Here is a 51,106-nt window from a genome sequence, read left to right as displayed (position 1 = left end):
CAGAGACAAGAGCTTGGTTAATTTGCCCAAAGCCACCTAGGGCAGGTAGGGAGCCCTATAATGTATATAGGCCTGGGCCTAGAGTCAGGAAGATCTGAATTCAAATCTGGCCTCAGATACTTCCTAGCTGGGTGACCCTGGACAAGTCACTTGGCCCTGTTTGCCTCAATTTCCTTATCTGTAAAATGAGCTGGAGAAGGAAATGGCAAACCACTCCAGTATCTTTGCTAGGAAAACTCCAAATGGGGTCACAGAGAATTGGACATGACTTTAATTACCAGACAACAAACAACAAACAAGGCCAGTCTGTGAAATTATAGTAGGGGATAAATAGGTCAGCTTTTCCAGTGAAAGGCAGCATGGGGTAGGGGCCAAAGGCCTGAATTAGGAGTCTGAGGCTCTGAGTTTGAATTCCAGTTTTGCTGTTTACCAGATGTATAATCTTGAGCAAGTACTTCTCTCTGGATCTTATAGACCTTAGCCTGAAAGGGCCAGGATCTTCCATTGTATCCTGGGCCACTTCTAGTCATCCTAGACCTGATGACTAGATGAATATCAGGCCACTGGACCCAGATGGCTCAGGAGAAGAAAGTGAGGGTGGTGACCTCGCATAGCCCTCCCTCACTCAAATCCAAGTCAACTGCAAGTCATGTCATCATGTTGATGTTATGGTCCTCTTTGAGAACAAAGAGCAAACACAATAGCAAAAATCTGTAATAGGTGAGAATTTGACTAAATGGAATACAATGGAAAGAATCCTGGATCTAGACTCAAAGAATCTGAGTTCAAATCCTTCTTCTGTCACTTACTACCTATAAGTCCTCAGGCAAATCATATACAAATATGTATAGTGAGGATGTTAAACTATGGCTTCCTGAGATGGCTTTCAGCTCTAAATCTTTGATCCAATGATCTTTCTGAAAACATTGTGTGGTGGAGATGGAACCAGTTGAGGAGTCAGGAGGCCAGCAGGGGCCTAGCCTGTTACCCCCTGCTGTGATAATGCTGGGCAAACAATTTCAGCCCTCCGGGACTCAGTTTCTTCATTTGTCATATAGGGATGATCATCCCTACCCTGTCTACCTCCCAGATAGTTGCAAGATCAGGAATGTTGAGAGGCAAGTGGGGTATTTGAACAATTACAACAATATTATTATTAATACTAATATCTGGGTAGCATAGCGGGTAGAGCACTAGACTCAGAAACAGGAAGCAGGATTCAAACATGTACTAGTTGACTGACTCAGGACAAGTCATCTGACCTCTCAGAATCGCAGGGTCATGGTGAGGACTCATTCAAATAATATTTACAAAGTACTTTAAGATGCTAGCTATTATTATTATATGGCCTCCTTTTACAGAGAAGGAGAATGAGACCATCGGGTGTAAAATGACTTTCCCAAGGCCATCAAGGTAGGAAGCTCTAGGGGCAGGTTTTGAACTCAGGTCCTCTGCCTCTCAGTGTGGCTTCCACTGTACCATTCATTGCCTTTGGGAGCCAGAGCTTTAACACAGGCTTCCTGACAACAAATTCTATCACTCTTTGCATTAAACCACAGTCTCTCATTTTTCCCTCTCTTTAAAATGAGAGGATTAGACCTCTTGCCCCATTGTTTCCTGAGGTTGGGAAAGGATCTTTCCTTCATTTTTGAGATTGGGTTGGAGGTCTCATACAGTCTTGGAATGCTGCCTTCCTTCAGATGGTCTCTTTGCCCGTCTCTTCTCCCACCCTTCCTCTTTTCTCTTATTATCTCTCCTGTTTCCTTTAAATCTCTTCTCTTTTCTGGGCCTTTCCTATGGTTCAGTGACTGGAATGACAGCTTAGGTAGGGAAGTCTCCTGAGGCCTGGTCCTCTATTTGGCATTTGCCAAGGGACTAAGCCAATAACCAAAGCTTCCAGGTTCTTCTGTAACCATTTGTGCCGTTTGTTTTGTCTTCTTTCCTCTTTCTCGGCTGTCTGAGGGAAAGGAGACAGGGGTAGTTTTTGGTGAAAAGATGTTCATTTTACAGGGATGCTTGGAGAAAAAAGGAAATTGGGATGGAGAGAGGGAGGAGGAGATAAAGAAGAAAGGAATGAGGAAGAAGAAAAGGAGGGAGTAGAGGAGGAAGAAGACAAGAAAGAGTGAGCAGAAGACAAAGGGGAAAGAAGGAGGGAGGAGAGGAGGAAGTAGATGAGGAAGGAGAGGTAAAACTGGATGAGGAGGAAGAGGAGGAGAAGGAAGAGGAAGAGCAGGAGGAACAGGAATAAGAATCAAAGGTTCATTTTGGGCTTCTTTTTGCCAAAGGAAGACAGGAAAAGAATGGCAGCTGTAGAGGAGGTACATTTTGATTTTCATAGTGAGGTGCCTGTTCAGTTGTTTAGATTCGGGACTTCAGGTCAGGCCATGGGTATTACAGAGGTTATTATAGGATAGGTATTGTAGGGTTCTATAGGGGAAAGAGGGAAGGATTTGGAGTCAGGCCAGGATTCACATTCAGACTCTCCTACTTATTTTGTGTTACTCCTTTATGGCTGTGGGCATATTATTTGGACTCTCTGGGCCTCAGGATTTTTAATAACAGTTAATATGTACATATTGTAACATATAACTTACTTAAAACATTTGTATAGCACTTATGTATGAAGTGCTAAGTGTGTGTGTGCGTGGGTAAAGATGTATATATACATCCTATCTATATTTGTGTTTTATATGTTAAATATGTTTATATGAACATGCATGTGGTATAAACAATCCTATATAAAATGAGATTTGGGCCAGATGACCTCCAAAGCTCCTTACAGCTTTAACTTGTATGATAAATTTCAAGCCAAGATCATCAATGACGTGTTTGCCCAAGGTTTATGTAGGTGGGGGAAATACTCTGTTGAAAATCTTAACTGTGCTAGTTCATTAAATATCATTCCTTTGAATGAATTGTGTTCTGTGGCTAACTAGACCCCATGGTGGGGGAGGCTCATGAGCTCTTGCTTTCAGTGGAGGTATACCTACAGAGGACTGCGAATCTGGGGGAGTTCTGGGTACCTACATGTAAGAGTAGGGTACCTGATATGTTTCACATACATAGAGGAGGTTTGGATGGACTGCTTAAATGAGGTGAGGGTCATATTTCCTCCCCTCTCAGCTGATCCTAGGGGGTCTCTTATTTCTGTCCCATGAGTGTGCCTATCCAGCCTGACCACATTTAGGCTCAGAGACAAATACTCAAGATCACATTTAGGTATTTCAAAATAAAATAAATCTAGAGTTTAATTCTCTTTCCTAATTTTGTTTGTTTAATCAATCAAGTGGCATTTCCAAAATACTTGCCACGCACCAGGTACCCTTCTAGGTTGCAAGGTATTTAAGGTGCAACACATTCATAGATGAGGTTTGGATGGATTGGTTAAATGAGGGATGTGCTAAAGCCATGTCAAACTGGGTAGATTGTTAAATTTTTGGTGTGAGCATTTATACCTCAGATATTAGCAAAGGCTACAAAATCTGAGTTTGATTTGTTGCTTTGGATCATCTAGATGTAAGAAAGTGATGATGCTTGTTATTCAGTTGTGTCCAACTCTTTGTGATCGAATGTTGGAGTTTTCCTAGCAAAGAGATTGGAGTGATTTGCCATTTCAGCGCATTTTACAGATGAGGAAACTGAAGTAAAGGGGATCAAGTGACTTGCCTGAGGTCACCCAGCTAGTAAGTGTCTGAGGCAGGATTTGAACTCAGATCTTCCTGACTCCAGGCTCAGTGTTCTATGCATTATAGCGCCTCCTAGCTGCTCCTAGAAAATGATGCCGAAAATGTAGATTAGACTGGTATTTAAATATAAACTAGTAGTTAGATATTTACCAGCACACGCCTAGTTTTGGGGCTACAAAGGTAAAAATGAAAAAATGCCTGATCTCAGCGAGCTTCCATTGGGTTGGTGGAGGCACATGAATGAATACAAAATAAGGTCAAAGTATTGGGGTGGGGGAGGGAGGGACGAATTAGCGCCTGATTGATGGGGGGGGCTCCTCATCTAGGAGGTAGAATTTTGTTGAATTCCTTTCCCCCTCCTTTAAATGCCACCTCCCCCAGGAAGGCTCCTCTGATCCCTCCTTCTCCCCCAGTCCTCTTCCTTTCTGGCCTCACTTTATCCTGTTTTGCTTCTCTTTGGAAACAGGGCTTAGGAGCCACCTCCTACAGGAAGCCTTTCTTGATTCAACTGATGCTTGCAATGACTGTATTCCTGTGTATACACTTCACATTGAATTCTTTTAGTACATATTGGTCTTTCTCTTGGTAGAATTTAAGTTCACCGAGGGCAGGAATTGTCCTGTCTGTAACCCCGAGCTCTTTTGATAAGGGAGCAGGTGTTTACTCAGAACTGAATTATTAATAATAATTCCCATTTCTGTAGTCCTTTTTTACCAAATTCTTCCAATAATGCTGTGCTGCAGACCGCGTAAGCATTATTAACCTTCTTTCATATACACCACCAAAACCAAATTTACTCAGGGTCACCAGGTTAGGAGCTTCCAGAGCTTGGCCGCCTCTCCCAACATGCTGCCTTCAGAGCTGGGGCCTCACCATAGAACTGCAGTCTCTTCACCTGAAAGGGCCTTGGGGGAACATTTGTTTGGTCCTCCCTCGTTTTATAAAGGAAGAAACAGGCCCAGAGAATTAAAGTAATTTGACCAAGGTCACCACAAAGTAAGAGAGCCAAGAATAAACTGAGCCCTCTGGACTCCAGACCCAGAATTCTTCCCCAGATGCCGGGTGGCCTCCAGAATAGGACTAGATTACACATTGTTCAATCTACCAATCAATAAGCATTGATTGAGCACCTGCTGGGTACCAGGCACTGTCCTAGGCACTGGGGATTCAGAGAGAGGTTCCTCTTCCCAAGGGCCTTGCACTCATTTGAATATTTATACAGAATAAATGCAGGCTAAATCGAGGGCTAAATCCCCCACTAGTTGGGAGGGGAATCTGTTTTGGTGCCCCCCCCTCCCCCCACTAGACTGTCAGTGCCCTGGAGGCAGGGGACATGGACACATTTAACGTTCCTGGAACATAATTGCTGAATTTTCACACGGGGCCTCCCAGCCCTTGGTCCTCTTCTCAGCTCCCCTCTGGGGACGGGGAAAGGGGGGAGGGGGTTTGAACAATTTAGAGCTCAATGGGACCTCAGAGGGGAGTGCTCCAGTCTCTCACCATCCCCCACCCTTTTGCAGATGAGCGAAGAGAGGCCCAGAGAGGCTGAGCCACTACCCAAGGTCACACGGGCAGTAAGCAGTAGAGTCACATTCGAACCCAGATCCTCGTCACTCCGCCCCCCCCCCCCCCCCTCGTTGGGAGGGATCAAGGTCCCTAACCTTGATGCTCTTTTCTTTCTGTCCCGGAGATTCAGGATTACAGTTTGGCCCGCAGCTCCCCCCCTTCCCCTCCCCCTCCCCCGTGTCCCACAGTCCCTCCCCCCATCCCTTCCCTCCCTCGCCAGCTCGCAGTCTCGGTCCTCCAGCTTCCCCCACCCCCAGAGGTTGCATTCCCCTTTAAAAGTCCCAGCACATGCTAAGATGCGGAGCTCCTGCAGGCTGGGCTGCGGCACTGGGAACTCTGCTGAGCTGGGCAGTTCGCGCATTCCCAGCCTGCCAACAATGTCATTGTGTGCGGGCCGCGGGCGACCCCAGCACCAGCTGCTAACTTCGCCCGAGCCCCGGGGCCCGCTCGCCCCCATGCCTCCTCTCGGCTGGGCGCGGCAAGGCTCGGCCCTGCCGGGGGCGCCCTGCGGCGGAGCGCCCCCCGCCCCCGGACGGAGCCCGGCGCGTCCCGGAGCCCCGCGCGCCCCGGGCGGGTAAGCTTGTGCGTCCTTCCCCGCGGCGGGGCGGGCATCGGCTCCCGGCGGGGCTGCTTGGGCAAGCGCCCGGCTTCTCGGGAGCCTTCACCTGGAGGAGGAGGAGGGAGCTGGTCATCCGGCCGCAGCCGGGTCCCCCGGCCTCTCCTCCCGTGACTCGGAACATGGGAGAGCCTGCTGGCAGTGTGGGAACGGCTTCGGAACTCGGGGGAGGGGAGCAGGACGAGGGCTGGCCAGAGTTAGAGAACTCTGCGGGACAGTGAGTTCAAATCCGAGCCAGGTGACCTTGGGCCACTCATTAACCTCTCGGCTCCTTTTTTCCCCGCTTTGACCCCCTCCTAGGTAAAACGCTGGCACTGGTGACTTAACCTCTGCGGTCCCTTTCTGTTCAGTGCCTTATGTTCCTACTTTTTCTTTTCTTTGGCTCAAGGCAGTCGGGGAAGGAGACAGGCATTTATTAAGCACCTACTGTGTGCCAGGAACTGTACTGGGATTCCAAAGCCAGCCATGGAGTGAATTTTATTCCTTTTCCGTGCGTCCATTAAACGTGTGCATAGTAGATCTGCGCTGTACTAGTACTAGTACTACTGTTAGACGCGAGTAAAATTGCACATTGAGGTAAACTGATTCTTTAGAAATTTCCTTTCTAGACTACTGGGAAAATAAATGGTGAAAGAGCAGTTACTAGAAAGAGAAACTTCGCTCCCCTTTTCCCTAGTGAAAAAAGGTGGCGGTGGAGCACTTTTGAAAACTTCAGGTTTGGGGTGTTTTCTTCTTTCTGAGCATCTTGTTTCCCTCCTGGCGCCGTCGCTGCGCCAAGCTCCCGACGTCCTGAGGAATCGGTGGAGGCTTCAGCCCTTGTGTCTGGTGCCCCGGACCAAGGCACTGGCCGCATTTGGGCTGGGGAGCTGCGGAGGAGCGCGGCTGCACTTGGGAAAGGAGAGGAGGGAGGTACGCGCAGCTCCCCGGCTGGCCCGGGAAGTCCAGGTGCTGAGAGGGGAGCCGGGGAGCCGGCAGACGGAGGACTCGGGCGTGCAGCGCCTGCCTCCAGCCTGCCCTCTGCGGGCTGCCAAACCGCCGGGCCCAAGGCTAGGACGATGAAGAGCTTGGAGAGCCTGGGCCTAGGCCAGGAGCCATGAGTGGGCTCAGCGGGACCGGCCAGATCAATGGCTTGGGTTCTTGGGGCTCGTGGTTTCGTGATGTAATTGCTGCAGTATTCTCCTCCGTCGCCAGTTTTGCTTTTTCCAAATCACTAACGAGTTGCGGGTTCCCTGCCTGCGCCAGTGACCCCGGCTTGAGGAATCCCTGCCTCCTTCCACTTTCACCAGCAGTCCCAGCCCCCCCCATCCTCTCCACCCCCCTCCCTGCTGCTTCTTCTCTTAGTGTGTCCAACGAAGCTGCAGCCAGCGCCACTCCTTCCATCTGGGGCCGGGGCAAACCACGGCCTGAATTTCCCTGGCCTCCAGACAGCCGGCAAAAGGGCTCCCCTGCCCGCCCCAGCTTCGGGGCCTGGGAAGTGGGAGAGGAAATCTGATTTGTGCGCCTGTGCCTGGGCTTGCCTGGGCTTGTCGAGGCCTCTCCTAGGGACTGGGCAGATCGGGGTGGGTCTGCAGAGGAGGGAACCAAATGGCTTAGCTGCCTGCGCCCTGACGCTCAGGGTGTCTGGGTGGGACGGGGGTGGGAGGGGGCCGGAGAGAGAGAGAAGGGGGAGGTTACTAGTCACTTTGCAAAGTATCCAGTGCAAAGGAACTTCGGAAAAGACTCCTGCTCAGTGTTTCTGCTGGTTAGAAACTTTGTATCTGTTTGTCTCTCTCTGTGTAAGCCCCCTGGCTTAATCGGGATAAAGGGGAAAGCCCTTTGCAAAAATTAGCTGAAGCCTTTTGGCTTAAGGGACTCAGTGAGGGAGACTTGGATTCGGAATCCTGCCTCAGACTTGTGCTGACCGTGTGACCCTGGGTAAGTCACTTACCTCCATCTGTAAAACACGTTTGAGACCTTTAGCATTTACCCAGGAGTGGGATCTTTGTGGGAATGAGGCAAACCTTGGAAGGCTATTTTGCTAGAAGGGATGTTCGTGCCAGCCTTGAATTCAGGAATTGAAGCAGAGTGAAAGATACAATAGGAAAAGTGCTAGATTTGGAGCAGGAAGACCTGGGTTCAGATTCAGGTTCTAATGGGCAGCTGGGAGGATCAGTGGTTAGAGCATCATCCTGGAGACAAGAGAACCTGAGTTCAAATCCGGCCTCTGATGCTTTCTAGCTGTATGACCCTCAGTAAGTAACTTAACCCAAAATTCTCTCCTCCCTGAATTCAGGCTCTACTCCTTTCTACATCTGTAATCTTGGGCAAGTGGCTTGATTCTCTGGGCCTCATATTCTACATCTGTAAAATGAAGGGCTTGGATGAGAAGGGAGTTCTGATTTCCCTTCTAGCTCTAAATCTATTGTTATATCCGGGGTTCAGATTCTGCCTCTGACAGTTCCTAGTTCTCTGAGCATGGAAAAATTATTTAGCCTCTTTGTAACAATGAATGATAACTAGATTTTCATGTAGCACTTTCAAGTTTGCAAAGCACTTTATACATGTTAACTGATTTGATTCTTACAACCACCCTGGGAGGCAGGTGCTATTATTGTACCAGTTTTACAGATGAAGAACCTGAGGCAAACAGAGGTGGCTTTGCGATTCCAGGGAAGTCACTTGACCTTCCATTTCCAGTGAAACAGCTAATTCTAAGATTGCAAGACAGTGTATCACAGTAGAAGAAGCTCTGGATTTGGAGCAGTAGAAAAAAGAGTTGGACTTAGTGTCACTGCTTGTGTGATTTCATCTCTCCAGGTCTCAGTTTCCCCATCTTTAAAATGAGGTGGGCTCCAGAGGTCCCTTCTCCTCAATCTGTGATTCTGAGTTGCACATCAGGGTGGAGGGAGTTTCTTTTTTGGGAGTTCCGTAACTTGACTGTACCCTAAATACCATGATGAAGATAGTATAGACTCAGAGCTATATGAAGATTTCTCAGCCATGATGTAGTTTTATTGAACAGCATCTCAGGAGATAGAGTTGCTGGGTTTTATTATTAGTTTTGCACAGTTTGTGGGCTTTTTTTTCTCATCCCTGGTACCCTCTGTAAATTTCATCCTATAATACAATTTTCTGTCTACTTGATGTTTTGTGGCCCATAATAGAAGGGGCTAGGGAACATTAGCTGAGAACTGTCCTGCCTCCTTTCAGGATGAATACTGGATGGGGAAGGCTAGAGTCTCTGCCATCTTGGTTCAGCCCTTGGCAGGAGAATCTGAAGGGAGGGTTTGAGAGGAACTGAGATGGCCGTGGGTGCTGTGACTGAAGGCACTCTGGACCCTGACTGGGAAGCCAAGAGACAATTGAGGGGAGAATTGTGTCCCAGTTGATCTTTCTATGAGATTAGAATGGCGGCTGCAATTGGTAACCCTCTGTGTCACTGCTCTAAGAAATGGCCGGGAGTATGCCAAAGGGGGAGCAAGCAGGGAAAGGGAAATCTGCTTTTGTCAAATAGAATTGTTTTTTAAAATGTTTAGAAAAAAAAAAAGAAAAGAAGCAGGGTACCCTGAGAAGGGACAAATGGATCCTGGTTGGAAACTAAATAAATGAAAGCTCTCATGTTTGCTGATCAAAGTAGGATTTGATCTGGGCTGTGAGTAGACTGGGAAGGATAGGGAAAACTCAGCGTTTATTGTATTTTTTTTTAAGAGTGACATTGACACATCATTCAACATCAAATATAGCCCAATTATCTCCTTTAAAAATGTTTTTAAAGTTATAAACTGAATCATCAAAACAAAAGCAGATATATAACGCAGTACAGCATAAGTGATGGCTTTCTTATCCCTCAACAAAACATTTATTTTTTAATTAATTAATTCTTAGTTTTTGACATTTGTTTTTATAAGATTTTGAGTTCTAAATTTCTCCCTCTCCCTCCACTCCCCTTTCCCCAAGATAGTGTGCAATCTGATAGAGGCTATACACAGCAAAGCATTTTTTAAGCACTTTTTAGGTACCAGACACTCAGCTCAATCAAAAAGTTTTTTTTCTTTTAAAAATATTTATTTAGTATTTTGTTTTACCCCAATTACATGTAAAACAATTTTTAACATTCATTTTTAAAATTTTGAGTTCCAAATTCTCTTCCTCTCTCTCCACCCCCCCCATTGAGAAGGCAAGTAATTTGATATAGGTTATACCTGTGTAGTCATGCAAAACATATTTCCATATTAGTCATATTGTAAAACATAGACCAAAAAACCCCCCAAGAAAAATAAAGTAAAAAAGTATGCTTCCATCTGTATTCTGACACCATCAGTTCTTTTTATGGGTATGGATAGCATTTTACATCATAACTCCCTCAGAGTTGTTTTGGATTGATGAGAATAGCGAAGTCATTCATAGCTGAGCATGCTATCATATTGTTATTACTGTGTATGATGTTTCCCTGGCTCTACGCCTTTAAATCTGCATCCGTTCATGTAAATCCCTGCAGGTTTCTCTGAGAGCATCCTACTCATCACTTCCTACAACACAGTAGGATTCCATCACAATCCCATAATACAACTTGTTCAGGCATTCCCCAGTTGATGGATATCCCCTTGATTTCCAACTCGCTGCCATCAGAAAAGAGCTGCAATAAATATTTTTGTACACACGGGGCCTTTTTCTTTTTGATTTTTGTCTCTTTGGGATGCAGACCTAGTAGTTGTATTGCTAGGTCAAAGGACATGCACAGTTTCATAGCTCCCTGGACGCAGTTCTAAGTTGCTCTACAGAATGGTTTAATCAGTTCATGACTCTACCAGCAGTGAACTAATGTCTCAGTTCTTCCATATCCTCTCCAATATTTGTTACTCTCCCCCTTTGTCCTATGAGCCAATCCAGGAGGTTCAAGGTAGGACTTCAGAATTTTTATATTATCATTTCTCTAATCAATAGTGAATCAGCATTTTTGATACAGTTATAGATAGCTTTTTTCAAAGGATGTAAATAGAATTTTTTATTTGATTTTTTTTTAGTTTTCAACATTTTTTCCTCCCTCCATCCTTTCCCCATTCCCCAAGATGGCATGCAACCTGTTATAAGCTATACATGTACAAACTTAGCAGACATATTTCCACATTAGTCATGTTGTGAAGGAAGAATCAGAACAAAAGGGAAAAACCATGAGAAAGAGAAAAAGAAAAAAAAGAGAGAAGTTATTCTGCTTCAGTGTGCATTTAGACTCCATAGTTCTTTTTCCATCTATAGATAACTTGGATTACTTCATCTGGAAATTGACTCTTCATATCCTTTGATCAATTGGGGAATGATTCTCATTTTTATAAATTTGACTCAGTTCTCTACAGATTTGAAAAATGAGGCCTTTATCAGAGAAACCTGGATTCCCTCCATCCTATTCTCTCTCCTATTCTGTTCTGTTTTTTCTTTCACCGTCCTTCCTCAGAAGTCTTTTGTTTCTGACTACCACCTCTTCCAATCTTCCCTTCCTTCTATGACCACCCCATTCTCTTATCCCCTTCCCCTCCTGCTTTCCTGTAAGTTAAGATAGAATGCTATGCCCAATTGAGTGTCTTTCCTTCTTTGATTCATTTCCAATGAGAATAAAGTTCAAACATTCCCTGCCACCTCTCCCAGCTTCCCCTCCACTGGAAAAGCTTTTTCTTGCCTCTTTATTGTGAGATAATTTACCCCATTCTACCTCTCTCTTTCTCTTTCTCCCAATGCATTCCTCTTTCTTACCCCTTAATTTTATTTTTTTAGATATCATCCCTTCATATTCAACTCAAACCTGTGACCCCTATCTATATATACTCCCTCTAACTGCCCTAGTAATGAGAAATTTTTTATGAGTTATAAGTATCATCTTCCCATGTAGGAATATAAACAGTTTAACCTTATTAAGTCCCTTATGATTTTCCTTTCCTATTTAACTTTTTATGCTTTTCTTAAGTCTTGTATTTGAAAATCAAATTTCCTTTTCAGCTCTGGTCTTTTCATCAAGAATGTTTAAAGCCCTCTATTTCATTGAAAGTCTATTTTTCTCTTGAAGGATTATACTTAGTTTTGCTGAATAGGTAATCTTGTAATCTTAATTCCGTTGCCCTCCAGAATATCATATTCCAAGCCCTGTGATCCTTTAATGTAAAAGTTGCTAACTCTTATATTATCCTGACTGTGTCTCCACAATACTTGACTTGTTTCTTTTTGACTGCTTGAAGTATTTTCTCCTTGATCTGGGAGTTCTGGAATTTGGGTATAATATTCCTGGGAGTTTTCATTTTTGGGTCTCTTTCAGAAGATGATTGATAGATTCTTTCAATTTCTGTTTTTACCTCTGGTTCAAGAATGATGATGTATAGACTCTTTTTCTGATCATGGCTTTCAGGTAGTCCAAGAATTTTTAAATTATCTCTCCTGGATCTACTTTCCAGGTCAGATGTTTTTCCATTGAAATATTTCACATTGTCTTCTATTTTTTCATTCTTTTGGTTTTGTTTTATTGTTTCTTGATTTCTCATAAAGTCATTAGCTTCTATTTGCTCAGTTCTCATTTTTAAGGAATTGTTTTCTCAGTGAGCTTTTGTATCTCCTTTTCCATTTGGCCAATTCTACTTTTTAGGGAGTTTTTTTTTTTCAGTGAACTTTTGGATATCTTTATCCATCTGGCCAATTTTTCTTTTCAAGGCATTCTTTTCATTGGAGTTTTGGACCTCTTTTACCATTTGACTTATTCTGTTTTTTAGGTTTTATTTTCTTCAGTATTTTTTTGTGTCTCCTATACCAAGCCGTTGACTTGTTTTTCATGATTTTCTTGCATCACTCTCATTTCTCTTCCCAATTTTTCCTCTACCTCTCTTGCTTTATTTTCAAAATCCTTTTTGAGCTCTTCTACGACTTGAGACCAATTCATATTTTTCTGTAAGCTTGTGGATGTAGGAGCTTTGACTTTGCTGTCTTCTTCTGAATGTAAGTTTTGATCTTCCTTGTCACCATAGTAAGTTTCTGTGGTCAGGATTTTTTGTTGTTGTTGTTTGCTCATTTTTCCAGCCTATTTCTTGACTTTTAACTCATTGCTAAAGTGGAGCTCTGCTTTCATAATGGAGGCCACACTGTTCCTAGCTTCAGGTTTTTTTGTGCAACTGTTTTCAGAGATATTGCTAGGGACTTTAAGTTTTCAGTTTTTCCCACGGTGCTATAATCTTAGGAAAGGTGTGTTTACTACTCTCCTGGTCTGTGTTCTGGAATCTGAGTGACCACAAGCACTCATTCCCTATAACTGTGATGAGCGTCCCCACTCCCCTATGACTGCAAGCTGTGCTATGCTAGTGCTCCTCCTCGCTGTGGGACTGCCGCCCAGGACTTTGGCCTGAATCTGAGTATGGGCAAAGCAACAGAGTCCTGCCTCAGTGTTAGCAAAGAGACCCCTGTAATCTCCTTCTGACCAGTTGTTCAATTCCCTTACTATCTGTGGGGTGCGAGCTCTGGAAGCAGCCACTGCCACTACTGATTCTGTGGCTCACAGGGCCTGTTCCTGGTTTGCTGGAGCCTGGTCTGCACTAGAGCCAGATCTGCTTTGGCACAGCCTGTACTGGACTACACTCCACTCTTACCCAGGTGTGACAGACCTTTCCTGCCAACCTCCTAAATTGTCTTTGTCTGGAAAATTATTTCGCCCTGTCCTTTTGTCAGTTCTGCTGCTCCCAGATTTGTTTTAGGGCCTTATTTAAAGGTGCTCAGAGAGGTTTTGGGGAGAACTCAGGCGAGTCCCTTGATTTTTCTCTGCCGTCTTGGCTCCACCTCCCCAAAGACTTAATAATCATTTATGAAGAATTTGCTATGTGCCAGGCACTGAGCTTAGTCAGAAAAGTCAATAAACATTTATTAAACACCTGTTAGGTACCAGACACTGAGCTCAGTCAAAAACACCAGTAAACATTTATTAAGTACCTATTATATGTCAGGCACTGTGCTAAGTGCTGGGGATACAGAGAAAGGTAAAAGACAGTCCCCATTCGCAAGGAGCTCCCAGTCTGACAGGGGAGACAACATGCAAACAGTTATGTACAGATAAGATATAGACAGGATCAATTGAGGATAATCAATAGAGAGTAGGCCCTAGAATTAGTAGAGCTTGGGGAAGAAGCTGGGGAGGACTAGAGAGACAGACAAAGGTGAGGCAAGACAGGGAGCTAATATTCTCATTCTAGTACTGCCATTTATAAGCTTTGTGGTCCTGGACAAGTCTCTTCTCCTGTCTCTGAGTTCATTTCCAGTAAAATGAGCCTCTGAGCATCTACATGCCCCCGGAGATCCCATCTAGCTCTTGAATTTATGATATGAATTCCATGATAGCTAACATTTATATCATGCTTTAAGTTTGCAAAACACTTTATAATGTTATAATCCCAACAACCTGGGATGTAGGTGCTATTATTATCCCTACTTTACAGATGAGGAAACTGAGGCAAGTGGTGGTAAAGTGACTTGCCCAGGGTCAAACAGCTAGTAAGAGTCTGAGGTCAAATTTGAACTTAGGTCTTCCTGAACTCTGTGCCCCACAATCATCTTCTAAATTACATGGAGAGTACATTATTTGGTCTGTGTGTACTGAGTGATGTCACTTGATATTTCTTTATATAGGTTTTTCCATATTTCCTTAAAAATAATTGCTCTGCATATTACTTATCCTTTTGTGTATGCTTTTTGAGACTCAGAAATATTTGTTTACATTAAAACGTAAGTTGCTTGAGGGTAGGGACTGTGTGCCTTGGCATGGTCAGGATTTGGAATTTGTGATAACTTCTGTGTTGGGCACCTATATAACAAAGTGAATAGAGCACCCAGCCTGGAGTTATCTCTTCCTGAGTTCAAATCTGGCCTCAGACACTTAGCTGTGTGACCCTGGGCAGGTCACTTAATTTTGTGTGCCTTAGTTTCCTCATCTGTAAAATGAGCTGGAGAAGGAAATGGCAAACCACCCTAGCATCTCTGCCAAGAGAATCCCAACAAGGAGTCACAAAGAGATACGACTGAAACAACTGAACAAACAATGACAATATTGTATCTCTGTATCTGGTTTGTGCCTTTTTGTCATCTCCCACGTTGGACTATGAATTCTTTGATAGCACGGACGTTGTGGTTTGCCTTTCTTTGTAGCCCTAGATACTTAGCATAGTGCCCGACTCCCTCTGCTACTGAAGAGTCTATAATGTCTCCTCTTAGTTACTAAAGGCTATATGTGGCATAGGTAATATTGTATATATAGCATAGTGTGTATATACTATCACATAGTGTTATACAGTATCTTATACCGTGGTATAGTACTTACAGTGCTTTAAGGCTTGCAAATTTTCTTACACATTTTATTCTTGCATCAACCCTGGGAGGTTTTTTTAAATTTTTTTAATAGATTTTTATAGATGAGGAAACTGGGGCTGACTGAGAGAGGCTGAGTGATTTGCTCAGGGTCCTGCAACTAGTAAATGTCAGAGGTAGAATTTGAGCTCAGGTTTTCCTGGTTCTTAGCACAGTATGTGGCACATAGCAGGCTTCTAAGAAATGCTTGTTGAATTTGATTGAATTCCTAATTCTAGGGCCTGACACTCAATTCACTGCACCAGGAGGCATGACACCGAGTCACAGCTGGGTGGCATAGTGTATGATTCAATGTTGGACTTACATTCAGGAAGACTGGAATTCAAATCCGACCTCAGACATTTCTTAGCTATATGACCCTGAGTAAGTCACTTAACCTCTCTGTACCCCTTTGTCCATAAAATGACAGGACTCAGTGACTTCAAGATTCCTTTCAGCTCCACATCTATGATCTCTATGAACTAGGCTGCAGATCTTTAGAAACACAAAGGAGTCATGTCTCCCCTCATACAGAGCCAAGCTTTCTATTGCATTTATTGATGCCCTCTTGTGTACAGGATACTATGCAAAGTCATGCTCAGGTGCCGTACTATGTTCTAGCCAAACTGGCATCCTCTTATCCTCGAGGAGGACTTGCCGGTCCTCCATCTCTCTCTCACCTCCTTGTCTTTGTACTAGTTGTGCTCCCTGCCTGGAATGCCCTCCCTCCTCACTTCTGCCTCTTAGGCTATCTAACTTCCTTCAAAGCTCGTCTCAAACACCAGTTGTTAGTGCCCTCTGAAATCACTTTGTAATTTCAAATGAGATGACATGTAAGGTTTTTACAAGTGTTGAAGTGCTTTATAAAGGTGAGTTATTATTGTTATATCTTGTTGGAACTTATACATATACATGCTGGTTTCGCGATAGAATGCACACTGTTACAGGGAAGGCAAAGGCTCTCTTTCTTGCCTCTGTATCCTCAAAGTCTAGTATAGGCCTTGCTACAGTTGGGGTGGGAAGGCAGGCCTGTGATGTCATTGGTATAGGGAAACTCCAGTACAGACCATTACCAGTTCTTCCGCTTGGAGACTTCCCCATATGCCCGGGCCTTTGAAAGGTCAAGTTCACACGCTGCTAGAGGAGGCTCAGAGGTCACACAGGTGCACAGGGATAGAAACAGGATTTGGACCTGGGACCTCACATCCTGAGTTAGGCCTTTTCCCAGTGAGTCATTTAAGGCCTGGGCCCAGGCCACATCATGCGTCAGAACCAGCCCTTAAAATGGGGTCTTTCTCAACACCAGGGCTGGATCTCTATCTACAGTGACATACTGCCTCAAGCTTGGTACTCCGTCGGTTGCATAACCCAAACTTGTTAACTGATTGATTCCTGGGCTCAAAGACAGTAAAATATAGCTCCTTCCCTCTAAGGCATTATTACAGGATCATAGCTGAGCTTATTCTAAATGGCTGATCTCCTTTCTTTGCTGGTTCTTTAATATATTCCAGTCCAGTCTTCCATTGTTATATTTTCATAAAATACGTTTTTCACATATCTTGTTTTTATTATTGGATGTGTTTGGTTTTTTAATCTTTGTTAGTTGATCCCTGAGGAAGTGGTGAGAATAGTGGAGGATTAGATATGCAAACAATATTTTAGCATCATAGACCTGAGGTTTCAAATTTAATCTCTGCCATAGATTCTCTAGGCCTCAATTCCCTTTGTCTGCCAAGTGAGAGGGTACTTGGAAGGCATGTTGGATCTGGAATGAGAGGCCTTAGGTTCAAATTTAGACTTAGCACTTATTTCTCAGGTGAGCTTGGATTTTCCTCCCTCAGCCTCAGTTTCCTTACCTGCCAAGATGGTGTAAGACCAATTTGGCCTCCATGGGTCTGCTATCCTGTGGCTCTAGGTCCAGCCGTCTGGCTGCTACCTTCTGAGAAGGGCAGAGAGCAGGGACCAAAGCCTCAGGAACATGATACCCACATTTCAAGGGCCAGATGGAGCTCTTAGAAGAAAAAGGATATTTATCTTACTCTTAGACCAGAAGGAAAGATGCAAGGCCAGAGAGACTATTTTGAGGTAGGGAGGAGGGTAGATAAGGGAGATATCCCAGGATGGACCAGGTCACTTGATGTTTTCCCTGTCAGGCTCTTTGTAGATGACTTCACCCCAACTTTGAGGCACACAGGCCTCAGGCCAAGAGAATAATAGTAAAGATGCCTGGAATTTTTAACTCCGCAGACAGAAGGCTTGATTTAGTCTCATAACATTCCTATGAAGTAAGAGAAAAGGCAGGGGATTCTTCTCTCCATTTTTACATTTGGGGAAAGTGAGGCTTAAGACTGGGCATGTGACCTCTCCTTTTAGAAGGTGATATTTAGGCAATGCCAGGAATAGATTTTTTTTGTCTCCTTACTCTGTGTAACATCTTGGTCCAGCTAAGTGTCTTTTGGCTATGGTTTGCTTCAGTGATAGGAATAATCTGTTATACTTTGTATTAGGGGAGATGAACCATAACGAGGGTGGGGCACTGGGACATTGTCCTGAGTTGCCAATATCTAGAGGTGTACTTCTTTCTCAGGGGAAAAACTTCCTCCATAACACAGTTCACATCTTTCATGGCTCCTGTCCAGCATCCCTCCTCCTTTCCTAGCTCTACTTCCAGGGTCCCTTCACTGTGGTACCTCTCCCTGTGGTTCACACAAGTTCATGAACTCCAGGTCTCTTTGGGGAATAAGGTCTCTCCCCCTCAACAACTATTTGTCTCATGGGAAAAATTTTTCCTAGTTTGGATTCTGATTATAGGGCCGATCTCAGAACAGATGTCTTGGAAGAGATATTCCTCTCAAAAATGATGTCTTGATGTGCTCATTATTACATATATTATCTTGTTTTGTATATATTTGCATACATGTTGTCTCTCCCATTATATTGTAAGCTCTGTGAAGGCAGGGACTGACTTTTATTTCTTTTTTTAACCCCAGCATTTAGCACAGTGCCTGATACATAGTGGCACTAGCCAATTGACTCTGGATAGTTTCAGGAAGATTCATCTTTGGGAATTCAAATCTGGACTCACACTTACTAACTGTGTAACCCTGGGCAAGTCACTTCCCCCTATTTCATTAATCTCAGTTTCCTCATCTGTAAAATGAGCTGGAGAAGAAGATGGCAAACCACTCCAGTGCCTTTGCCAATAAAATCCCACATGGAGTCACGAAGAGTAGGACCTGACTGAAATACTTAATGACCATTGATATACAGTAGGTGCTTAATAAATGTTGATTGATTGAGCCTCCTAACAACCCTAGAAGGGTGATGGTTGCGGTTTTTTTCAGTCATTTTAGTTGTATCCAATTCTGATCCCCTATGGGGCAAAGATACTGGAATGATTTGTCATTTCCTTCTCCAGCTTATTTTACAGATGAGGAAACTGAGGCAAAACATGCTTAAGTAACTTGCTCAGAGTCACCCAGCTAGTATGAGTCTGAGGCTGGATTTGAATTCAGGGCTTCCAAGTTGTTCATTCTTTATTTCTTGAAGAGGACCAATGACACCATAAGGTTAATATCTTAACTTGAATGTGAATTGGATTTAAATGAGGCTGAGCTGTGCAAAGTCAGCTCCTTTCTCTCTGCCAGAGAAGTCCAGTGGCAAGACAAAAGTCTAGATGATTGGGGATGGCCCAGGATGCAATGAATCACTGTGGCTTTTTTGAATTATGGTCTTTCCCAGGTCTCAGTTTATCTTTACCCATTCAGTGACCAAGGGCTAGATAAGAATTGAGACAAAAGATGGGCTAAGGTCTTCCTGACTTCAGGTCCCAGGCTCTGTGGTGCTAGTGGACAAAGTCCAGAATTTCAGGTCTGCAGAGATCAGTGTTTGAATCCCGTCTCTGGCAGTTCCCAGTGCTGTGATTCCAGGACAAATTATTTAACACCCCTTAATTCCAGTGCCTTTCCTGGGTTAATTATCTCTTATTTATTCTGGAGCTTGCTTTGAATAGATTTCTTTGCCTATTGTCTCCCGCTTTAGATTGTAAACTCCTTGAGGTCAGGGATTATCTTTTGTCTCTTTTTGTATCCCCAGCCCTTAGCACACTGCCTGGCCTTGTAAATGCTTAGTAATTGTTAATTGAATTAACCTCTTTGAGCCTCAGTTTTCTCATCTGGGAAATGCACATGATGATACTACCTCCCACTTTATAAACCTTACAGCCCTATGCTTATTGCAATTTCAATCTCATCAAGCCTAATAAGCATTTATTAAGCTCCCACTGTGTGCTGGGCATCATACCGAGGATGAAAAATAGCCCCAATCTCGAAGGGGTTTACAGGGATGCTTAAATATGAGAAGGGGCAGATATCTGGAGAAACATCCCCAACTTAAAGAAATCTTAGCACAAGTCTGCTAAACAGGTCCCAAATTAGGAAAGTTTGGAATTAGAATCCCCAGTGTCTTCTGCCTCTCTGCCCCACACCTCTCACCTCCTCCTGGCATGGTTAGCTTTCAGAATCAGGGAAGGGAATAATAGCGTTCAATAAGAGCCTCTCCTGTGTCAGGCACTGGGTAAGTGCTGATCACAATCATATCTGGAAATATGGGGAAATTGGACCCATTATTGCAACAAAGAGAAACCATGAAGCCTAAACACTCGATAAGGTGCCGATATCAGACAACTAATTCGGCATCCTGCCTCAGTAATCGCTGCCCTGCCTCTCTCTGCCAGAAGGAGGGAAATGTGTTCCCAGATCTATTCTCTGGGACCTTTATTGGCTTTTCAGCTATGCTGAGGAACTTTCTTTTCATGATTTTTTCCTTTACCTTGTTGGAGGCCTCTTGCTTACTGTTTTTGGGGTTCTGTTTGTTTTGGTCTGCATCAAGTTCAAGTCTTGGGAAGGCATCAGGCCTTTCCTACCTCAGTTCTCAGCCTCACGGTAGGGTTGGGCAGAAGGGAGGCCAACAAAGGGCATGGGGCTGAAGCCAAGGAAGTCCGCTGACTCTTTGAGTTTGCAGATATTTCAGTTGGCATATAATTTCTCCAAGATTGTGGGGCTTGTGGGGTGCCTTGATTCTCTTTTCCCTGTTTCTACTACAAGGACCTCCTCCCTGTCTTTTCTCCTCCTTTCCCATCTTCTGGATTTTTAACCATTAATTTTCCCTGTTAGGTTTCCAGAGAGAACATCACCTTCCAGCCTCTGGCAAAGGAAAAGAGGATGCCTTCCAGTTGGAGAGGAGAGATGGGAATGGACCCAAATCTAGCAGGCACCAGAGAGAAGAGGTCAACTGCTGACCCAGAGGAGCTTGACCTCGTGTGGGCCTTCAGAGGAGAAACAATGACTCTGCCTGACTGGCCACCTTGCATGGACTCGATTTCCCCCTGCTAATCACCAGTCTCTTCCAGAAGGTGAGTGTAAATACCTAAGTCAGGAGGGTAGAAAGTTGACTGTCTGAGTTCTTTTATTAACCAAGATCGTCTCATCTAGCTGGAAGATGAAAATTTGAGGTCTGTTTTCAGAAGTGCTTAAAGCACCCAAACCCTTGGGCCCTAGGACTTTGAAATCATTTAGAGACAAGGGCTGGGCTAAGAGGGTAAGGAATCCCTTTTTTTCATAGAGTCAGAAACAGATGATTCAAGTAACATTCTTTGAATGTTTTAAATCTATCATTCATTCAGTTAACATTTTAAATCATGAAGTCATACAGCTAGAGCTGGAAGGGACTTTTAGGCCACCTAGTTGAACCCCTTTCTTTCACAGATCAGGAAATAGAGGCACAGAGCAGTCGTGGGATCTTAGATCAGAACCTCAAAAGGACTTCTGAGAACATTCAGTCCAATACTGTTATTTTATGGATAAGGAAACTGAGGCCCAGGGATGTCATTGTTTTAGAGCTGGGAGAGACCACTAGATGAGTAACCTGAGGCACAGAGGGGACTTGCCCAAAGAGCAATCTGTCATTGTACTTCCCACTGAAATATAGTAAAAGAGACTACTGTAAAAATAATAAAAATAGCCAGCATTTATAGAGTGCTTTTACCTTTATAAAATGTTTAATAAATGTTTAAAATGTTATAAAATTACCTCATTTGATCCTTACAATAACCCTGCAAAATAGATGACTTATTAATCCCCATTTTACAGATGAAGAAACTGAGGCAGAGAGGTTAAGTGACTTGTCTAGGATCACACAGCTAGTGTCTGAGGGAGGATTTGAACTTGGGTCTTCTTGTCTCCAGACACAGAATTCTATCTACTTCACCACCTAGCTGCTTCTAATAATAATAAGAGGTGAAAAAAAATAAGAACATGATAATAATAGCTAGCATTTCCATAGCATGTTGAGTTTACCAAGTGCTTAATACAGATTTCCTTGGAATTTGTGAAGGAGGGAGTATTATAGCTCCTTATATCCCCATTTTAGAGATGGGAAGGCTGAGGCTCACTGAGGTTAAGTGTCTTTCCCAGGGTCCCCCAGACCCTGAGGTTGAGAGGTAGGATTTAAGAGAACTTATTGTTTTTGTAGGATGATAGTTTTAGGCTTGGAAGGGACCTCAGAAATCATCTAGTCCCTCCCCCTCATTTTACAGGTAAGGAAATTGAGGCCCAACAAGGAGTAGAAACTTGCCCAAGGTCATAATAGTAGCAGGTGGCAAAGACTTGAATTCAGGTCATCTGATTCATGATCATTCATGTTCTTTCCTCTAAACCAGGGGTAGGGAGCCTGGGGTCACAAGGTCACATGTGACCCTCTGTGTTCTCAAGTCCTCAATCCAAATAGATTCAGTCAAAGAGCTGCACTTGAGGACCTAGAGGGCCACATGTGGCCTTGAAGCCTCAGATTCCCCACCCCTCCCCAAATCATAGTGTCTCCTGCACCTTTTAAAATCTTATATGACATGCTCATTAGAAATCATTTTAAATTACTCAACCCTACAGGCTTCTCCTGGGCAATTTTGTTAGCAAATTATAATTGTTAGGCTGTGTGTGGTTTGACCCTCATTCTTGAAGAGGACCATCACATCAGGGAGATGATGACATGACTTGTAATTGAATTGGATTTGAGTGAGGGAGGACCTCATAAAGATACCAACTGCACTTTCTCCTCCAGAGCCATTTGGGTCCAATGGTCAGATATGGATTAGGACGACTGGAGATGGCCCAGGATGCAGTGGAGGACCTTGCCTTTTTACATTAAGGTCTTTAATAAATCTCGATTTGAGTGAGGCAACACCCATTCAGTGAATAGGGCTCTTTAACAGGTGAGTGAAGGGAGCTAGGCAGCAAGTTGTGTAGATTGCTGGCTCTGGAATCAGGAAGACCTGATTCAAATCCAGTCCCAGACATTTAGCAGCTGTGTGACTCTGGGAAGTCACTTAACCTCTCTCTGCCTCAATTTTTTAGCCAATACAGGCTCAGGTTCCTTCCTCCTGCATTGGGAATAAGCTCGTGTTGCTTCAGCCAGTTCTGGGTCTTTGCTCTTGGAAGGCTTGACTTTGGGTTTAATTGATAACTTGAGTCAGAGCTTAATGACTGACTTGGAAAGGCTTTGAAGTGGGTCTGTCCATGCCCTTACACATCTCTCCTGGGATTATGATCCCCATCTCTGGCAGGAGTAACAGGAAAAGAAGCATCAATCTTATCACCGCTTACCTAAATGGCTGCAGTAGCCTGCTGAGGGGTTTCCAGCTTCCAGTCTCTCCTTTTCTCCAATCTATCCCCCTCCCCCAAAACTGCCCAAATGCTCTTACTGACACTTAGCTCAGACCATGTTGCCTAACTTGTGACAAACATGTATAATCGTGCAAAACAAAACTTGGACGTTGGCATCCTCCCAACAACCTGAGAGGTGGGTGCTGTTATTATCCTCATTTTACAGTTAAGGAAACTGAGGCAGAGTCACACAGGTAATGAGCATCTGAGGTGGGATTTACTCTTATCCACTGTGTGACCTAGCCACCTCTGAGAATCATGGGGCCAGTTGGTAAAGCCACGGAGGAGATCTTTGAAGAAGGAGGAATGGAGAAAGGTGAAAGGCCAAAGAGGAGGGTCCTGGAGTTGCCCCTTCCCTTATCCCCCTCCCCACCAATTAGGAGAAAGAGGAGCTACAAAGACGACATAGAAGGAACAATTGGAAAAGTGAGCCAGGATCCAAAACAATGTATTTTGGGAGAAGCCGAGGAAGGAGAGTTTAGGTGACCAAGAAAGGGGACCTAGAGATAGGACTGGAAAGAAATGATACGGTATAGAGGATCCTAGCAGATCAGGTCACTGAGATCGTTAGAGCATGCAATCTTAGCAGAGTGGTGAGGGCTGAGACCAGACTGCACAAGGCTAAGAAAGGTATGGGTGACTGGGAAGGGAAGGTAGCAGGTGTAGACTTTATAGTCAAGAAGTCTGATCATGAAAGAAGAGTTTGTGAAAACTCAAAAGAAGTCTGTGAGAGTAGAGTGGGGTACTAGATGGAGCACTGGACTGGGGAGATGGGAAGCCCTGGGTTCTGACACTTAAACATTGTTGATAACCACAAACAAGTGACCTAACCTTTTTGCGCCTCAGTTTCCTCATTTGTAGAATATTATAATATTCTGGATAATATGGATAATATTAACTATAATGCCTACCTCCAGAACTATTGTGAGGCTCAAAGGAGATAGTTGTATGGAAGGTAATTTAAAATCTGTAAAGCATGATATCAGTCAGTTAATAAGCATTTGTTAAATGACTGTTATGTGCCAGACATGGCACTGAGGATACTGGTCTCTGCCCTCCCAGGAGTCTGGGGTGAGTGTGTGTGTGTGTGTGTGTGTGTGTGTGTAGTGTCACAGGCTTATGCATACACATATCCACACATGTGCACATATGTGCACATGCAAGGTAATTTGGGTGGAAATAATAGCTGGGGATCTGAAAATACCTCATGGATGAAATGAGCTTTGCTGGAAATGTTGTCTGGGATTTTTGGCAGAGATCCTGGAGTGGTTTGCCATTTCCTTCTCAAGTTCATTTTACGGATGAGGAAACTGAGGCAAACAGGATGAAGTGACTTGCCCAAGGTCGCACAGCTAGGAAGTGCTTGAGGCTGGATTTGAACTCAGGAAGATGAGTCATCCTGACTCCAGGCCCAGCGCTCTATGCACTATGGCCCCCCTAACTGTCCTCTGTGCTGCCTATTGTGTACCCCAGTGCTTTCCAAATATTGTCTCATTTGATGTTTCCAACAACCCCGTTATACAGTTGAGGAAACTGAGACAAACAGAGGGCTAAGTGACTTTCCCAGGGACACACAGCTAAATAAGTATCCAAAGCCAGATTTGTTTTTTGTCGTTTACGTAGTGCTTACAATGTGCCAGGCACTTTACAGTCTCATTTGATCCTGCAAGGTATGTGGCTATACTTATCTCATTATCTTCATCTTACAGTTGGGAAAGTTGAGGCAAGCAGAGTTTGCTTAAGTGACTTGCCCAGGATCATCTAGCTAGTAAGTGTCTGAGGATGGATTTGAACTCGGGTCTTTCCGAGGCCCACCATTCTAGTACATCGAGCCACCTAGCTGGCCTTGGAGGTGGATTGGGTTTGGGAAGAAAGATAATTAAGTCCTATTTCGGAAGTGCTGAGGTTGAGATGTCTCTGGGACATCTAGTTAATTTACATCCAATAAGGGTACATATGTCTTATTCGTATTGGGTCACCATTTTCAGATTAGTCATACCACAGTGACTCTCAAATCCCTTTCTTGTATCCTAAGTATTTTTGAGTTTGCTTATCTCTAAATATATTAGCTCAGAGTTTCATTAAGTCCATTGACCCCTTCTCTGCTCATTCTCAGAGCCTCTTGCAGGGGGATCCAGTGGGAAGAGGGCTAGGCTTGGAGGCATTTGAGATCTGGGTTCAAACCCTGCATCTGCTGCTGATTCACTTCCCTGAGTTTGGACCCATCACTTCATTTCTCTAGGCTCCTGTCTCTAAAAGGAGCAGGCTGGCCTGGGTGGTCTCTCACTCTGAATCTATGATCCTGTGGATTCTGGGATTTATCCTGGTCCTCTGAGCCTCTGTGCTATGCTACCTCTGTTTCCTAAAGCAGGGATGACCTGAATTGGTGTTTTTGGTGAGAACAGCAGTGCAGCCATGTCTGGCTGCTTATACCTTCCAGCTCCCCAGGACCTATTTTAGTCTTCCTGTGGGTTCTTTTGGGATCCATTGGCAGAGGTGCCAAGGCCCGGAGGCAATCTGCAATCGTGAAGACATCTGGGCTTTTCCATCCTCATCCACTCCCCCTCTGGATCAGGATATTAGCATTAGCATTGATCTGACAGACACATTGTTCACTGGATTGCTGTACCTGCCCTGGCTAGTCCTGTTTGGGTGCTTTCAGGGCTGGGCCATCAAGGCTGAGATTGATGAGTGCTGTTATCTGCTAAGGGACATCAGCTGCAAAGCCAGGGTGACTCAGCCCATGGAATGGGTGGGAGCCATGCAGGATTATGGGTAGTGATCCAATGGAGATGCTCTCTGCTTCCTGACCAGTGCAGGCTCTGGCTCTGGTTCTGGCTCTGTGTGTTTGTCTCTGTCTCTGTCTCTGCTTCTTTCTGTGTCTCTATCTCTGTATATGTCTGTCTTTCTCTCTGTGTGTGTCTCTGTCTCTCTATGTCTCTCTCTCTCTGCCTCTATCTGTCTCTCCCTCCCTCCTCTCCCTCTCTTTTCTTCCCTCTCCTCTTTCCCTTCCTCCTTCCTTCTCTCCCTCTTTCCTTCCCTCTTGCTTTCCCTTTCTCCTTCCCTCTTACCCTACCTCTCACTCCCTTCTTCTTTCATACCCTCCCTCTTCCTTTTTCCCTCTCTTCCACTTCCCCTTTCTCCCTCCTTCTTTCCACCCCTCCCTCATTTCTCTCCCTCCCTCTCTCCTTCTCCCTCTCCTTGTTATCACCTTGTGGACCATGCAAGGAGGGAGTACAGCCTCTGGGTCTGGCCCTGACCTCAGATTTGACCTGCAGCTCAGAGGCCAAGAATCTTCTCTAACCCTCTCAGTGGGATCCAGCCACTGGCAGAATAGTGAAAGCCTTGGGATGCCATCACCATCCCTCCCCTCCCCCAAGAGCCCCGCTCCATCATCATGCAACACAGATTGTCAGGAAGTCTGATTCCACTTCAGGCCAGAATTTTTACCTCTTTGCAATTTCTTCTCGTTGCTCCTGGTTCTGTGCTATGGGGCCAAGAAGAACAAAGCTAATCCCTTTTTCAAGTGACGCACAGGGATGAGTTCCCATATATAGAGCACTTGAAGATTTGTGGAGCATTTTATACATATCTCACAACAACTTCTTCACAACAACTCTGGGAGGTAGGTGTCATGTTCATCCCCATTTTACATCTGAGGAAACTTAGGCAGATAGAGGTTAAGTGATTTGTCCAGAGTAACACTAGTCTGAGGCTAGCTTCAAAACCAGGTCTCCTTGACCCCAGGCCCACCACTGTAACCTCCGCACCATGTCCTCCCTTGAAGACCAAACCACTCCATTTCCTTTGTTGGGTTTTCAATCTGGTTCTCTTTAGTTTTCTGGGTACCTGGTCTTTCGGAGGAATTTAGAGGACCTAGGGAGAGAATACGTGGCATGTCCACTGTTTGTGGACACATGCAATCCATTAGCCAACAAGTATTTAAGTAAATGCCTACTGTGTGCCAGGCATTGTGCTATGGATGCAAGAAAGGCAAGAGGCAGTCCCCACCCTCAAGGAGCTCCCAAGCTAACATGCAAATGGTTGTGTTCAAACAAGACCCGGACAGGAGAGATGGGAGATAATTAACAGGGGAAGGCACTAACATCCCAGGAGACTGGGAACTTGACTGTGGGGACTTGAAGAAGACCAAGATGAGGAGGGGGAAAATTCCAGGCAATGGGGACTGCCTGTGTCACTAGCAAAGGAGAGGGTGAGCAGACACTCTTGTCTCTGATGGTATTTGTTGACTGAGTTCTTGGGCTGTGTGCCCACCCAACATGGCTGGCTGATGGGCAGGAGCTCCAGAGGCCCCAGATGGGTGTCCTGCTGGCTCCAGCACTGACACATAGGCACCCAGGGGCCAAGAGGGCAAACAGATGACTCCTTGGGGTACAGGCCTCTGCCCCCCTTGACGGGCTGGATCTGAGCACGTGGGGTGAAGGGGGGAAGACAGACAGACAGACTGAATGTCTTCGAGAACTTCAAGATTTAGAAGTGGAGGACCTGAGATCCAGTCATGGTCAGCTACCCTCTTTCTGTGGGTTCTGGGGTAAATCCTTTTCCTTTCCTCCTCTCTACAATGAAGGAGTTACATTAGATGAGGTCTCTGTTTCCTTGCCATTATAAACCCTCTGAGCCTCCAAGCATGAACCCAGAATTTAGAGGAAGGTTGGAGGAATCTCCATGGGGTCCTTGATAATTCCAGGCACCTGAGTCACCATGGAAGCCAGGGCCCTGGTAACCTATCTGCAGTGTCTGCCTGGAGCTGAGCAGAGAGAGAGTTCACCTCCCCTAGCAGGAAGGCTGCTGACCAAGTCAGGCCTGACACAGGGAACACCCAGGGACACTGGGAAGTTGGCTAGGCCATCACTTGCCAGGGGGTGGGGAGGAGGGAGAGAAGAGCTCTCCCATCAGCCTCTGGGGGCTGAGTGACTAAGACTGAAGGGACAGTTGGGTCATGTACATACACATGCACACACATGCCACATACTCCCTGCTTGTCTCTGCCTCTCCATCTCTAGGTCTCTGTCTCTGTCTCTTATCTGGCCTTGGAATTAAATGGTGTCCCATTTGGTTCCAGAGTGGCTCTTCTTTAAAACTTTCCTTTGTACTAGTCTGTTGGCAGCAGTGTCTTCTTACATAGAAAAGTTCAGACTGATCTCTCTCTAGTTTTGTCTTTTCTGCCTGCCTACCTATCCATCTCTGTCTGTCTCTGTCTGTCTCTGTCTCTCTCTGACTAGATCTGTATATATGTGTGTCTGTGTTTCAAGTCTGCTGATTTCTGTCCAACTCTCTGGGTCTTTCTCTCTCCCTCTCCCTCCCTCATTTTCTCCCTCCCTCTATTTCTCTCCTTCTGTCTCTGTTTCTGTCTCTTTCCTCTGTCTGTTTTTCTCTCTCTGTCTCTCTTTCCCCATCTCTTCCTCTCCCTCTTTCTGTCCAATGGTCTTTCAATCTTTTCAGGGTGTTTGTCTGTCTCTGACTGTCTGTCTGTCTCCCTCTCTCTGTCTTCCCCTCCCTCTCCCTCCTTTACCCCATGTGCATGTAGCACCTATCTAGCCCATCAAGGGGGCAGAGAGGCCTACACTCTGAGGAGCTATTTGTTTGTCCCCTCGGCCTCTGGGTCCCTCTTCATCAGTGCTGGAGCCAGCAGGACACTCCTCTGGGGCCTCTGGAACTCCTGCCCTTCAGCCATCTCTCAGCTCCCATCCACCCCACAGGGCCCCATTGGTCACCTCCGGCAGGCAGTGAGCCCTTGGGCTCAAAAGCCTCTGCCTTGTCTCAGACTTGGATACCTTGTGGCTGTCAGTGAGAGGCTGGGCTTCTGAATGCATATTTCCCCATGTTTTTCCATGGAGACAGAGGAGGGATATTGTTTTTTTCTTTCCTTATGCTGGACTTTGCTGATGATATCACTTTGACTGTGGGGTTGTAGAAAGGGTACTGGATTTGGATTCCTAGGGCCTGGGTTCAAATCCTCCCAGTGCTGTTGGGCAGTTGATCTTAGGCAGTTGAGGCTTGGGGAAGTCAGGAAGAGAGAATTAAATCTTTCCTCACAAGGAGCATACATTTCAATGGGAAAGACAAGGTATGTGTGTGTGTGTGTGTGTGTGTGTGTGTGTGTGTGTGTGTGTGTGATAAAGTGAATAAATAGACATCTAGACAAAGAAGTTATATACAAGGCAGTTTAGGAGGGAGGTCATGATTATCTGCGGTATAGGAAAGGCTTCATGTGGAAGAAGTCACCTCCACTTTGAGCCTCAGTTTCCTCACCTGTAAAATGAGAAAGTTGCTCTAAATATCTTCCAGCTTGGTCTGAGGTCCTGCAGCCTCTGACCCTCTGAACTGAGATTGTGCTTGTGTACTGTTTGACAGGACCTGGGTTCAATCCTGTTCCCTTCCCTAACCTCACTGCCCTTTTCTAAGGCCTCAGTTTCCCTCTCTGTAAATTGAGGAGTTGCCCTGAACAGTCCCTTTCTGCTCTAAATCTGTAATGCTTTTCCCACTTTGGATCTGAAATAGTCAATTTCACTTATCCATTTGTCCCATATGTTAAGAGTGAGGGTTCTTTTTGTGCATAGATTGGACTGCATGGCTGCTGATGCCTTTCCCACTCTCACATTCTGGGCTTTTCATGGGCTTTAGACAGCTGTTCACTCCTTACCTCTAGCTATTTCCAATGGTTTATCAGATGACCATGTATATATTAATTAAGGATATTTTTTCCTTTCTAAATTTAAAATATTTATCCCTATCTTTTTTTTTTTATCACTTTCATTCCTGAATATCTTCCTTCTCTTTGCCCTGCCCAGTGAGCAGAAAGGGGAAGAAAGACAGTTCAGCCAAACTAACCAATACCTTAACTGAGTCTGATAGCATATGCAGTGTTCCACACCCATGGGCCCCCACCTCTCCAATACAGGGAGCGGGGGGTGTATGTGTGGCTTTTGTTTATGAAGAGACTTTTTAAAAGAAAAACTGAAGAAAGAAGTGATTAGACTCTCATTTTATCCCATTTTGGAACTACTTAAAAGTAGAAAACTTTTTTGATTTTTAAAAATTGAATGCCTTTATTCCATCTGTGGAACTGCACCCTCAAATGTCAGTATGCTCCCAGTTGGCAGCCAGTTGGTAACCGAGTTAAAAAGTCTCAGAGCTGCCTGGGGCTTGGAGAGGTCACCCATCTGCTGGGTCAGGGGCAGGATTTGAAGCCATGTTTGTGACCCTAGCCCCCTGTCCATTCATCACACCATGCTGGCTCTTTGAAAGTGGCCCATCCCGCCCCCCCCAAATGTTAAGTACTTTGGGTCTCTGTAAGTAGAAGATACCCTGAAGAAACATTTGGGTCAAGGTAACGATTAAGATGTTTCCTCTGATGATCAGTGGGAAGGAGAGCACTGGATGGTTTTCTAATTAAGGGCATTGACTGAAAGAGTTAATCTCCTAGCTGGAACGCTTCCCATGCTGAGATCCCAGTCTTGTCCCACCCTTGTACTACATCAGGGACCTCCAGGCAGGGGCTCCTCTCCTGGGAGCTGGAGCTGGGCTCCAAGGGCAATTGTCTCCATTGGCTTGGAGAGGCCTTTGAGATTTCTGGAAGAAGAGATAAGAACCTGAGTCATGTTGTTTGAGACATGCCAGGCAACGCCCGGCAACTAAAAGCAGATTTGCCTGTCTCTGCCTGGTCCTTTTTTCTTATTGGGCAGAACTCAAGTCAGACTCTTCAAGTTGGCTTCCATTCAGATTTCTGAGCCGAGCAGGCTGTGCCTATCCTTTCCCTTCCCCATCCCATGTGCACAGTGAATTCTGATCTTGGAGGTGGACATGCTTTGCTGACTGTGTAAAACCTAATCACTTAGCCTTCTCCTGTGACTTAATTATTCCAATTTTGTAGGGGCCTCCAGGAAATTCATTTTTATAAAATTTTAATTAATAAGTTTTATTGATGTTCTTTTAACATCTCCAGACCCACAATGAGCCCTTTACTCTAAGAAAACCAGTTCAGCAATACCATTCAACACAGTGAATACATCCAACAGTGTATGCAGCATTCCACAACTGCAGTCCCCCACCTCTCTATAGGAAGAAGGGAGGTATTTTTCCTCCTGTTTTATGGGTCTCCCCCATGAAATTTAGTGCATTATTTAATACATTATGAGAATGTGTTTAATGCATTCTCAAGTCCTGTTCACATTGACTGGGTTGAATCTAAGGTGTTAAGAGTAATCCCCCCATGTGCTAACACATACAACCTGAAGGTCAATATCTCATGTCCCAACCAAGTTGGGGATGAGAGCTTTGGAGTTTCAGTGTCTAGCTCGGTGTTTTTTTCTGGGTGATCCATAATATTTGTCACAGGTACTAACCTACCCCAGAGACTGCAGGGTCCCTGAGAATCTGAGGCTGGAAAATGAATAGGAAAAAGGAGAAAAATCAAATGGCTGTGACTTCCTAGCCCTGGGATGGCAGGGAAACAGCTGGGTAATGCTGTAAGATTCAACACCAGCCACCCCATCAGCTGTGCCAGCCAGCGCCCAGGGCCATAACTCAGTCTGAGAACAAACAGTGCCCTGCTTAGTCAGTGATCCTTGATGATGGGAGATGGAGGGGGTGGGGATGTGCCTGAGGAGGGGCACAGGCCTGCCTGGCGACCCTTTGGCCATCCATCAGTAGATGGGATGGTGGAGGTGCCAGGAATATGACCCCAGGGAAGCAGGGAGCACTCCAGCTGGCCTTTAGCTCTCAGTGGGCCATTTCTCTGGCCTGTCTACCTGTGCTGGGCTTAGGCCTTGGCCTGCCTCTTTCCTAGAACCCTCCCTCAGTGACAGCCAGTCTGTCTGCTTCAAGAATGAAGCTACCTTCCCTAAATAACCACCCACAGGGAGAGACCAGCTGACAACTCTGGAATTTGACCCCGATCACTCTCAGCTCACTGGTGCTGTGGCCTCCTCTCTCTTTAGCCCAGGTTCTTAGACCCCTAGGAGCAGATCTAGAAGGGCCTTGTAGAGAGCAGGGAACTGATCAAACCAGATACGATCCAAAAATGCTTCTTTATTCCTGCTCCTGAACACTGCTAGGTGTTAGAGGTACAAAAACAAAAATGACCAGGGCCTGGCCTTCAAGAACCTTTTTTCTCTGGGGAGAGACAGCATTTGTTCAGAGGAGTAAATACAAAATGTGGCCAGTCGATACAAGGCAGTTTCGGGGAGAGGAGGCACTGGTACCTGGAGGGAGGGGTGTAGGGGGGCTTGAAAGGCCTTTTGAAGGAAGGACTTCTTGATCAGAGCCTTATAGGGGGCAGGGATTCCAAGAGACAGAGGTGAGGGAGGAGAGTGTTCCAGGCATCAGGGACAACCTAAGCAGATTCCCTGATGAAGGTCATAGATGAGAGTGGGGAGGGACCTCTAAGGCCATGTAATTCAACCTCCCCATTTTACAGATGAAGAAACTAAGACCTGGAAATGTGAAATGCCTTCTGACATCAGAGAGCTTAAGTTGGAAGGAAGCTCCAAGACCACCTGGTCCAACCACATACAAAGTTTAGCAATTACAATGAGCTCAGTCAGCACATCTGACAGTGTATGTACCATTCTGTGTATGTAGCTCCCCAGTTCTCTACAGAAAGGAAGGCTGTGTGTTTTTTCATCTGGTTCATGGACTCCAGTGAAATTTAATTTAACTTAAACACCCAAAGAGACCATAGAATTCTAGATTTAAAGCTGGAAAGGGTCTTAGGTCACCAGTGTTCTCAGGAGAAGAGGCAGAATTCAAAGCCAGGTTGTCCTGGCTTCCAAGTCCATCTTCATTCAATTAAGGCCTAAGGGTCCCATGGCCTTGTCTGATCTCCCCAAACTTCTGGCTCACTGGTGGTGGAATGGGGGGAAGGTTACTGGAAACAGGATCTGGGTTCGAGTGCGGCTTTGTCACTTACTGACTGTGTGACTCTGGCCAAGTCACTTCCCTTTTATGGGCCTCAGTTTCCTCCTTTGTAAAATTAAGGTATTAAACTTGTTGATGTCCCCAGTCCTTTACAGCTCTCATCTGATATCCTCCCCCACCCCTGGTTTCTCCTCTTTGCTCCTTTGTCTTCATCAGCTTTCGGTTTTTGAAACCAAGTGACTCATAGGAAAGATGTCTCTGCCTTATTGGTCAGGGCCAGCAGGTGTGGGGGCTGCCTGGAGGGTGGGTCCACCTGAGCACCAAGCAGGCAGGTGTCTTTTGTTGTCTGGCTCTGTGTAGCAGCACCTCCTGGCAGGGAGGCAGGCGGGCGGGCCAGTGCTGGCGCTCAGCTTGGCGCTTGGCAGCTCTGCCAGTCCCAGAGGCCGATAAATGAGTCCGACTGGTCAGACGGGTGGAAGTCAACTGCGTCTCTGCTCCTGGCTCCCAGCTGAGGATCTCAGGTAAAAATCTCTCTCTCTCTCTCTCTCTCTCTCTCTCTCTCTCTCTCTCTCTCTCTCTCTCTCTCTCTCTCCCCTCTCTCTCTCTCTTTCCCTCCCTCCCTTCATTCAGTATTGGAGGGGAGGTGAGAATAACTTTCTGGAAAGGAAGGAAAAGGGGGAAGAAGGAAAGAAGAAGAAGGAAGGAAAAAGGGAAGAAAGGGTCAAATTCTTCAAGGAATTTGACTACTGGGGACGGGGAAAAGTGAGATGAGAGAGGCTTTTCTGGCCTTTCAAGGTCTTAGGAAAAGCCAGAGTTTATTCCTGGACCTGGTTGCCTAGTGGTGGCCAGTTGGTGAGGCCAATTCCTGTCACCAGGAGATCTTTTTTTTAACCCCCTGAAAATAAAAACCCTCAGAAAAATCATTCAAGGGCTGTCTGGCTGTGTTGTGTTCCTTTTGAAAGAGGAGGTTGTGGGGGGAGAGGAGGAGAGAAGGGAGCATTGTTTAGCATCTGGGCAGTGGGGGGTCTTGGAAGAACAGTGGCTGTTCTCCCAAGAGGAAGAGGGGCTGCTGGAAAGATGGGGCAGCTCTATGTTTCTCTCAATGGCCCGTCCCTGTGAAAGGGCATCTCCTGAGCAGGGGGTGAGATTTGAGGGAAATGTGCTTTCTTTACCACCCTCACAGTTTCCATCTCTCTGTTAATCTGTCTCAGTCTCTATCAGCTTCTATCTCTGTCTTTGAACATCTGTTCTACTTTCTCTGTCCCTGTGTTTATCTCTGTATGTCTCTTGTCTGTCTCAGTCTCTCTCTCTCTCTCTCTCTCTCTCTCTCTCTCTCTCTCTCATCAGGTAAGGGAAGTCCCATAGATTTCAATTACATAAGAATTTTCCACCCCAGGTTTCGAGTAAACGTTGGTTCTTCGACATAAAAAAAAGTGTAGACCAGTAACTTCCCTTCTTCACCCTCTTACCCCCCGTATTATTTATTCCCATATGTCTATCCGTCTTTCTTAATGGAACTTTTCACCATGACTCAACAAATTTGAAAAACACATTTTTGGGGTTTTGGGTGTAGGATACTCTAATTTCTATCCCTAGGATCCTATCCCTAGGGTATTTTGGTTTCTAAATAGCCTAAATTGGGAGGCACAGGTATAAGTGACTTACCCAGGATGACATAGCCAGTATGTGTCAAAAGGTGGGATTCAAACCCTGAGTCTCCTCTCTCCGAGGCCTGTTCTCTCTCTACTGTGTTGGCCTGCCTCGCCACTTAGGAGAATGGATTACTTAGGGATTCTAGCATCTTTGCCTTGGAGAAGCCCTCAGAGACCATCTAGTACCATCCATCCATAAGCGGGAACCCTGTCCTCAGCATCCTAACCAGCTGCCATCCAGACTAACAGTGATGGGGAGCTTAAGGCCCCCAGAGCTGCCCAGTTCACTTTGGAATGTCTGTAACTGTTTGGAAGTTCTCTCCTACATCGAGCTAGTGTTTTTCTCTTTCCATCTTACACCCTGTGCTCCTGCTTCTGCCCTCTGTGGCCAGAGAGAACAAACTGCTCTCAGGTAGCCAGATGTCAGAGGATCCCAGATTTAGATCCAGAAGGGACTTTAGATCTAGAGGTACTTGATTGGGTGGCCACAGACCATGAACTTGTATGGGAAAAGCATTGCCCCCTTGGTCTAACTTTCAAACTGAAATTTAGCATCTCTTTCAATTAAGAATTAAAAAATCACGCACACATTATCATGAGGAGGAGTATGTAGCTTCTCCAAGCCACCAAAGAGGTCTTTGCAAAGGTTAAGAACCCCTGGACTAATGGTAATTATAATTATCATTTACATCACCCTTTAAGATCTGCAAGCTGTTTTACAAATATAATCTCGTTTGATCCTCACAACAGCCGTGAGGGCCATTTCCAGTCTTTCTGATGTATATCTGGTTGCTGGTCCCAGATGGCTCGAAGAGAAAGTGAGGCTGGTGACTTTGCACAGCCTTGCCTCACTTTAATCCAGTTCACATTTATGTCATGGCATCACCTCCCTGATCTCATGGTCCTCTTTGAACAACAATCAATAGTAACAGTCATGTAAAAAAAGGTGCTATTATGATCCCCATTTTACAGATGAGGAAACTGAGGCAGATGCCGGTTAAGTGACTTTTCCATTCATGGAACCAGTAAGTGTCTGAAGACAGGATTTAAACTCGGGTCTCCCTGACTTCAGGTCCAGCCCCCTCTTGTCTAGTTGTCTCTTAGCTAACCCAAAGTTTGAGTCTCAAGGCAGGCGGGGACTTGCCGAGCAAGTGGCAAAGCCAGGATCTGGATGCAAGAGCTCTTGACGCCTAGGCTGCTCTTTGGCACATGCTGGTTTAGTGCTAAGTTAGTACCCGCCATACTTACACTGTCCATTTCACAGGTTTATTGTAAACCCTAAATTCTGGGGTGACTTACTACTATTTTGACTTGTTGACCAGATTTTTGATTTTATCGACCTAGGGCAGTTCCTAGGGAGGAAGGTACCTCTACCAATGCAGGTCAGCATCTGCTTTGCCGCTTATGAGTCACCTGAGGCCCTAAGTTAAATGACTTGTCCAAGGTCTCACAGTCAGCATGTGTCCTAGGCAGGACTCAAACAAAGGGTCTCTCTTCCTATCTCTCCTCCACTATGGATACCCATCATTATTCTTTATGATCAGCATAATTACCAGTTATTTCACTTCACAGTAAGCTCCTATCTCTAGTGCACAGGTGACTTAGATAATTGGATTTTTTAAGCTCCTTAAAACTTGATTAACCGGCTGAAACAGGGAGTTGGTTAAGCTAGGTTCCTCAGAGAACCTGAGCAGGAAGAATTTCAGAATAAACACTCATTCATTGCCTTTTGGTTCACTTGTCCCAAAACCCCTATGACTATTGAAAGGCAGGGATTTTTTCAGTCATTTTCAATCCTGTCCAACTCTGTGTGACCCCATTTGGGGTTTTCTTGGCAGAGATACTAGAATGACTTGCTGTTTCCTTTTTCAGCTCGTTTGACAGATGAGGAAACAGAGGAAAACAGGTTGAAGTGACTTGCCCAGGGACATACAGCTAGTAAATGTCAGGCCAGTTTTGAACTTAGGAAGCTGAGTCTTCTTGACTCCAGGCTTGGCATTCTATCCAGCTGCCCCTGGGGAGAAGTATTCAGGCCAGAAGAATCCTCTTGCCAAGGACCCCAGGTCAGTGTGCCATCTACACACTTATTCTGCAAGGAAGCTAGAACAGGAGCATGTGAGCTCCTGGACGGAAAGGACTAGTTTAGTGTTTGTCTTTGCATCCCCAGCACCTGGCACATTGTTTTGGAGTAGACCTATGATTTTTTCCCCTTCTATTTTTCATTTTTTTACTTTTAAAAATTAATGTATATTGGTATCTTTCATTCCCATTTTCATTCCCTTTTCCTTTCCCCCTTTCCCTCCCAAGGAGCCATCCCTTATAACAAATGATTTAAAAGAAAAAACCAGTTCCACAAAACTAACCAACCTATCACACAAGTTTGACATGGAGAGCTTCCACTCAGAGTGCCCCCCACCTCTGCAAAGAATCAGGGCTGGGTGCCTTCTCCTACTTCCTTTTCAGGGCCACATCTTTCAACCTGGGTACTTTCATTCATCTAGAGAAAATGTCTTGTAGCATGCGGTAGTGGGTTCCTGCTTTACAGCAATCTCAAGGCAGGCAAGTCTTGAAGTCCAGGAGAGTTGCCTAGAGTGATGATAATGGTTTAACGGACTTTACCAAGGTCACACACCCAGCACCAGACATGATATTTGAACCCAGATCTTCCTGACTTGAAGGCCAGCTCGCTACCCACCCTGGCAAGCTGCCTCATGCCATGGACATGATAGGTGCTTAATAAATGTGTTTTGGGATTGACAGACCCTGAAGATTAATTAGTGGCAGCCTGAACTTTTACACATGACTATGTTCCTTCTGAAATAGTAGAACAGATTGTGGACAGGGCCTTGGAGCAAATAGCCTCTGCTACTGTAGTCAGTAGGACAGTTAGAACAAACCAGTAGGTAGAATGGATTCTCCCTGGCCATCTCTGACTTCCCCAACTTGGGCTGGCTCAGGCAGTGACCTCTGCTTGAGGTCTCTGCCCCTATCCTTCCATCTGGGGGTGGAAAAAATCCAAAGGATCCTTGTTCGGAAAAACCTGTCTGCCGGAGATGGAAATAAGCCAATGCAGTGCCCTTTGGTTCACCTGCCCCAATACCCCTGTGAGCATTGAAAGGGTAGGAGTAGTACAGAGGTCAGAGGGTCCTCCTGACAGTGACCCCAGGCCTGTGAGCCAAGCCATCCAGCCTTTCCCTGTTAGGAAAGCTGAAGATCAAAATTAGCTACTAAAGTATTTTAGCCTAGAGCAAGGGTCTTGAGTCAACATGGCTTAGCCACAGACATATTATTAGTAGCATTCATAAGATCTCTGAGCCCCCAGATATGCAGAACTACAGCTTCCTAGCCAGGTAAATATTGTATGGTTAAATACCCTTGGCTTTCCCCCTTATCCAGACTTTCCATAGCAAAGGCACTAACTGTGAATACAACCGTCATTAAAAAAACATTAAAATGTAAGCCACAATAAGGCAAATTTAAAAGCAGATAAACACTTAATGGTGTTTGTTTCTTTACATGGGATCAAATCATCAAATCCCAGGACCATGGGTTTTTTTTAAACTTATTACAATAAATTTATTGATCCCTTCAGTTTTTATATCAGCTATTTCTATTTATACAGTCTATGTTCCACCCCACTTTGTAGAGGCAGCTAAGTGGTAGAGATAGAGCTCTGGGTCTGGAATTAAGAAGTTATGAGTTTACATCTGGCTGCAGACACTTATCTGCTGTGTGACCCTGGGTAAGTCACCCACTGCTTACCTCAGTTTCCTCAACTATAAAATGGAGATAATACTATCGACCTCAGTGGTTGTGAGGATCAAATGAGTTAGTATTTGTAAAGCACTTAGCACAGTGCTTGGCACATTGCTTAATAAATCCTTCCCAAGAATTAAATCCTACCTTATAACAAAGAAAACAATTAGGCAAAAACAAGCATCTGGAAGCCAAGAGGAAGGAAATGTGATTCTTTATCTATTCTCAGGGACCATTATTTCACGGGACCATAGACTTAAAGGTCTCTCTCATTTTACAGATGAGGAAACTGAGGCCCAGATCCCACAAGTAGCATTCAAATGAAGGTCCGATTCCAAATCCTACTTTCTTTCCACTTTTTATATAATGGTAAAAAATATATATTGAGTTGTAATCAGCAAAAGCAGTCAAATAAGCTTTTAAAAAATCAAACAAGACTCTTACATCCCCAAGTATTTCTGGTTTGTTGACAAGGGAGCCCATCATTCTGGACACACCAGTCCTGACTTTGTTCTCCAGAGCACAGGTTTCCAGCCTCTCCAAAGGCAGACCTCTTTTCTTCCTCTCTGACATAATCCTCAGCCTTTAAATGAGACAGTAATTCCCTCTTCAGATCTCAAGTGGTTTTTTTCATCATCGAAGCCTTTACCACCTTGCCTGCCTCCAGACCTGCTCATTGGATGAAATGGATGCAGGCTCAAAGAAAAGAAATAAGCTGTTCACTCTTTCAAATGTCATTTTGAAAGTTAAAAGGAACACTGTCAGCTGGGGTTAGAGGCTTCGGATGTTTCCTTTCAGAGAGATGAGATGAGTGTGTGTAAGATAGAAACGTTCCTTCCCAGCATTCCCTATAACCCTGCCTTCCCCCACACAGCCCAGCATTAGTGTAAGGAACAGTGGCACCAAGATTCTCAGAGAGAGCGATTAAGCTTCCCAATAGAGTGAGACCCCTTAGACAATGGGAGATTTTTTAAATGAATATTCAAATTCTAAGACTTTTTTATGAGGATGAGAAGCAGAGCTGACTTTTATAAGTGCATGGGGTATCTATAGTATTATGGGACTCTTATAAGATGCATGCTACTTGGATGATCTTGGACAAGTCCCCTAATCTCCTGAGGCCTCAGTTTCCCCATCTGTAAAATAAGGTGGTTGGACCAGATGGCCTCTGAGGGCTTTTCAAGTTCTAGATTTGTGATTTCTAAAATCCCATCCCAGTCATTTATTGTCTGCTATGTTCAGGATGGGGCATAGGTGGCGCCATAGTGCATTAAGCACTGTACCTGGAGTCAGGAAGACCTGAGTTCAAATCCAGCTGAGACACTTACTAACTATGTGACCTTGGGCAAGTCACTTAACCTGTTTGCCTCAGTTTTCTCTTCTGTAAAATGAGGTGGAAAAGGAAATGGTAAATCACTCCAGTATCTTTGTCAAGAAAACCCCAAATGGGGTCATGGAGAGTTGGACAACTAAAAAACCAACCAAACAACAATATGCAGAATGAGAGTAAACATGATGCAATGGAGAGAGAGCTGGCCTCCGCACCAGGAAGACCTGTCTCTGTGACATACCAGCTTAGTGACCCTGTGTGAATCGCTTAACCTCTTGGCTCTCTCAGACAATTCCTAAGGTTATAAGTTGCAGAGAAAGCGCCAACCTGGACTGGTAGAAGAAGAGCCAGGAACTCCCTTTGCCAAGGAAATCACAGGCCCAGTTTCTATCCCTTTTTGCCAGACGCTGTGCCTAGGGTACCAGAGACCCAAAAACAAAAATGAAAAATGGTTCTTGTCCCCACAAAACTTCTGTGCTGTGGGGTTGTGATGTTACCTTCACAAGATATCTGTTTTGAGCTAGGAGAGTTCTTAGAGTTCATCCAGTCCAACCCCCTCCGTTTACAGATGAGGAAACTGAGATGCAAAGACATCCATTGACTTACCCAAGGTCAAATGAATAGGAAGGGGCAGAGCTGGGATTTGAACCCAGGTTTTCCAGCCCTAAATTTAGCTTTCTTTGCATCATACCACACTCCCACCTCAGCTCTTGCTCTGTCTCTTCATCATTAAGAAATCATAAATCATGAAATCTCTTCACTGGAAGGGTCATCTAGTCCAATGCAGACCTCAGAAAGAATCCCATCTGTCGTAGAACCTGACCAGTGTTTAGCCAGCCTCTGCTGGAAGGCTTCAAATGAGGACAAACCTCCAAAGCCTCCTAAAGTGGGAACACATTCCACTTTTGCATTCCGTTGATTGTTGGGTAGTGTTTTCTTGATAGGAAGCCTAAAGTTACCTCTCTATACCTTCTACCCAGTGTGACTGGTTATGTCTTTTGGGGACAAGCAGCAGAATGGGGCTGGTCTCTCTTCTGCTAAACAACCCCTCAGATGCTTGATGATGGAGATATCCTGTCGTCATCCTATGTGTTTATTTTATATCAAGAACACTGGAAGAGTTTCCATTTTCTCCTACATAAGATTGCAGTGTCTGCCATCTAATTTGAAGAATCAACATTTGTAGATCAGCTTGCCCCTTAGTGTTGGGAGTATTGAGTATTTCCTATACTATGTGTCTAGGATTGTGCTGACTGCTTGGTGGAATACAAAAACAAGAGATTCTAGGGAGCTGAAATGGCTAGCAGGTGTTGGGTCCTTTCAGAAGTTCAGAGAGGTTCCTTAGTCAATTTCCATGTTTCTAATAGAGAAAACTCCCATTTCCTTTAGCAGCAGTCTTATCCATCCCATTGTTATCAGGGTGAAGTTCACCTTTATCTTTCACACTGGTGAAAAAGGAGATTAGGATTTTCTTTCTAGATCTGTGGATCCATGGTATAGAGTATGGACTGTCCAACCTTCGAAAGCCTTTACTGATTAACTCCTCCCAGATCTTTGGAATGGAAGTATCTGTCACTTATTCCTGGGACAGTAATACCTTGAATCTTGCACTTGAAAGAATTTTTTTCTCTTATCCCTAATCTGCATACATAATTCATGAGAGAAGAGGTAGAGGCCGGGGGGTTAGTGGAAAGAGAGGTGGCCTTCGAGTTAGGGTCGCCTGAGTCCAGGCTCTGTATCTGGAACATGGTGGCTCATAATAGGTTTCAAGTGTATCGAAGGCTACTACTTAGAGATGAGTTGCTAGTTTAGAGGGAGTTTTCACACCAGGAGTTCCCCACACTGGTGAAATTATCAGTCTGAACAGCTCCCCCAATTTAATTCATATTAATGTCATGATTTCATCAGGCTTACATCCTCAGTTTTTAAAAAAATCTTTATATAGCTCTTAATATCCCCTAAGCCACTATAATAATTAATTTTCCCTTCCACTCAAGTGAATTTGTCTTCATTATTTCTCTGTTGATTTTTCCATATCTCATATACCTTACAAAGTTGACTTGATGGCATATTTGGTGCTGCCTAGCCCAGGTGATAAATGGCTGATGACAAGTAAGTCATTTACCGGGCTCTGGTAAGTGCTAGGGAGGCAAAGAAAGGCAAAAAAATGTCCCTGCCGTCAGGGAACTCCCATTCGAAGGGCGGAGATAACACAAAAGTCACAGTTCTGGTTAGACAGGGAGAAAGGTTATTCCAGAGAGTTGAGGGGAGTCAGTGGCTCCCTGGAAGGAGACTGCATGGGGCCTGAAGACCAGGACCTCCAGGTTGGACCTTTGGGAGACAATGATTAAAGAGCCCCTTGTCCCAAACCCCACCAAGAATGGTTAGTATGTAGTAGGACTTTGGAGGTTGCGATGTCATTACTGTCTCCTGACGGTCACCTTAGGCAGTTTTCAGAAAGGCTTTTGGGAGGGAAGATGAGTAGAACCCTGGGCCCAACCAGGGAAGCTTTTTGGTGTAGCAAGGATGGAAAAGAGCTCTGACTTTGAAATCAGAGGAACTGGGTTCCAATTCTAGCTCTGCTTAGTAATGGTGTGACCTTGGGCCAGTCATTTCACTCATCTGTGTAGTGAGGAATTGGGAGTGTTGGCTCCAAGCACAGATCTCACCAAGTGAGTCCTCTACTCAATCAAATGCACTGGCTTCTTATTGCCTCTAGAATAAAATGTAAACTAGTCTGATTAGCTCTTCAAGCCTCGTTGCATATTACACCCCTTCCTAGTCTCTGTGATCCAGCCACACTGGTCTTCTCTCTGTTCTCCATACTTCCATCTCCCTTGGCTGGAAGGCACTTCCTGTTTCTTCCTTTAAGGCACACCTCAGACATCATCTTCTGCTTGAAGTCTTTCTTGATCTCCCCAAATGCTAGTGCCTTCCTGCCTAAATTAACTCTTATTTAATGACCTTGTTTATATTTCTGTTTATCAGATTTATATTAAGGATATCTATAGATTGATCTGTTCTATATATCTTCAATCTGCCTATATCTATGTAAATAAATTTATGTATCTATATACATATATCTACCTATATACAGACATACACATATATACGTATATATGTGTGTATGTATACGTATACACACAAATACTTATTGTATCTCCCAGTAGAATGTAAGCCCCTTGTGAATAGGGGTGGTCTCATTCTTTGTATCTCCCAAACCAGCTCAGTGCATCTAGTAGGCATTTGATAAATATTTGATGATTTCTGGGAATCCTGCAGTCCCCATTCTATTTTCCTGTGATCTTAGAGGCAGCTAGATGTCACAGTGAATGGAGACTTGGACCTGATGTCAGGAAGACTCATCTTTGTGAGTTCAAATCTGGCTTCAGACATTTGCTAACTGTGTGATCCTGGGCAAGTCATTTCACCCTGTTTGCCTCAGTTTCTTCAACTGTAAAATGGAGATAATCGTAGCACCTATCTCACAGAGTTGTTGTGAAGATCAGTTGAGTTAATTTTTGTAAACCTTAAAGCTTCATATAAATGTTAGCTTTACTATTATTTCTTGTGAAACATCCACAGCTTAATCTCCATGCTAGTTCTCTTTACCATTATCCTTGGATATTAAAGACACTGTCACCCTAAGGAAGGAAACAAGCACTTATTAAGCACCTACTGTGTGTCAGGTACTGTGCTAATCACTTGGAGAAGGAAGAGATTGGAAGCAGAGAGACCAATGAGGAGGTAATTACAAGAGTCCAGGTGAGGAAGGCTTCAACCCGGGTTGTTGGTCCTTCATTCTCAGAGAGGATCAATGACATCCCCAGGGTGATGTCTTGACTTGCTTGTGAGTTGGATCTAAGTGAGGCAGAGCTGTGCAAAATGGTCAACCTCACTCTGTCTTCGGTTCATTGAGGTCCAGTGGTGGGACCAAAGTCAGGTCGACTGTTGATGGCAACGGAATGCAGTGAGTGTGGCTATGGAAAGAAGGGGGTGATTATGGAGGTAGAAGCCCTGGCAACCGATTGGATGCTTATAAAGTACTTGGAAAGGTAGAATTAATTCATGGCTACTTTCTTGAAGTCCTTGGTATTTTAGAGACCCAGGACACTGGGGTGGGGGTGGGGGAGTCACAGCATCTTGGCCTGGATGGAGTAGGGACATACAATGATAAGTGTCTCCCAATATCACTTTTTGTAAATGCGTGTATTTTTAATGCCAGAAAACGCTGCTCCCATTGGCTTATGAATATTTACTTTGCACTGTCACAAATATCACAGTCATGGAAAAAAGCCACTGTCAAGTGAACATGCTGGAATAATGTCCAGACATTACAGGGACTGAGGAAACTCGAGGCCACATGTGGCCCTCTAGGTCCTCAAGTGCAGCCCTTTGAATCCGGACTTCACAGTACAAATCCTCTTAGTAAAAGGACTTGTTCTATAAAACTTGGACTCAGTCAGAAGGCTGCATCCGAGGACCTAGAAGGTCTTGAGGTTGCACATTCCCCACCCCTGTAAATCTAGCCCTTGCCAGCAAAGATAGCAGCACCCCCCTCTCTCTCTTTGTTTGGGGTTTCTCACAGGTAAGTGGTGCAGAAATACCCATTTTACAGATGAAAAAACTAATGCTCAGAGAGGTTAAGGGATTTGTCCATGTTCACTCAGCTAAGTAAATAATGGAGCCAGGATTTTAACTCGTGTCTTCCTGACTCTAAAGCCGTCATCCAATTTTTCTTTTTGGTCTGGTACTTTGTGGGAAGTGGTCCTTTTACTGCTCAATCTACTATTTCACTTATTGGTGATTTAACTTCAAAATGTGGAGATCTAGGTAGGAACATTTGGACTCTAGGATCAGATTGAGTGGGATGAGACCTTTGAGGGTGCCTAGTCCAGTCCTGCCCGTTGACAAATGAAGATGGTAAGACGCAAAGGAAATGACTTAGAGTCACGTAGCTGTTGAGAGATAGAGCTGGGCACCAAGCCCAAGGGCTGTAGATCCATTGTTCTTTCCACTATACACAGAATCTCCAAACTGGCAGCCTCATAGGGAAGGATGCAGCTAATTTGGTTTCGATTGAATTTTCTTTCCTCTTCTCTATCTCCCCCGCCCCCAGCCTCCACTCCCATCCTTCAACTACTTTCATTTCTCTTTTTCATCTGGTCTGGTCTATTCCTTTTATACTTTTTTGGATCTTAAGACCTCTGAAGATTTCCCCTTTCCCTGGGTCTTCCTCCCATTCTCACATCTCACGTTTTGCCCTGAGGCAGAGCTGGTGGATGTCTAGCAAGACCTTGCCCCCTGTACTCTGGGATCCTTAACCTTGGGAATGGAATGTGTGGGTCCTCACACCTACAAGATAACATTCTTTGTAACTGGTGGTAGTGACTCCAGTGACATGAGGCATGTGAAGAGCTCTGCACAACTTAAAACTATGTAAAGCTTCATTATGATTGTTTGTGGTATTGGATTTGTAATTATTAATGGCACCTAACACCACATCTGGGTGTTCTGATCTCGCACTCTGTCATCTTAATGGATGAGCAGGAGGACCTGACTTGTAAATATAATCATTTATTTTTCCTAATATATTTTTATTTATTTTATTAAATATTTCCCAATTAGATTTTTTTTTAATTTTAACATCCTTTTTAAAAATTTTGAGTTCCAAATTCCCTCTTTCCCTACTGCCCCTCCCTCACTCCTTCATAAGGCAAACAACATGATATCAATTATACAGGTGAGAATCATGTGAAACATTTATATATTAGCCATGTTGCAAAAGAAAACACACAAAAAATAAAGAAAGTGAAAAAAGTATACTTCAATCTGCTCTCAGTTCATCAGATCTCTCGCGAGTTGGATAGCATTTTTCATCATAGGTCCTTTGGAATTGTCTTGGGTCATTGTTTCAATCAGAATAGCTAAGCCTTACAATGTTGCTTTTACTGTATACAGTGATCTTCTGGTTCTGCTCATTTCACTCTGCATCAGTTCATTTAAGTGTTTCCAGGTTTTTCTGAAGTCCTCCTGCTCATCATTTCTTAGAGCACAGTAGTATTCCATCACAATCCCATATCATAACTTATTCAGCCATTCCCCATTGATGGACATTCCCTCAATTTCCAATTCTTTGCCACCACAAAGAGAACTGCTATAAATATTTTTGTTCAAGTAGGTTCTTTTCCTTTTTCCTCATTCTCTTTGGGATTCAAACCTCATAGTGATGTATACGGTTTTTCAGCCCTACCAAACTGTTCTCCAGAATGGTTAGACCAATTCACAACTCTACTGACCATACATTAGTGTCCCAATTTTTCCATGTCCCCTCCAGCTGGAAATATATTTATACTGAGAGGCAGCAATGGCATGATGATGTTAGACCCTGAAGACCTGAGTTCAAATCCTCTCTCTGATACTAACAAGCTGTGTGAACATGGGTGAGTTCTTAACTTCTTGGAACCCAGTTTCCTCATTTAGGCTTAATAGCAGGAGAATTTCTTAATAATTGGAGCTGTTCAAAAGTAGAATTAGCTGCCTTTGGCCATAGGCCCACCCCATACTGGCTGTCTTCAGAAAGGGGCTGGATGACTTCCTGAATAGGTTATACTCCAATTTCATGTATTCCTCTTGGGTATGGGCTGGACTAGGCAGCTGCTCAGGTCTCTTCCAACTCTAAAATTCTGTACTCCTCTGATTCCTCTGTAAAATGGAGTTAGTTATATAATAAGACCTGTGACGTCTACCTTGCTTTATTGTTCCCATCAGTGAATCATTTTGCAAACTTTAAAATACTGTGTAAATGCCAGAAATTATTTATACACACACACACACACACACACATACACATATATAACATATGTCTGTGTATGTATGTATATATGTGTGTACACACACACACACACACACATACACACAGGAGTATATGGGGCCATATATACTATTTAATAACCATGTACATTTTTGAATTAGTCTATTATTTTGAGTAACAGTGAGAAAATTTCTTTTTCCCTCCCATCATGCCAATGGTCTCTCCATGCAAACCTGGAGGGAGGGGCAGGCTGGGCCTGCTGCCTCTTGTGTTGCCTTCTCCCCAGACCCAATCTTGTTTCTTTCCCTACTTTTGTTTTTATTTCTCAGATTTCTTTACCAGGCACTCATTCAGATCGAATGAGCATTTGTTCATGTTTATTTTCCCACCTCCATGACTTGGCGCATGCTGTCCCTCAAGCCTGGAATGCCCTTCTCCCTAACTTCTGCCTGTCCCAGACCCTTCAGGTTTCAGTTCAAATGTTGCCTCATTCAGGGACCTTTTCTGATTTCCCCAAGTGTCAGTGTCACTGGATAGATCCATATTTCATGACAGGACAGAATGTAGACTCCATGACAGGAGCCTTCTTTTCCTCCCCAGCACTGTGCCAGACATATAGTGGGTACTTAATAAATGCATGTTGGTTAGTTGATGATTTAGTGTTCCTTATATGCAAGGCAGCTTGGTGACTCAGTGGGCAGAGCACCAGACCTGGAGGCAGGAAGACTCCTCTTCCTGAGTTCAAATCTGACCTCAGACATTTACTAGCTGGGTGACTCTGGGCAAGTCACTTCACCCTGTTTGCCTCAGTTTCCTCATCTGTAAAAATGAGCAGAAGAAGGAAATGACAAGCCCCTCCACTATCTCTGCCAAGAAAAGCCCCAATGGGGAGATAAAGAGTCAGACATCACTGAAACAACTAAACAACACTAACCAAATGCTACTAATAATAGTTTGTACTTATGCAGGACTAGATAGAGACTCTGCCTCAAAGCTAGGGAAGACCTCATTTCCAGTCCCAGCACTTCACATAGGCTGTGTGAACCTACACAAGTCACTTAATCACTCTGTGCTCTAGGCATCTAAGACTCCAAGTTTCAGGAGTGACCACATGCATTGGTAGAGGGAGTTTCCTGACCTGGGAGCTTACTATACCAATGAAATCCTCAGTTGGTGCTAGATGCTAAAAATGCCAAGAGAAAATGGAAGGAGAAAAAAAAATCAGTTTCCCCTGGCTGCAAGGAACTTACATCCGTTGAATCACAAGTGGATTTGACTTGACTTCCTGGGTCTCCCCATTGAAGCTCCCCAGTGCTATTGGGTGTTGTTTGGTCATTAAGGACAAGGAACATAGCAGGTCTGTTGGGGGTTTGCCTACTTGTCTTTGTGCCTAGCTTAGATAGGTAAAGGTGCTCCTCTCTTGTGGTCTTGTACCATCCTGGCCTATCTGTTCCTGAAGAATTTGCCTTTGAGATAAAGTCTAGTGGTTGTCTGGGCTTTTTTTTTAATTCCCTGTCTGGGAAGTTAGTTTTTTTCCTTTCATGCTTTTAAAAGTTTAGTAAAGTTTAGTATGTTAGTAAAGTTTACTTCATTAGTAAAGCTTTGTGACATTTACTACATTAGTAAAGTTTAAAACTTTTCCAGTTTGTCTAAGTCCCAGGTACAGCTTATATGTTGCAGAGATGGGAAAAGGCACTGCCGAATTGTGGGAGCTTTTTTTTTTGGTAGACAGGCCAGAATTCCTTCCAGTTCCCCATAGTGACAGAAGGAACAGAGAGTTTCTAGACTGCTGGTAAACATTAACACAAGCCCCTGCTGGGCAGATTGAGGGGTATTGAGAATGGACCTTTGCCTCCTTCCTTGAAGATTGTGCTAGCCATTGGCCCTCTTTTGAACTGTACATTTCAGGCTACAACTGAGGTTTCTGGGACCTCTTGGCGTTCTGGGTTTTCTCCTTTTACTTCTCTACCTGGGTCCCCCTTATCACCTGTGCACAGAGACCCGAGTTTGGATCCTGCCTGACATCTTCTAGCTATGTGACTGGACACATCACTTAAGCCTCATGAGGGAGGGAGGGAGGAAGTGTACCCACATCCCAGGGCTGCCATGAATGACAGGAAAATACTTCATATCCTTAAAATACAATGTCAAGTGTCATTGTCATTTGGGGATCCAGGGAGAGGAAGGTGCTAGGCTAGGGTTTGGACCCTGGAACTCAAGACCCCTCACTCCAGGAGGACCTCAGTTCCCACCCCTATTTATAGCATGAGCAAGTCTGGCTCAGCCTCAGTTTCCCCATTTGTAAAATGGTACCATCCTATGTAGACTGTTCAGTGTAAGCTTTTCGTAAACTGTAAAGTACTGGAGGAAGTTATTTCTAGTGGGGTTTTGTTTTTTAACCAAACCAGTGATTTCCCCGGTAGAAGGAACTCTGAGTAAGGAAACTTCCTCTCTCAAAACAGATCAGGACTTCCTCTGTCTTAGAATCTTGAGAAGTTGCTGGGGGGTATTAGTCAGTTCAGTTAACCTGACTGGGGTCACCCACTCATTGGTTTTTATCATTATTTATTTTTGTTTCATCATTGTCTAGACAGCACCCTAGCATAATCACTACTATAAAAGACTGGTATTATATATATATATATATATATATATGTGTATGTGTGTGTGTGTGTGTGTGTGTGTGTGTGTGTGTATATGCACACACATATATAAACACACACATACACATGCACACATATATATGTATGTATGTATGTATGTATTGCAAGGCAATTGAGATTAAGTGACTTGCCCAGGGTCACACAGCTAGTAAATGTCAAAGGCCAGATTTGAATTAAGGTCTTCCTGATTCCAGGGTTGGTGTTCTATCTACTGTACCACCTAGCTGCCCTTAAACATACATGTGTGTGTATAGGTATATACTGGTTTTCAAAGGTGCCTGGAGTAGTAGAGTCTGGAGGACCACTTACAGGGTATGTGACAGAGAGGATTCTCATTCAGTTTGGAGTAGTCTGGTTGAACTCTGAGCTCCCTTGTAGACTTGAGATTCAGAGAGCCAGTGAGTGCAAAGGGAATTCACAAAATCAGCAAACATTTATTAAGCACCAAGTATATACATGATCCTATGCAAAGTACAAAAATAAAGTAATCCCTGCCCTCAAGAAGCTAGCATTTCAGATGGGGGAGACAATGGGGGAGCAACTGGGCGCAAACAAAATATAGGTGGAAAAAATAAACAATCATCCCAGAAGGAGGGCACTTGTCCTAAAGGGAGAGAGAGAAGGTGAGATGTTAGCTGAAGGGAGCCAGGATGTAAGAGAGGAGGAGGGAGAGAATCGCAGGAATGAGGGATGACCAGTGAAAACTCCCAGAGTAAAGAGATGTTGTGTCTTGGTGGAGGAACAGTAAAGAGACCATTGTCACTGGTTTGAAGAATACACGGGAAGAACCAAGGCAGAGAAGCCTGGAGAGATAATTAGGGGCCTGTTTGGGAAGGAATATGAAGCGTGGAATGTCAAGTGCCAGGAGCTGGGGGTAAAAAGGCAAAAATGAGACTGTCCCTGCCCTGGCCTCAGGAGCTTATTTTCTGATCAGAATCCTGCCCTGCTTGGTCTTTCTAACTTATTTATCTTCTGATGTCTCTGATCTGTTCATTGAACATGTATTTTGGACTCATTCTTCCCAATATGTAGTTGTCACATGTCTCTGCCCCTCTCACAATTCCTCTCCAGCCCCATTTTTCCCCTTGATTTTCTCCTTGCATTTAGATCCCAGGAAGTCAGAGCCGGGCAGGCTGGCCGGCCAGCTGTGAGTGTTTCTTTGGCAGTGTCTTAGCTGGTTGTTGTGAGTAATACATGAGGAAGCAATCAGCAAGTATACTGCCCTAGAAGTGCTACACGTTGTTAGGCCTGTGAGGATGGACGAGGCCAGCCTGGGACGCCGTCGCTGGAGGCAGCCTGGCTAAGGTGGAATGGCACAGGCCCCTTCGGTGAGTGCTTCCTGGTGGAGGGGGAGGAAGGAGGTGGACGTGGGAGTTCTCCGGAGAGGTCTCACTGAGCTGGAGAACCATGTAAAGAGCTCTGAACTTGAGGGCCAAAGGACATAGGTTTGGATCATCTCTGATACTTACCCAGTTGTATGACTTTGATCAAGTCACTTTGTGGCCCAAGACCTCCATTTTCTCACTCGTTAAATGAGGGGACCGAATGATATGTAATGTTCCTTCTAGCTCTGAATCCTATAGTGCTGAAAGTGAGAGAGAGAGAGAGAGAGAGAGAGAGAGAGAGAGAGAGAGAGAGAGAGAGAGAGAGAGAGAGAGAGAGAGAGGAGAAGAAGAAGAAGAAGAAGAAGAAGAAGAAGAAGAAGAAGAAGAAGAAGAAGAAGAAGAAGAAGAAGAAGAAGAAGAAGAAGAAGGAGGAGGAGGAGGAGGAGAAGGAGGAGGAGGAGGAGGAGGAGGGAGGAGGAGGAGGAGGAGGGGAAAGAGGAAGGAAGGAAGAAAAACATTTATTAAGCTCTTACTATGTGCAAAGCCCTATGTTAAGCATAGGGGGATACAAACAGAACCAGCATAGTGAGATTTTAATGTAGCTGCAGTTTGCATACAAGTATGAGGCAGCAGAAATAATGCTGGCTGGAGTGAAAGGCCCGGGGTTCAAATCTCTGATGCTTACTTACCTGTGTGACCTCAGATAAATCATTTTTACTTCTGTGGACCTCAGCTTCTTCATCTGTAAAATGACTAAAT

General features: G+C 44.6%; 1 long non-coding RNA gene across 1 annotated transcript; it reads left to right on the top strand.

Annotated features, from left to right (window-relative positions):
• The first annotated feature begins 7,543 nt into the window (after positions 1 to 7,543).
• Positions 7,544 to 50,717, top strand: LOC140504162 (uncharacterized). Its single transcript, XR_011966991.1, has 2 exons — positions 7,544 to 7,782; positions 20,385 to 50,717. It is a non-coding gene; the product is annotated as an uncharacterized lncRNA (long non-coding RNA).
• Positions 50,718 to 51,106: the final 389 nt, after the last annotated feature.

Source organism: Notamacropus eugenii, chromosome 5 (assembly GCF_028372415.1).
Source record: "Notamacropus eugenii isolate mMacEug1 chromosome 5, mMacEug1.pri_v2, whole genome shotgun sequence".
In the NCBI taxonomy this organism is placed as follows: Eukaryota; Metazoa; Chordata; class Mammalia; order Diprotodontia; family Macropodidae; genus Notamacropus; species Notamacropus eugenii.
Note: the sequence above shows the minus strand (reverse complement) of the source record. Positions and strands in the feature narration are given on the sequence as shown.